At 35.6% G+C, this 72,089-nt stretch overlaps 1 protein-coding gene across 2 annotated transcripts; it reads right to left on the reverse strand.

Moving 5' to 3' along the window:
• Positions 1 to 20,901: 20,901 nt before the first annotated feature.
• On the reverse strand, positions 20,902 to 24,536 carry LOC18589565 (protein SKU5 SIMILAR 14-like). Of its 2 annotated transcripts, XM_088810017.1 has the most exons (4): positions 24,515 to 24,536; positions 22,550 to 22,727; positions 21,320 to 22,429; positions 20,902 to 21,202 (listed from the first exon to the last, which is right to left on the reverse strand). In XM_088810017.1, exons 3-4 carry the CDS (start codon positions 22,285 to 22,287, stop codon positions 20,902 to 20,904), a joined length of 1,269 nt encoding a protein of 422 aa, XP_088666143.1. In that variant the 5' UTR covers positions 22,288 to 22,429; positions 22,550 to 22,727; positions 24,515 to 24,536. The 2 variants fall into 2 exon arrangements, with proteins under 2 accessions (XP_088666143.1, XP_017983988.2); XM_018128499.2 differs by lacking the exon at positions 24,515 to 24,536 and having other exon boundaries at positions 22,550 to 22,800.
• Between the last annotated feature and the right edge of the window lie 47,553 nt (positions 24,537 to 72,089).

Here is a 72,089-nt window from a genome sequence, read left to right on the forward strand (position 1 = left end):
AGCCTTGGTACTTGGACAATGGTTGCTCGAGACACATGACCGACAATGAAAACTTATTTGCTAAGATTGATAGGAAGAAGTGTGGTAGTGTTTCCTTTGGTGATGACTCTAAGGGTATTATCCAAGGAATTGGAACCATTGGTAACACATCTCAAACACAAATCAAGCATGTTTTATTTGTTAAAGGTTTAAAACATAATTTGCTAAGCATTAGTCAACTTTGTGATAGAGGTTTTAAACTATGCTTTGATTCCTATGCATGTCAACTAATTGATGTTAACACTAACAGAGTAACATTCATTGGTAAAAGAATTAAAAATGTGTATGTCATTTTTCTTGATGAAATTAAGACTTGTGAATCATGCTTGATTGTCAATGATGTTTGTGATAGTTGGTTGTGGCATAGAAGGTTAGGACATGCTAGTATGCACACAATTTCAAAACTTTTGAGAAAAGACTTAGTCATTGGACTTCCAAAAATATCATTTGAAAATGACAAGGTTTGTGATGCATGCCAATTTGGTAAACAAGTTAGAAGTTCTTTTAAATCTAAGAAAGTCATATTAACTTCTAAGTCACTTGAATTATTACATGCCGACTTGTTTGGACCAATCACTGTCACTGGTGTAGGATGTTGGTCCCAAATAAATGTGCTAGAGGGGGAGTGAATATCACTTTTTAGGTCTCACTAAAATTGATTTCAAGTTGGGAGCAAGTTGAAGGTCAATGATGAGAAGTTTGATGCAAGATGGAGGGATGATTTAAGAAAGAATGAAAGTGAAAAATAAAACAGAGCAGCTAATACACAGGAATTTATAGTGGGTCGGTCAAATCCCTACATCCACTACCTTGATTATTCAACCAAGGATTTTCCAAACCAAATCACTATAAACAATGAAATTCCCAAGCTTTCACCAAGCTTTTACAATGGCTTTTCACAGGCTCAGCCATAACCTTTAACAATGGTTTTTCTCGAGATTAACCAAAACCCAAAACTAACTTTTCCTAGACTAAGTTAGAACCTATACACTCAATCAAGCTAACCTAAGCTTGAATAAACCCCTTAGAGTGACTTGCTTACTCTAAGTATTCAAGGAGAAAAGAAATAAGGAAGTACCTATGATCACTAACCTACTCTGAATGGTACAATATGAAGTGCTTATCTCAATTTCAAGGATTGAAGTGAAGTGCAGAAAGTATGCAAAGAGTTTTTGCTATTTTTGAGCTCTTTTTGATCTTGAAAGCATCTCATCTTGTTCTTAGTCGTTGGGGAGGGTTTTTATATTTGAAGAACCAACTCTGATGGATGTTTGATAGTTTTTAACTGTTGGAAAAGAGTTTGGAGTCAGTTCTAGCGTTAATCTATCTTCTAGTATTCAAATTCAAATATTTAGACAGAATGCTCTTAGTTGACTAACTATGCTTCTTAGTCGATTAAGTCGTCTCTGTCTCTGAACCTGATTTTTGATAGTAAGCTCTTAGTCCACTAACTATGTTTCTTAGTCGATTAAGTCGTCTCTGTCTCTGAACCCGGTTTCTTCACTTTTGAGTTTTAGTTGACTAACTCCCTTGGATATCCGACCAAAAGGCTTCTATTTTGTGGCTCAATTGTAGCTCCTCATTCTTATGAGTTTTAACATTTGCTTTTTAGTAATTAATTCATTTTTGACATACATTTTCATCCTACACACTCAAATAGTATGGTTAGACATAAATGAGTGGGAATGTTTTATTATCATCAAAAACTAATGGAGCCAACAATCTCCCCCTTTTTTGATGATGACAAAACATTCCTTGATTAATAGCACAGTGTCTATTAGTTCCTTTTTGTTCTGCACAAAATGAGAATTTTCTCTCCCTGAGTGTGTGCTCCCCCTTAAAGTGTACATGATTTTATTATTCACTTCAGCAAGTTTTTATCTATTTCTTAAAGAAAAGGACAGGTATAGATTCAACCTTTTGACAGAATATTTTTATACAGCTTTACAGAACAATCAGTTGTAGGTGACAGAAATATCATTCACTGTCATCAGCATATTTTCGACAAATCATATCCATTCCAAAAATAAATGCCATTAACCATCCAACAGAAATATCATCTATCATAAAGGCATAAGTAGCATCCATTTTCATTTTAGAAACAGTTTCCATTCATAATTCAACAGAACAACCATAAACATAAGTTATTAGCAACCAATTTTCCACCATCAGTACACAAAATAACATAAACAGCCCAATATCATCAGAGTCAATTTAGATTCTTAAATTACCCTTAAATCACTTTTACTTTCTCCCTAAAATTCTTCTACTTTCTATCTCCCCTAAGCTTTCTATCATATTTCTCCCTTTTTTTCTCATCAACGAAACAGGGGTGATGCACCAATTTAGGAGGAATCAAAGAGGGTAGACTCATCAATTTCAAAATGGACATTGAGGGGTTTAGGAGATGGTATAAGTGATGATCATTTTGGTGAGGAGTCAGGGGAGGATTTTTCTGAAATTTGGAGTGGATCTTGAGCACAAGACTTGACTGAGGGTTTGGTTTTCTCACTATTCTTGAAGATTTTCTTCTTTTAAAGAATTTTGTCTTTGTTGCCATGGTCTTCTTGCCTTTACCAGTAGGTTTGAATGTAGCTTTGGTGGAAGTAGCTGCTTGCCTTTGTTCTGTATCAATAGGTCCACTTTCTCTGGTAGTGTGAACTGACTCAAGAGAAGCCTTTCCAGATGCTGACTTATAAGCTTTGTTTTTTGCTGCTTCTCTTTCTGCTTGTTCTTCTCTGACCATTTGGTGAAAGACATCCATTATTGAAACTTCCTCAGAGTTAGGAGGAGATGGTTTTTTTGGTTATGGTTCATCATGTGGTGGAGAGTTGTTACTAAAAGATCTAAGTACTTCAGTGCCTTCATTGGATTCTTCTTCATTTTGAGGCTTAGAAGTGGGAGATTTCCTTGCTGGAACAAATTCTTGTTCATCACCTTCAGCTTGGAAAACAAGATTTTCAACAGCTTGTCTTGCTGGTGTTGGACTTGGTGCTGCAAAAATGTCTTTAGTTGCAGGACCAGAAGGTGATTTTCCTTTTTCTTTCATCACATTTTCCAGCTCTTCCAACTTATCTTCAATTTTTTGTATCCTTGCAGACTAGTCAGTGAGTTTCCCACCAATTCTCATTAGCAAGCTTAGAATCATTTCATTTGAAATCTGGGAGGAAGCTGTCTGAGTAGGGATGGAATGTTCATCCCTTGGAGTAATCTTGGGGGTCTTGACAAACTTTTCTCCTTCCAGTTTGTACCCCATCTTTGGCAAACTTCCTAGATAGATTCCTTAGTCCTTGCTTTTCACTTAGTCCATTTCATATCTTGAACTCTATATGCCCTTTTTCTTAATCAGAGAGGTAATTATGTTTCCATATGGAAAATTTACCTTATCAACTTGACGTGTTCTTCTCATCCTTTCTATCATGAATCTGCCTAAGTTAAGAGGAGTAACATTAAAGGTATGCTCCATTAGCTACATATCTTGAAGGCTTACGTAGCTGAAGCTACCACTTCTTCCATGAATTGTAGAAGCAATGAAATAATGCAGGATCCTAATCTGAGGGCTTTTAATGAAATTAGCATAACTTTTGAATGAATATCTTTCCTTTTTCCTTGTTATTATTTCCCACAGAGATGAAGGATCATAATCTTCAGGAATTTCATATTCTCCCTCTTCACACCCAACTTTGAGCAAAGTTTCGAAATTCATGACCCTGACCACAAACTCTTTTCCATTTAGGAACACATTCAGACCATCATCAACAAAATCCTCAGGTTCCTCAAGTTTATTTTTGAATTCAAAATCTATTTTTGAATGTTCTAGTTCCGTTTGAAGAAAGTTTCTTTGTTCAAAAACAGAATTGAAGTCATGTCTTATCTTTTCTAAATCTATCTTAAGAGATGCAATCTTTTTTTTCAAAACTTTGTATTTTGAAGCAAGTTTTTTGAATTCATCATAAAGACATTCATATTCTTCTTGAAGTTCATCAATAGAAAAATCACAAAGAGCTGAAGATACGTTGGATTCCTCATCTCTTGCCATCAGTTATAAATTTGCTCTTTCTTCCACTTTTTCTTCTTCAACATTTGAGCTTGAAACATCACTATCAGACCAGGTTGCAGCCACCATTGCCTTTTTCGATTTTCTATTTTTCTTGGGCGTTTCCTCATTCCGCAAGGGGTATTCTGACCTGAAGTGTCCAGGCTTCTTGCATTAAAGCATATAACTTATTCCTTCTTGTTGGACTCATTTTTATTTTTGGTTATCCATGAAGAACCTTGATCTCTTCTGTACCCTTTTCTAGCCAATCTCTTGTCTCTTTGTCTCATAAGTTTTTTGAATCTTTTTGCCACCATAGCCAATTCTTCATCATCATCACAGGATAAATTATCCAATTCTTCTTCAAGAATGCTTGCTTTTAAGGCAATGCTTTTCTTCTTTTCTTTTGCTTCTCTCTTGTTTTCTTCTTCCTCTTCCTTAAGCTCCAGCTCGTGAGTAAGAAAAGACCCATAAATTTCATCAAGGGTGATGACTTTTAAGTCTTTGGCTTCACGAATGGCAATCACCTTTGGCTTCCAATTTTTAGGTAAGCTTCTAAGAAGTCTTTTGACAATTTCATGTTCAGGAATTGGTTTGCCTAGCTGACTAAGTTTATTGGTGATATTAGTGAACCTATCTAGCATGCTGGTGATATCTTCACCAGGTTCCATCTTAAATATCTCATAATTATGAGTTAAGAGAGCTATTTTGGACTCCTTAACTTGTGAAGTCCCCTCATGGATAATCTTTAGTTTATCCCACACTTGTTTAGTTGTTGTACAACTTGACACTTTGTTAAACTCAGTGGGAGTTAAGGCACAATGTAAGGTATTTATTGCCTTGAAGTTTGTTTGAACCTTTTTGGTTTCAGTTTTAGTCCATTCAGCCCTTGACTTAAGAATCATTTCATTTGTAACCACATTTATGGTTGAGGGAGTGAAGGGTCCGTCAGTGATGACATCCTGCATTTTATAATCTATTGCCCTTATATAGATTGACATTTTTGTGCTCCAATAGGGGTAATTTGATCTATCAAACAGAGGTGATCTATTTGTGGACTGTCCCTTAGTAACTACTGATTTTTGAAAAGCCATTAGGATCTTTCTTAAGATGTTAAGCCTTGAGAAAGAGGGATAGGCTTTGATACGACTTATTAGTCCCAAATAAATGTGCTAAAAAGGGGTGAATAACACTTTTTGGCTCTCATTAAAATTGATTTCAAGTTGGGAGCAAGTTGAAGGTCAATGATGAGAAGTTTGATACAAGATGGAGGGATGATTTAAGAAAGAATGAAAGTGAAAAATAAAATAGAGCAAACAATAGACAAGAATTTATAGTGGTTCAATCAAAGACCTACATCCACTACCTTGATTGTTCAACCAAAGATTTTCCAAACCAAATCACTATAAATGGTGGAATTCCTAAGCTTCCTGTGAAACCTCGACCTTCATAGATGTGTAGCGGAGGTAAACACAATGACGTGGATTAGGGGTAGCTTTGTCATTTTCTTGGTGAGTTCTTAGAAGTGGGTTTTTCTAATATTATTAAGGTCTAAGTAGGCCTAAGAATAAATGAATAATGTATATAATAATAAAATAAACGAAGAAATAGAAACAATGATAATTTTCATAGTAGGGGTAAAATGGTCATTTTGGGTCTCAAGTCTAAATTTCTATGTTTTCATGAACCCGAGTACCTTTAATCTATTATGGACCTTTTCGTAATATCAAAAGAGTAAAAAGTTTGAACCAAAAGAAAGAAGAAGGCCAAGTCAACTATGCAATGACATTTTTGTGAATAAGTGGAGCTTTAGTCAACCCTGAGAATAAATATCTAATTTTCCAGCAGCTTCTTCTTCTTCTACTTCCCATTTCTCCTCCCATTTCCAACTTTCCATCTTTCATGGAAGCCATCTTTGAAATCTCCATGAATTTCTTATAGAAATTCCAAACCTCATGTTTTAATACACTTTTTCATAGAATTTTTCGTGTTCTTTCACTCTGTCACCTCAAGAGCCCTCAATTGTCTTTCCTCAGCACTTTCTTTCACTAGCCGAACATTTTAGAGAGAGAAAAAGAGAGAGAGAGAGAGAGAGAAAGAGAGAGAGACTTTTCATAATAGCTTGAAAAACTTTTGAAAAAGAATTCAACTACAAAATCACCAAGGTGACTAGTGAGTTAGGGTTGATTTTTAAGTTGTTGGTGATGGCTAATAATTAGAGTTATGGGCTATTTTATGGTTGAAGGTTGATTATTTATTTCTAGTGTAACTAAAGTAGTGCGAACTAATGACTAGTCAAATGGTAAATGGGAAACTAGTTAGGAATAACTAGCAAAGTTTGATTTAGAAAATAGCTTTCGGAATAATATTCATGTCAATTGAGTTGGTTGTGATGTTATTGTGTGTAATAGGTTCCAACGAGACCCCACATCTCCATTTAGAGTATTAGTGGAAGTTGGAGTTGATTAAAGAATCAACAAAGACAAGTGAGCGAACTTGCATTAAAATGTTTTGGGATAAATGCATAAGTGTTTGATTGAATCACTTGAAATATTTTATTGGTCTTTTCTTTAAAATATGCATAGGAACAAGCCCTTGATGAAACGTTTTTATGTTGTGAAATGTGAAATGTGATGAATTCTTGTGTTCCTATATTATGATAATATGTATGTTATGCTTGGAACGATAATGTTGTGTGTTAATTACAATTGAGCATGTGTGGTGTGGGAGTGCACATGACAGTATTAGCTATGTGTGGTGTGGGAGTGCACATGATGACCTAGCTATGTGCGGTGTGGGAGTGCACATGACGGTATTAGCTATGTGCGATGTGGGAGTGCACATGATGACCTAGCTATGTGCGGTGTGGGAGTGCACATGAGTTGGTGAGCCGGTAGTTGTATACATGTTTACACATACCATAGAGAGGTTAGGGAAAATATTATGTGATTGCAATGAATGTTGAATGTTAAAATTGTTAAATGCTTCCAAGTTGATTTTCATTGTAGCAAGAATGGATTTTCGTTGTAACAAGAATTCTTCTAACTTAATAGCCCTGGTTTTCGCTGCAGCGAGAAACTCTCTGGTGCTGGGGGCTTGATCTAGCCAGATTTTCGTTACAACAAGAATGAGAAACTCTCGGGTGGTTTCCTGCCCTAATTTTCACTACAGCGAAATTGTATTCTCGCTGCAACGAGAAACTCTTTGTTTTGCTTGTCTTGCTTGATTATTTGCTGTTGTCTTCACTCCTCAATTTCATTGTTGGTCATGGATCCTTCAACATTAAGGGGTTAAAAAATCAAAGGTTGAATCGAGGGGTTTTGCAAGAAATTAAACTAAATTGCATTGTTTTTAGCATAAGTGCATCATGATTTCTAAATCTTCCTTAACGTTTGTTGTTCCCTTCTTATGTTCACTCACTAGGCTTATACTCACTCTTTTTAACTTCATGTTTTCAAATTTGGAGGTAGTTGAGACTTAGATTGAGGTGTCCTCTAATATTCACCTTTTGGTAGGTACCATGGCATTTAGTAGCTATACCTTCTCTCAAAGTTACTTCGCTGATAGTTAAAAGTCTTTTGCTTGTGTATACGCACATGTGATGTAAATCACTAAGATTCATGTTATGAACAACACATGTATATTTTGATTGATGATGCCACTATGAGTTGGCAATGGGTGACATTATTTTGGGTTAATATAAATGTAAGTATATGATTGTTATAGCACATTATTAAAGTACTTATAGTTGAGAATTACGAAATGTGACTTTAGGAATGATGGATGAAAAAATGAACAAGACTACATAAAGAGGCTTGCTTAGGCTTAATGGGTTGTGCCCATTGGGCCCATGCACTTATCATGGCCCGAAAATCAGACTGTGACACTTACACCAAGCTTTTATAATGGCTTTTCACAAGCTCAGCCACAACCTTTAACAATGGTTTTTTCGGAATCGACCAAAACTCAAAACTAACTTTTCTTAGGCTGAGTTAGAACCTATATACTTAATCAAGCTAACCCAAGCTTGAATAAACCCCTTAGAGTGACTTGCTCACTTTAAGTATTCAAGGAGAAAATAAATAAGGAAGTACCTATGATCACTAACCTGATCTGAATGGTACAATATGAAGTGCTTATCTCAATTACAAGGATTGGAGTGAAGTGCAGAAAATATGTAGAGAGTTTTTGCTATTTTTGAGCTCGTTTTGATCTTGGAAGCATCTTGTCTTGTTCTTAGTAGTTGGGGAAGGTTTTTGCATTTGAAGAACCAACTCTGATAAATGTTTGATAGTTTCTGACTGTTAGGAAACAGTTTGGAGTTAGTTCTAGCCGTTAAATTGTCTTCTAGTATTCAAATCCAAATTTTAGATATAATGCTCTTAGTCGACTAACTATGCTTCTTAGTTGATTAAGTCGTCTTTGTCTTTGAACCCAGTTTCTGGTAGTAAGCTCTTAGTTGACTAACTATGCTTAGTCGATTAAGTCGTCTTTATTTCTGAATCCAATTTCTAGCAGTAAGCTCTTAGTCGACTAACTATGCTTCTTAGTTGATTAAGTAGTTTTTGTCTCTGAACTCGGTTTCTTCACTTTTGAGTTTTAGTAGACTAACTCCCTTGGTTATCTGACTAAGAGAATTCTGTTTTGTGGCTCAATTGTAGCTCCTTATTCTTTTGAGTTTTAACATTTGCTTTTTAGTGATTACTTCATTTTTGACATACATTTTCATCCTGCACACTCAAGTAGTATGGTTAGACATAAATGAGTGGGAATGTTTTATTATCATAAAAAACTAATGGAGCCAGCATAGGAGGCAAATCATATGGCTTTGTTATTGTTAATGATTACTTTAGATATACATGGGTATATTTTTTTGCTCATAAAAATGATGCATTGCCAATTTTTATTAAGCATTGTAAAAGAGTTCTAAATGAAAAATCCCTCACCATTGTTAGTGTTAAGGGTAATCATCGTGGTGAATTTGAAAGTGATAATTTTGAAATTTTTTGCAATGAAAATGGTTTTGATCATAATTTTTTTGCTCCTAGAACTCCACAGCAAAATGGAGTTGTTGATAGGAAAAATAGGACTTTAAAAAAAATGGCAAGAACAATGCTTTGTGAAAATAAATTGCCAAAATATTTTTGGGCTAAAGCTGTAAACATTGCAGCTTATATATTGAATAGAGTTTCCATTAAAGCCATGATTTCTAAAACCCTTTTTGAGCTTTACAAAGGAAGAAAACCAAATATATCTCATCCAAGGAGTTTTGGATGCAAATATTTTGTCTTAAATATTGGAAAACACACCTTGGAAAAGTTTGATGCTAGGAGTGATGAGGTAATTTTGTTAGACTATGCATTGAACTCTAAAGCATATAGAATGTTTAACGAAAAAGCTCTAGTTATAGAATAGTCGATTTATATTGTTTTTTATGAGACTAATGCTGCATAAAGAAAGGTAGTGCTTGATGATGATGATGATGCAGATGACATTGAGAAGAAAATGGAGAAGATGAGCTTGGACAACAAAGAAAATGATGGAGAAAGCTCGAAGGAGAAAGATGATAATGAACCACTACTAGAAGACTTGTAAAGAACTGAAGAATAGAACAATGATCTTCCTAGAAGCTGGAGATTCGTAAGGAATCATCCTTAAGAACTCATCATTGGTGATTCCTCGTATGGTGTTAAAACTAGAAGGGGATTAAAAGAAGTTTATGAGTATCTAGCATTCATATCACAAGTGGAACCAGGGACCTTTAAGAAAGCTGAAAAGGAAAAGAGTTAGATGATTGCAATGCAAGAAGGATTGGGTCAATTTGAAAGGAACAATGTGTGGACCTTTGTTCCTAGGCCAACCAACCATCCCATTGTTGGAACAAAGTGGGTATTTAAGAACAAGATGGATGAGTTGGGAAATGTAGTAAGAAATAAGGCAAGGTTAGTGTCACAAGGCTACAATCAAGAAGAAGGTATTGGTTATGATGAAACTTTTGCTCTAGTAGCTAGATGAGAAGCTATTAGACTTTTACTTGCCTATGAATGCTTTATGAACTTTAAATTGTTTCAAATGGATGTTAAAAGTGTATTTCTTAATGGCTTTATACAAGAAGTGGTATACGTTGAAGAACTCCTAGTTTTGAAGTGTTTGATAAAATTGATCATGTATATAAATTGCATAAAGCTCTATATGGACTAAAACAAGCTGCTAGAGTTTGGTATGAAAGACTATTTAAGTATTTGATTGAAAAAGGATATTTCAAGGGAAGTGTTGATAATACTTTGTTTATTAAGAAAAATGAGACTAATTTGATTGGTGTTCAAATTTATGTTGATAATATAGTATTTAATGCTACTACAGAAAGGTTGTGTGAGAATTTTGCTAAAGAAATGAAGGGAGAATTTGAAATGAGTATGATGGGAGAACTAAAGTTCTTCCTTGGTCTACAAATCAAGTAATGTGAAGATGGAATATTCATCAACCAAGAAAAGTATATCAAAGAAATGCTGAAAAAGTTTGGTGTGATGAATATGAAGTCAATTGGAACTCCTATGAGCCCCTCCACAAAGCTTGACAAAGATGATAAAGGAAAAGATATGGATCAAAAGCTCTATAGAGGTATGATTGGTTCACTTCTTTATCTTACTGCAAATAGACCTGATATATTATTTAGTGTATGCCTATGTGCAAGATTCCAATCATGTCCCAAGGAATCACATTTGATTGCAGTGAAAAGAATTTTTAGATATCTTTTGGATACTCAAAGCTTAGGCTTATGGTATCCAAAAGGTTCATCTTTTAATCTTGTTGGCTATTCTGATGCTGATTTTGCTGGTACCAAAACTAATCAAAAAAGCACTAGTGGTACTTGTCAATTCCTTGGAAACATGCTTGTGTCTTGGTCTTGCAAGAAACAAAATTCTGTTGCTTTATCAATTGTTGAAGCTAAGTATATATCACTAGGTAGTTGTTGTGCACAAATTTTATGGATTAGGCAGCAACTAAATGATTTTGGAATGGCTATACATAAAGTTCCTATTTATTGTGATAATATGAGTGCCATAAATATCTCTAAAAATCCTATTCAACACTCTAAAACCAAGCACATTAAAATTAAACATCATTTCATTAGAGATCATGTGCTTAGGGGAGATATTGAAATAGATTTTGTTTATACCTTGTGTCAATTGGATGACATTTTCACAAAACCATTGAATGAAGAATAATTTTGTAGAATTGAAGAGATTTAGAGATGATTGATGCTTATGAATCTAAATTATGATGAAATGATGATGCTTTTGATGATATATATGTTGCCTGATGAGTGTGTCGATTACTTGGTGTAACTGATTAGTAAATATTCTAGGTTAGCTAAAGGACCTTACATGGAAGATAAGATTCATTCTAATAAGTTAAGAACTTTCCTAATCAATTAAAATAATTCTGTGTTATAGGAGTTAACTTGAGTCAGTGAGGTAATAATCAGTTAGCAACTCCCTCAACCAATTAATGCAAGTCTGGTTGTTAAAAGGCCTCCAAGTTAGAAACATAGTAATCGATTAAGGCCTCCTCTAATTAATTAGAGGACAACAGTGGAAGAGATAGGCTATAGCATAGGAATTTTTCAAAATAAAAAGAAACTAGGCAGGAGGTATGGACAGTTCCCATTCAAAACATGGGTAACCGGTTATAACTCCCTACAAAAGACCACCTTTCTACTTAGAGAGTTAGTTACATTGAAAATCAACATCCAAAAGTCTTTAGATTTTCCTCTCCATTATTTCCTCTGAAACTTGAGAAACCTTAGAAAAGAAAATCCCATGGCAAAAACTTCCTTCACCCACAAAGTAGCTGAAAAAGGGAAAGGTAAAAGGAAAATTGATGATTCTTCATCACATTCCCTTAAAAAGAAAAGAAAAATCAAAGAACATTTAGCAAAAAAGAAAAAGGGAAGCAAAAGGAAAGTGACAAAGATAAAGAAAGGACCGGCAGATGCAAGAGCTACAACAAGGAAAGGTATTGGTTATTCTTCTTCTCGATTTCGAAATGACATACATGTTTATAGATTTAGGAGAATCGAGAATGCCACAATTTCCTATGGAATTTTTTTTGATTGGGATAGCGTTAATGATTCACCGAGAGTAAAAGAAGATTTGGAGGGATATTTTGAATCTCTGAAATTAAGATTTATGAGTACATTTAGAGATAAAATGTAAAGTCTAACTGTGGTTAAAGAGCTATATTCTAGTATAACTATTGACAAAATTGAACTAGAAGAAGAAGAGAAATTTGAAGAAGATAGATTAAATGTGTTTTTAGATGGTGAAGATTTTCAAATTAGTGCTCAGGATCTAAGAGAATTTCTTATGACTGAATTTGAAGCAGGAGAATACAAAATGTCAGAAAAATATGAGTTAAACCATATGTGGGAAGTTATCATTGGAAAGAGGGAAAAGTTTCCCTCAAGAAGTTATATAAGTGAGATAAAAAATGCTCAGCTCAGAATTCTTCATTATTTCATAGCAACTACTCTCTATAAAAGAAGCAACAGCTTTAGTTATGTGAGTGCATAGGATCTGTGGATAATGGAGGCTGTCTTTAATGAAATTCCACTGAATGTGGGCAGATACATGGTGGAAAGGATTAGAACAACTACACTAGGGGACAAAGCAAATCTGTCGTATGGCAATATCCTTATAGTTTTAGTGAAAAAGAAGGGAATTTGGAGTGGAAGATTTCATTTTGATCTCATGAAGAATAAAGATCAGGGAATATTCTTGGGTAGTGTATTGAAAATGGGATACAAGATAGAGAAGAATGAATGTATTAAGATCACAAAAGATACACCTCTGTCCCCTCCAACTGGTAGTCATTCAACACCCTTCACCAGAGGCCAGTTAACCCCCACTTTAAAGTGACATGATGCTTAATCTCATTCTAAGAATTGATGGGAAGTTAACTGATCAAGCTAAGAAAATGGTCAAGATTGAAGAAAAACTTTAACAGCTTGAAGCTATGATAAATCTAGCTAAGGAAACCAAAGTTCCCAAAGCCCTTGTCTTTGTTGCACGTCAGTCAAGTGAGAGGACTGCTACAGAATAATTTGAAAGTGCTACTTCTGGTCATGGCAGGGAAATTAAAAAGGAAATACCTAAAAGTCCAGATGTGACTCATGCTGGAATTAAGGAATCTGAAAAGAAGAATGTTGAACAAGAAGAATAGAAAAAAGAAAAACAACCACCCACTTAAGAGCATAAGGAAGAAAAAGAAAAAAAGAAAGAACCCCAAGTTGAAAAGGACATTTAAAGGTTCAAAAGAATGCTATTAGCTCTCCTGCAGAATCTAAAGAGATTCTCATTTTTGACTTCATAAGAGATATCATCAATGAAGCTAGAGCTGACCAAGCACACCAACAAGCAAGGATGCATTAAGAAGTTTAGTCAGTTCCACCAGAAATAGAACAAATTACAGAAGAAGCACATTCATACAAGGGTAAAGCTATTGACACCGATCTTGTAGCAAATAAGATAGCTGGTAAAGGCAAGAAAACTATGGCCACCAAGACCAAAACCTTCAGAAGAAGAAAGTCTGCAAGACTGACATTAACTTCCACCTAACAACCTCTAAATTTGCAAACCCCTATCCTATTCCATTAGACACTCAATCCCACTCCTCTCCTAAACCTCTCAATGTTCATTTTGGCATTGACAAATCCTCACCTTTATCTGATTCAAATTAGAAACTTTTTAGATGCTGTCAAAAAAGGGAAGAAATATAGGAAAATAAGAAAATATGATTAGGAAGTAGAGATGATAGGAATGATGAACCCAATCTTTATATATGCTTTTATTGTCTTTGCCTTGGTATGTATTCTGGTTTGTGCTAAACAGTGTTAGCAAAGTTTGTGTGGTTTATAAGTTTTATGATGGTGTTATGTGTTAAAAAATGTTTCTTTTGGGTTTTGTGACTTATATTTCGCTGAGTTTTTATACCTTTTATGATTAATCTTATTCTGAATGGTTGAATATTGAATATATACATATATATGCTCCTGTGTTTGAATGGCTTTATGTTGGATAATTTTATTAGAGCATATATTTAGGGGGAGCACATAGTTAGGGGGAACACATAGTTAGAGGGAGCAATCCTCAAAACTGCACAAAATATTCTTTTTATTTACAGACATTACACTTTTAAATTTAGGAGTGTTTTGTAATCATTAAAAAAGGAGAAAATTGTTGACTCCATATGTTTTTTATAATAATAAAACATTCCTTATTCAGTAATGTCTAACTTCACAATTTAAGTATGCAAGATTTAATATAATGCCCATAACAAAGCTATTAATTAAAAACAAGACAAAGAGCTTGCTAAGTTTAATGAAGAGTTAATCATTTGAAAAGGAAAGAGTAAAGAATGAACAAAAACAGAACCCTAGTAACTGATTATTAAAGGACCTTAATCAGCGAAGGCATGGCTATGTGATAAGTTGCAAAATAGAATATGCCAATCGGTTAAGAGGTCGGGTTAATCGGATAGAGCACAAGGTCCTAGTATCTTCAAATGCCAAAAACAAGTTTGAAAACGTAGTTGACCGTTGAAGGGAGCCAAAATGAAAAAGTTTAAAATTCGAAGATCTTCTAGTTGATTAAAGGTGATTTTAATCGGTTATGGTTAAAAGAAGAAAAGCTTCAATCAGTTAAAGGAAGAGCTAACCAATTAGAGGAAGACTGTTGTGAAGAGAAGTGAAAATAGAAAGGTTGTAATCGGCTAGAGCCTCCCATAACCAATCAGAGGAAGTCTCTTGAAGAAGAGAAGTTTAAAGATAAAAAACTCTTAATTGGTTAAAGCCTCTTATAATCGGTTAAAGTAGAGAACGCAGTAGCAAGAGAGTGCAAGGTAGAGAAGTTATAATCGGTTAGAGTTGCCTGTAACCAATTAGCTGAAGTTTGTCTGCTTATTTGAATTTAAACCATAGAGGACAAAATAACGGCTAAAAATGCACCAGAGTTATTTCTAATAGCTAGAAATTGTCTCTAACAGAAAAATCTGACTCCCCAGGTATAAAAAGAAGCTCCAATAGTCAAAGAAATAGTGAGTTGAAGATTTAAAGAGAAAAAAGCTACTTTAAGCAAAAAGCCAAATATTCTTCACTAAAAACACTCGTTCTTCATTCCAAATCTCGAAAAGGTGTTTGAACTTGATTGTAATTTGTCAAGACTTGTAAAGGTACGTAGTTGTACTTCTTTTTCTTTTCTTTCTTGGGAAATTAGAGTGCGAGAAGCACTTTAAAGATTGTTGTAAGGGATTAGAGCTTTGGTTAGAAGCTCACCTTGTAAAAGCTTGGTTAAAGCTGTTAATTCCACTAGTTTAGTGAAGTTGTGTTGAAAATCTTTGATTGGGAGATCAAGGTAGTGGATGTAGGTCAAGGGGACGAAACCACTATAAATACTCTTGCATTGTCCACTTTTTTTTACCCTTCTTTACTTGGTGTCTTTTAATTTTAACAAGTTCTAGTCCTTCCCTTCATCTAGTTGATTAAGTGCTCTTCAAGCTCTAAAGGGCTGAATAGAAAATTTTTAGTGCTATTCACCCATTTCTAGCACTCAAACGAGACCAACATCTGGAAGCCCATGTAATTTAAAAATGTGGTAAAAAAAAAATGAGCCACTATGATAGTTGAATAAAGGTGTGCTAGAGGTAGGAAATATACGTATTTTGAGAAATGATCTACCACTACCAATAAGACAGTTTTTCCATTTGAAGGGGGAAGTCCATCTATGAAATCCAAGGAAATATCTGACCATACTTGTGTAGTAATTGGGAGAGGCTACAATAGCCTTACAGGTTATAAATAGTTTGACTTATTCCTTTGGCAAATATCACAAGTTTTGACCATGTCTTGAACCTGGTGCTTCATGCCCATCAAGTAAAAATCTATTGAAACCCGTTAGAACCTTTTTTGGTACCCTTCATGGATTTGAGCATAAACTGCTAAAATTATTATTTGAAAAAAAGAAGAAGAAGTTGGCAAATAAGCCTTGTTTTTGAAAAAGATTTGTCTGTCACAATATGTCCAATGATTACCCTTCTTACATATGGTGATAGGTCCCACAAGTTGTTGTAACTCTTGTCAATTAGAAAGTTCTGCTTGAATTACATTAAAAATCCCCATTGAGGCATTGAGATTGATGTTAGGATTCCCACATCTTCATATCTGCGAGATAGTGCATCAACAACCACATTTTCTTCCCTAGCTCGATATTTTACTATGAAGTCAAAACCCATTAGCTTGCTAACCCAGTGTAGTTGTGGAAAGGTAATAATGCATTGCGTCAAAAGGAACTCGAGGCTGTAATGGTTTTTTCATATTAGGAATGGTTCCCCACAAGTAGGACCTCCAATGGCACACAACTTTAGCTAAGCCAATCAATTCTTTCTCATATATAGGTAGACGTTGGTGACGCTTGGCTAGTGTATGACTAAAAAAAAGCAATCAGTCGACCTTCTAACTATAAGACAACTTCTATTCCACAATCTAAGGCATCGCACTCTATTATAAAGATCTTTTCAAAATCTAGAAAGGCTAAAACTAGCATTTTGGTCATGGCCAGTTTTAATGCTTCAAAAGTAGCCAACTAGTCCTAAGTCCAAACAAAGGAATTCTTTTGTAACATAGTTGTCAACGGGCTAGAAATTTCTCCATAATTTTTCATGAATTTTCTATAATACCTTATGAGACCAAAGAAGCCTTATAATGCGTGAATGGTATTTGGTTATGGCCATTGAAGCATTGCTGCCACTTTCTGAGGGTTTGCTTCTACTCCACAAGATGAAATTAGGTGCCTTAAGTAAAAAACTTGAGTTTGTGCAAGCAAACATTTAGAGTGTTTTAAAAATAAGCAATGCTGTCTCAATAAGGTGAACACAATTTGAAGATGTTGGATGTGTTTTGCCTAGGTACTACTATAAATCAATATGTCGTTGAAGAATACCAAGACGAACTTGTATAGGTATTGTTTGAATACATCATTCGTGAGGGCTTGGAAGGTGGAAAGTGCGTTAATGAGCCAAAAAGGCATGACTAGAAATTCGAAGTGACCATGATGAATGCGAAAAACTGTCTTTTCTACATTTGTCTCACGCATCTTGACTTGGTGATACCCAGAGCATAAATCCAAATTTGTGGTATAGTGAGCCCCATGTAATTCTTCTAGTAGTTCATCGATTACTAGAATTGGAAATTTATCTTTGATAGTCTGGGCATTCAAGGCGTGATAATCGACATAAAACCTCTAAGAATTATCTGCCTTTTTAACTAAGAGAATTGGATAAGAGAAGGGGATTGATTAGGGTAGATAATTCCCCTTTTAGCATCTCTTGACCTTGTTTTTCAATCTCATCCTTTTACCCATGAGGAAAATAGTAAGGGGAGACTTCTACAGGCCCTACTCCTGGTTCAAGAATAATTCGATGATCACATTGACGAGAAGGAGGCAACCTTTCTGGTGCCTTAAATAAATCTTGGAATTCTATAATGATTCTTTTGAGCTCTAATTCCTTGTCCACCTCAACTAGTGTGGTTGAAAAAGAAGAAGTTGTAAGTGAATTGGAGTTTTTAATTCCATCTAGCGTTACCCTCTAATTTTGTCACCAAAATTTCATCTTTATAGTCACAAAGTCCCAATATATAGGACCAAATGTTCTTAGCCAATTTACCCCTAACACTACACCAAACCCATAGAGAGGAAGTAAAAATAAATCAAAGCAAAAGGTTTAAAGACCTCTTACTTGTAATTCAGCCTTTGATTCAGTTGGCATTTTCATCTGATCCACCAAGGCCTCATCCACGAAGTTGTGTGTGCTTCTAGAGTCAATCAAGATCAATAGGGGCTTTCCGTCAACAAATCCCTTCACTTGCATCGTTTATGATTTTTGCATTCCTGTTATAGTATGAATTGATGTTTCAAACTCCTCTATTTTTTCTGGTAGAATTTCTGGTTCAGGTTGCAAGTCATTAGTTCCCTCTAACCAAAAAAGTCTTTTACAATGATGTTCCACCAAGTAAGACTCATCACAATTAAAACAAAGCCCTTTTCGCCTTTCTTACCTCCATCTCTACCTTACTTAGTCGCTTCAAAAAAGATGTTCATAGTGCACCATTTGTTGTGCTCTTTTGTGGACCACTTGATTCTTTTCAATGTCTATGCCCTTGGCGTTCATACAACTGAACTAAGCTCATAGCATTGGATAAATCTTAAGGATGTTGTAGCTCAAACTCCATGTTATTGCCCTTTTCAACCCATTGATGAAAATTGCAACTTCTTGTTCTTGGGTGAGACTGTTGGCATGTGCTGCTAGTTGTTCAAAGTATCGTTGGTAACCTTCCACCGTGCTTATGTGACGAAGCTTAGATAACTCTCCTAGTTTGTTGCTTCTGATTGGCAGCTCAAAACACAGGTTGTAGTTGGCTTTGAAATCTTCCTAAGATAATTGTAGTCAGTCCTTCTCTAACTTGAGGAACCACAATTGAGCGTCTCCTTCCAAGTGGAAGGATGCTAACCCTACTTTTTCCTCTGTTAATGTTTGTTGGTGACAAAAGAAGTGTTCGTAGCGACTCAACCATCCTAAGGGATTATAAGAGCCATCATAACGGGAAAAGTTGAGTTTGGAGTATTTTGGCACAAAGTTTCCTCCATCTAGGTTTTCCAATCCCACCCTTTGCTCTTTACGACCACAATTGTTATTCATATTTCCCATTCCCCTACCTTTTAATCATTTTGTAGCTAGGTCATGAAAAAGTTCTTCCAATTAGGTTGTAATGTCATTTTGCCTCGCCTAATTGGCAACCTTGTCCCTTTCTCTTTTGGCCCTATCTCGTGCTCGATCTTCTTGATACATAGCCATGAAGGCTTCGAATTGATGCTGAAGAGTACGAGAGTCTCCCATAACCCCCTACTCTGATACCAGGTTGTTATAGGCCCTTTACTGTGATCTAGTTATAAGACCTTTCAAATCTGAAATCTGAAGGCAACTTAGCTTGTAAGTTATGTTTATGAGTTTTCCAACCTTTTTGACCTATTTTGAAAATAAAAAATTAAAAGCTCGTTAAAGAGAACTCTTCGATCTCAGAATTGGAAATTTGATTAGAAATAATGCTTGCTTTATTCCTCCACATAACTCTTTTTTTAAACTATATTACAAGCATGATTGATATAACTGACTCTTGTTAAAAAGCAACTACCTCTTGTTAAACAGCAACTACCTCCAACTATTTAGGAACATGTAGATAATGTAAAACTACCTCCACAATAATTTAAAAATAGAATGATAGATAACGCAAAATTGATTCCACAATAATTTAAATTAGAATGACAATTAACACATTAATTGATAGCTAATCTTCTCTCTTCTTTCTTTTCCCATGTGTGAAATGTTTGTAAACCTGAGCATAGGGAACCACCTTGATTGAGTTAGGCTCATTTAGTTGCTGGTCCTGCTGTTAGGCCTTAACAATTATCTTTGGGTTGTTTTTTCTTTTTTTACATGATTTAGGGAGTATATAATAGGTACTGCTACTAGTTACAAGGTGAATTCCTAAGCGGTCTTTAGGATTGGAACTGGTCTATTTTTGTAAGACCTTAATGACGTTGCTGATTGCAACAACTATATGTACAGTCTTTTTAATTATTAATACAATTAGAGCGTTTCAAAATAAAAATTACAATCTTTAGTTTGAATAATTCTGATTGCCAATGATATGGAGCAATCTTTATCCATTTATATACTAGACACAAAAAAAAAAAAAAACTCTAAAATGAATATGTCTGAGATGATTCTTGAGGATCTCTCTATACAATTGTGTATCTAAATTCATATTATATCATGACTAATTTTATATTGAAATTTTACTTAATCTAATTTTATTTAATTTCTTAAATTAATTAATTTTTTTTATTTTTTAATTAAAATAATGTGTATTGACACTTTACAACTAACTTCTAAAATGAAAATATTGTAAACGATGGTTATTTCTTTATTAATTAGACTAATGAATCTTTTTACTATAATCATATTCTTCATACATTTTATGTAATGGAATAGACAATTAATTTTATATATTATTTAACGGTGGACAGCCCAAGGAAAATTTTTCTGAAATATTTTCCTTTAAAAGTTCAATAATATGCCTAACACCTTCCTTTTTGCTGAGGTATCTATTCATCCTTTGACCCATAAATAACTCGCCAATTAAAATGGGGAGGCTCAGAAGAATTACACCCTTAAAGTGGCTGTGACAAGTCCCTTTTTTTCGCCTATTGAAGATTATAACGAGCAGCTAGTTATTAATGTTATTCACTTTTAACGCTTTGAGATGTTACTTTTCAATATAATAATGTTTATTTAACGCATAATTTCTTTTTCTGTTTAATTGCGGGGGGCGGCGGTGATCTGAGGGGATGGATGGGAATCGGTTAAATGGTGACGTCCAAGGCAAATAATGCAAGTTAAAAAGAATAAAAAGAAAAAAAAAATAAAACGGGAGGGAGAGACACAGAGAGATTCAAAATATGACAGACAAAGAGTTACAATGATGATGTATGAATTCAATTGAATTAAATTTCTACGTATATTATTTAGGGAGGAGGTAGCTAGGGACAGAATAGAATAGTAGTCAAAACGTTTAGTAGCAATACATATGAGGAAAGGGTTTATATATGTAAGCTGATGAGGCGCAGTGAGGTGGGCAGCCGCTCTGGGAGTACCTCGTCACCGTTATTAACTGCTACCAGATATAATTACTTCCCTTTTGCGAAGACGGCTCAGATAGTGTAAGGCGGAGGCTTGGGCAAGTTCGTGACCACGCCACAGAGCGGGGCATTGTCAGGGATGTTGTACTCGTCCCTGAGGGAGCGCACCGGGGACGCGACACTGGCGTAGAGCTGTTGGCCCAGGTATGTCCTCTCCCAAATCTCAGACCTGATGTTCCACATGCCAGCGTTGTCGAACGTCAGAAGGATGGCAGCCCAGGACTTGGGGAAAACCTGGATGGTGTGCCTGCTAACGGCGTCTAGAAGATTGTAGTTCCTTCTTTTCTCGGGGGTCCATCTGCCTGGCTCAATGCTGTAGGCAATATAATTTCTTTGTTAACCGGTGCATTAATTGATCATTAGTTAACGAAATTAATTCATAAAATGTTCGAAGTAAATTCTTCCAGTTCCAGAGTTGGACCAAACTTACGCGACGGCAAAGAATGAATATCCATCCAAGTGATATGACTGGATGCTTTTCTCGTGGTTCTCCAAAATTATCTCCACGAAGTTACGGAATGTCATGTTGAGGACGTTCGGTTGCACAGTGACACCTGTGATCTTAGCTGGTGGTTCGTCCCCGATCACGTCGTACTTGAAGACCTTGTTGGCAACATTATAATACTCCGCAAGCTTCAGCGGGGTGGGTGGGTTGATATGGGAGACGCCATTGATGCCGTACCGGAGCTTCCCACCGGCCCTGCTAGCAGTGTTGACTAACTTGATAGTGCGCGTGATGTTAATAGCACCATAATGGTAAGAGCCTTGAGGATTTGGCCTCGCAGCACTGGCCGTGAGATTCCAACGGAAGGTGCGGAACTGGTTCAGGGACCAAGCCCAACCAACAGGGGCGGGAGGAAGCTTAGGTGAGGCAGCTGCTCCCTTGCCATTGGTGTAGCGAATGATGCCTGTGGCAGTGAGCACGTTCTTTGTAAATCGGGTGGATGCGACCATAAAGTAGTCCTTAGGGCCTTGGTCGGCAGTAACAAGGACCGCAAAGCACTGCCCAACATGCACATCCAGGGACTCGTACACGTTTTGTACGGTGTGTGAACCCTCCATCTCCACAAGTTTCATCCTGTGTCCTTGGATCCTGAAGTTGAGGGAGTTCTTCAGTCCAACGTTGCAGATCCTGTATTTGTACGTTTTGCCAGGCTTCATGGTGAAGAGAGGCTTGTCCTTGCCATTACCCTTGGCTACTTTACCATTGATGAGGACACCGTCTGGCCTTCCCAAGGAACGACCGCTGTCCAAGAACTTCTTGAGCATGGTGTGGCTCTTGGTATACCAATCGCCAATGAGGACAGTGTAGTCATCTTCGGGATCAGAATAAGGGACAGGGATGAGGAGACGGCTGTTTACTCGAAGACCACCAAAACCACCAGCTGCCCTGTGCATAGCCGTGGAGGGGTAGTAGATGTAGCTCCCAATCTGGTCCTTGACTTGGAAGTGGTACGTGTAGTTCTTCCCCGGGGGAATGGGACAATTCGTTCCAAGCACTCCATCTTGCCAGGAGTTTTTCCTGTGTTGTATGCCGCTCCTGCCATGCGTTTAAAAGGGAAAAAAATATATGAAAGGATCGTTAATTAATCAAATCAAAGTATACGCTACTACTAGTTCACAAGAACATATATATATATATATATGTGTAAATATGTACCATGTCAAAAGGAATGGCTCATCCAGGTTATTGAAGACATTGATAACAATGTTATTGTTGGTTGTAGAGTTGATGTTGGGTCCTGGGAATTGACCATTTATGAGAATGGCTTGCTGAGGAACTCCCAATGGAGAGATGGTGCCGTAGGTGACGTTCCATGTGAAGAACAAGTACGGATCTTCACCGCGGACCTCAGAGATAAATGCTCCAGCTGAGAAGCACAAAAAAAGCATCAATATCACCCCGCCCATCTCTCTTACTGTCGCTAGATATCGATCTAGCGGCTACCTACTGTTTTTTTTAATGTAATAAATAACCCTTTCCTACGACCTGATCGCTATCTTCTTCCCTCTATCTATCTGTCCCTGTTGGAAGAAGATGCTTTGCTTCTTCTACCGTCCTAAGACCTCTCGCCACTATCTCCCCTTTTTATACATGAGTTGAGTGTATGCACACCGTTCACCATCCGTTAATTCCTCTCAGCCCTCTCTTCGTTTTCTCCCTCAGATGTCGCCTCTCCTCTCGTTTCGTCCGACCTAAATTTTCATGGTATTGCTATTCTCACCACCTATTTTAACGCCTTTAATTCTTCACTAGTTTTTTTTCCTATTTTTTATTGTATATTATATATTTAAGAATAACTATTTACCATATTAAGCAGTAGAAACAGTTCGAGTAAAAAGCAGCGTTAATAAAATTAAAAAAATACAAAAAAAGATCGTAACTCGCTCCTGCCTTTCCAAAATTAGCTTCTCCTTTTTAGAGTCCGTTAGGTACGACCGAGCGCTGTGGTTGGCACCATGACCCCTATCATGCCGCAGGTGTGTCATTCGTGAGATCTGCGTGGCGTGGTTGGCTCATTTTAACCGCACTGCTGCTGCGGTTGGAACTCCAAGAGCACCGTGGGCAACAGCTTTCATTTGGCTAATGCCACTGGACCTCCTTAATCATTATTATGATATAGTGCAGGGAAAAATATGCGCCTGCACAATAGTTTTATTTCCATTCTCTATTCTGTTTTATTTTTGAGACAAAGGTACTTTCTTATTTTTTTTCTTTAATGTAATAAAATATATAAATAAATAAATAAATAAATAATAAACAGCTACAATATTATAAATAAATAAATACATACATACATAAAAATTATATATATTTATATTAATGGATATATGAAGTAAACACAAAATTGTTTCAATAACCATGAAATCTATTTATTGAGTAAATAGACAATACATAAATAAAAATTACAAACATAAATAAACAATTATAGTAGTTATCTGTCAACCAAAAGAGATTTGTGGGTAATATTTAAAACAAAAGTTAGAAGTAGATTTCACCTTTCTAGTAGTAGATGTCACAGCCCAAATCTCAGGCCATGACCGGTGCATAGATCCAATGGGCATAGCGCACTAAGCCCAAGCAAGTCTTTTTTTTTTTTTTTGCAATCCCAATCACCATTCTCAACCATCATTTTTAAAACTACATATTACAATTCTCAATTATAAATATTTCAGTAACGTTTTATAGCAATCCAATATTCACATTTGTATTATGCTAACATAATATCACTCATTTGCCACCTTATAGTGGCATCACTAATCAAATATACATATTTGATTTTTAACATGAATCTTAGTGGTCTTCATTACTTATACATGTACAAAAGCATAAAACTCTTGACCGTCAACGGAGTGACTCTAGGTGAAGATACAGCTACTGAGTTGCCATAGTACCTACCAAAAAGATGAGCATACGTGGACCGCTCAATCTAGGTCCCAACTGCCTCTGAATCTAAAAACATGAAGTTTAAAAACATGAGTATAAACTCAGTGAGTGAACATAAGAAGGGAACAAGCAATTGATAGAAAGAATTTGGAAATCATGATGCACTTGTTTCAAAAACAATGCAATTGATTTAATTTCTTACTAAAAAACCCCTCATTTCAAACTTTGATCACTAACCTCATAGTGTTGCAAAACCCATGATCAATCCATGAAGTTAAATGGGTGAAAAATAGGTCAAAATCAAGCAAGGTAGCAAGAATGGCAGCAAGTTTCTTGCTGCAGTGAAGTTCATTCTCGCCGCAGCGAGATTTAGGCAGCCAAAACAGAAAGTTTCTCGCTATAGCGAGAAATAGTGTTAGTTTGCATGTATTTCAGTTTTTCTAGAATATCTCCCGTTACAGAAGTCCAATTGACCTGATTTTTAAACCATTAGAAAGCTAAGAGATAGGGTTACAACTTTGATGTTTACCACTTTTCCAAGTTCGGACAAGAAGGTGGTCAAAATCTCCATTGAAATGAAAACACTGCATTAGAACTCGAAAGTTTCTCACTGCAGCGATATTTATTTTTGCTGTAGTGAGATTTTCCTCACTGCAGTGAGAAACAAGGTTGGCTTATGCCCCCACCACCCGGGAGTCTCTCGCTGTAGTGAAAGTGCATTCTCGCTGCAACTAGATTCAGGGGAGATAATAATTAAGGGATTTTTCACATGCCACACAATCCATTCCTACCATATTGCACATCAAAGTGAACACATTGACAATAATCAAGTTTCTCATTATTCATTTCGACCACATATTATAATCATAAACTTGCTATCACATAGACATATATAAACATATATAAACACATGCACCATCCCGCTTCATTCATCGTCATAGCCAGGTCATCATCATAATCGGCTTATGCACATTTCCTACTCGTACATAGTTGGGTCAGCATTGGCTTATGCGCACTCCCACTTGCACATAGCCGGGTCAGCATCGGCTTATGCGCACTTCTACTCGCACATAGCTGGGTCAGCATCGACGTATGCGCATTCCTACTCGAACATAGCCGGGTCAATATCATTACATAACATTATTCGTCAATGCACAACATATATTCGTATATATATATATATATATATATATATATATATCAACATAATAGAGGAGCACATAGGTTCGTCATTTTACACATTTCACATTTTCACAATACCAAAATATTTTTTTTCAAGGGCTTGTTCCCCGGCACACATTTTGAAAGAAAAGTTGGAATAAATCATTCAATGTTTCATACCAAAACAATTATATCTCCTAAAACGATTTTGAAATACAAGTTCACTCACCGGTCTTGTTGATTCTTTTGCTTGACTCTAACCTCAACTAATGATTCAAATGGGCAGGTGAGGCCTTGTTGGAACCTATACACACATAACATCACAACCAAACTAAATTGGCATTAATATAATTCTAAAAGCTATTTCTTAACTCAAGTTCAGCTAGTTATTCCTAACTAGCTTTCAATCACCGTTAGGTGGCTATTTATTTCCCTACTTTAGTCACCTTAAAAATGAATAACAATCTCAACAATAGATTAACTCACCACTCTAATCATCAACCATTATCAACAACTTGAAAATTTAACCTAATTCATTACTCACCTTGGTGGTTTTTTTGTAGTTGAATTCCTTTTCAAAAGCTTCCAAGCTACTATGGCAAGTCTCTCTTTCTCTCTCTAAAACTTTCATCTAGTGAGAGAAAGTGCTGAATAAAGACTTTTGAGGGTTTTAAGGTGGGAGAGTGAAAGAGCATAAAAAGTTTTATGAAAAAGTGCTCCAATGCATGAAACTTGAAGCTAGAGAGATAAGGTTAAGGAAGCTTTAAGGGAGGCTCCCATGGAGGATGAATATGAGACCTCAACCTCTATAGGCTTGTAATTAAGCATAGATGTAATAACACGGGCTAGGGGTAGTTTCGTCATTTCCTCTAATAAGCTCCCAGGAAAAAGTTTTATGATATTTTAAGGTCTAAATAGGCATAATAAGGTATTTTGGGTGTCATGGAGACAATAGGAGGCAGGAGAAAATTTTTAGAATAAAATAATATTTTATTAAAAAAATAATATTAAAATATTAATATTTTATTCAGTGTCAAGATTTTTCATGAAGAAGGAGTAAATGGTCAATCTAAGTGGGAGAGAAGAAGAATGAAAGAATTTTGAAGAAAAAAATTATGTTAGTAGGGCCATGTGTCTTTATTAAGTAGATAAATATTTTAAATATTATGGGAACATCGCGTTGGAGTACAAACTTCATACCTTGTTTGTACATGTGTAGAAGAAGGTAATAGAAGGAAATTGGAGTTAAATGGGTGTTGGAAGTACTAAATTAAAACGAAAGGAAACAAAAAGGGTAAAATGGTCATTTTGCACCCCGAGTCAAAATTTTAAGTTTTCGTGAACCCGAGTAGTTTAGATCATTGTGGACCTTGTTCTAGTGTCAAAAGAAAAAAAAGATTGCACAAAGGATTGGAGAAGAAAAAGTTAACTTGCTAAAGGGCATTTTCATAATTTTCAAGGGGATTGGATAAGCTTGGGCTATAAATATCTTGCTTCCAGCAGCTTCTCACATTTTTTCCAGCAGCTGTTCTCTTTTTCTTCTTCTCCTTTTCACGTTACTTCCATCTTCCATGGAAGCTTGATATCAAAGCTTTATAACCTCTATCAAAATAGCTTAAATTTTCATGTTTTGGTGCACCCTTTTTAGAAACTATGTGCTCTTTCATTCTCTCACTTTCAAACCCTTGAAAATCTTGTTTCCATACTTTCTCTCACTAGCTAGGTGTTTAGAGAGAGAAAGAGAGAAAAAGCCCTATAATAGCTTGGGAATTGTTGGAAAGAATTTCAAAGTTACAAAACTATCAAGGTAAGTAGTAAATTAGCATTGGGTTTTAAGTGTTGATAATGTTTAGTGATTGATTTGTGGGTTTATTGTTGAGATTGTGTATTGACTCTATTGTTACTAGGATAGTGGGAATAGATAGCCATTTAAAATGGCAATTGAAAGCTAGCTAAGGGGTAGCTTTTAGGGTTTATAAGTATGAATTGACATTATGGTGATGTTAATTTGATGGTAGGTTCCAACGAAGCCCCATTATCCCAAGTGGACCATTAAGGAGGTTAGAGTTGGATAAAGGCTCAACTACTACCGGTGAGTGAACTGCATTTCAAAATCATTTTGGGAATGTGACTGTTTTGTACAAAGAATTTGAATGATTTTATACAACTTTATCTTAAAACAAGTGCCTTAGGAATAAGCTTTTGCTAAATGGTTTTATGTTGTGATATGTGATTGTTATTGATTCATGCACCATTTCATTATGATGATATATATATATGTTGTGCATGATAGTTGATACTGTGTATGATGACTATAACCGTTTGTGTGCACGATGTGGGGGGATGCACATGCCGGTGATGATGGTGGTGTGGGAGATGGATGATGATAGTGCCCGTGTGCATGATGTAGGGGGATGTACACGATGGCACTAATTGTGTACGATGTGGGGGGATGCACATGATGGCATCGGCTATGTGCACGATGTGGGGGGATGTACATGAGCCGGGTGTGATTATGCTGATATTGGTGTTATCTATGCATTTATATATATACATCTATGTTTATGAAATAAAAGTTCATGAGTATGGTATGTGGTTTTGCATATGTGAATCTTGCATGTTGAACTTTGAAAGTTGCTAAGTATTGTCAAATTGGTGTTCATTGCAACAAGGAATTTGGCTGTAGCGAAATGGATTCTCGCTGTCTCCAGAAACTCTCGGTGGTGGTGCAGTGCTGTCACTTTGATAGCAATTTTGACCACCTTTCGATCAGAACTGGGCACAGTGGTAAACACTAAAGTCGTATCCCTACCTCTTATCTTTCTAATGACCTAACAAGCATGTCAATTGGACTCATGTAGTGGAAGATATGCTTGAAAAACTGAACTGTATGCAAACCAAGAATGCCTTTTGCTGCAGCGAGAAACGTGATGTCACGTTGGTACATTGTTCGGGTTCTGATATAATTTCCTTCACTGCCTTATCTTCATGATTGAGAATGGGTCTTTGCAATACTAGGAGTCCACTGATCAATGTCCAAAACAAGGGGGTTTAAGAAAGAAATTAAACCAAATTGCATTGTTTTCAAAACAAGTGCATCATGATTTCCAAATTCTTCCTTATAAATTGCTTGTTCCCTTCCTTGTTCACTCACTAGGTTTATACTCACCGTTTTCAACTTCATGTTTTCAGATCATGAGACAACTGGTAGCTAGGTCAAGGTGTCTTCATACATTCGACCCTTGGTAAGTGTCTTGGCATTTAGTAGCTGTATATTCGTCCGAGTTTCTCCTTTGGAAGTCGAGTACTCTTTTTTTTTATTGTGTATAGATAAACCCAATGAAAATTATTAAGCCATATGTTTAGACAATGTATGTATATATCAATGAGTATGCCATTATAAGATGGTAATAACTATCACTATTTTGATTTAAAGTTATGAAATGTGACTTAGCAATATTGGATGGGATAATGAGCAAGATAATAGGTAGGCTTGCTTGGGCTTAGTGGACTACGTCCATTGGGCCCTTGCATCCGTCATGGCCCAGAATTTAGGTTGTGACAGACTTGGTGTCAGAGCCTAAGGTTGTATAGGTCCTAGGACTTCCTTTGTTGGTCCAACGAAGAGTCGGGTCTTTATGTGAAAACTTCAATTGTAAAGTGTGAACCGCGACGCATTTTATGACTAAGGGACCACATAAATTCCCTATCTTAGAAACCACATTTTGCCTTAAATATGATTATAAATGTGTTTAATAACGAGTGTTTGCTCTTGTCTAGGTAAGAATGTCGCCTAAGACATGAGTTGCCTCAAGAGAGATGGGAAAGCAATATGCCCCTAATGAGATGACAGATAGGCCACAAGCATCCACCCTGAGGGGCTGGGGTAGACGTGGCAGGGCCAATAGGCAAGTGAGGGCGGATACTCTTGTGAGTAGATGAGAGAGGGGACAATCCTCGAGCGAAGTGGATAGATAGCCCACTGGGGGCATTACCATTGAGGACTTGGCAACAGACCTGCAGGGAGTTAATCGGATTGTAGAGATGATGGCAGCCCATATGGACGATATACAGAAGGTGGTAGAGGGGAGACCTACAGTACAAGAATCCCCTAGCTCCCAAGGACAGGCCGATCGCCAACATCATGAGGTTGAGAGAGGACCCTTAGAGATTTCTCTTCCTGATTTTCTTAAGCTCAACCTCTGTCATTTTCAGGGTCTGATGCATCGGAGAAGCCCCAAATCTTCTTAGATAAGATGGAGAAAATATGTAAAGCTTTGGGATGCTTTAGTGTATGATCAATTGAGCTAGTCGCCTTCTAATTAGAGGATGTGGCGCAGGAGTGGTATAACTCCTTATGTAGAGGCAGATCGACAGATGCAGAATATTTGACTTGGAGTGAGTTCAGTACAGCCTTTCTGGATCGATTTCTATCACTCAGTGTACGTAATGCTAGAGCTAGAGAGTTTGAGACTTTGATGCAGACTTTGAGTATGACGGTGTCAGAATACGACATCAAATTCACGCAGTTGGCTCGATATGCTCCCTACCTTGTTTCTACCAAAGAGATGAAGATTCAGAGGTTTGTGGATGGGTTAGTGGAGCCGTTGTTTAGGGCTGTGGCATCTTGAGATTTCAATACCTATTCCACAGTAGTGGATTGTGCTCAGCGGATTGAGATGAGGACCAGTGGGAGTAGGGCTGTGAGAGATAAAGCAAAAAGGGCTAAGACAGAGGGTTATCAAGGCCATAGAGATTTCAGCAGTGGCATGTCATCTTTTAACCGTCAAGGTCCACAAAAGGGCTTACGATTGCCCCAAAGGGGGAGTGACTCGCTTGGTGCTAATATTGGGGTGGGACAAAGAACCTTCAGTTTTAGTAGGCAACAAAATTCTAGACAAGGTAGTCAAGTCACCCACCCTTGTGATACTTGTGGGAGACGACATAGTGGACGATGCTTCCGTAATGAGAGAGTTTGTTTTGGGTGTGGTCAACCTGGACACATTAAGAGGAATTGTCTGATGGCACATCAATCACCAGATTTTGTTTGTGGCTCCACCCAGTTAGCTTTGTCTGCTCCTTCAGTTGTTGCCTTATCTGGTCGGGAGGCTAGTGGATCTAGAGGTAGAGGCGCTGGTACTTCTTCTCAAGCAGGCCATCGGGGTCTGGACGTTAGAGTTCTGCCAGTAGGGGTCAAGCAAGGGTATTTGCTTTAACACTGCAAGAGGCCCAAACATCTAATACAGTGGTCTCATATACTCTTTCCGTTTGTAATATGAATGCTCGAGTTTTGTTTGATCCTGGTGTTATCCACTCTTTTGTCTCTCCATGTTTTGCATCGCGTTTGGGTAAAGATCATGTTAGGAGAGAAGAACAATTAGTAGTGTCTACTCCTTTAAAGGAGGTATTTGTGGCTGAGTGGGAATATGAGTCTTGTGTAGTACGAGTTAAGGACAAAGACACTTTAGTGAATCTAGTGGTGTTAGACACCTTCGACTTTGACGTGATTTTAGGAATGGATTGGCTATCACCCTGCCATGCTAGTGTGGATTGTTATCATAAATTGGTGAGATTTGATTTTCTCGGTGAACCTTCATTCAGTATTTAGGGGGATAGAAGTAATCTCCAACCAATTTGATATCGGCCATGATTACCAATAGGTTATTGAGGCAGGGTTGTTTAGGATACTTGGCTATTGTAAGGGATGCTCAGGTGAAGGTTGGAGATATAAGCCAAGTATCGGTGGTGAATGAGTTCATGGATGTATTTCTCGAGGAATTACCAGATTTGCCTCCCAAGCGGGAGATTGAATTTTGCATAGATTTGATTCTCGACACTAGACCTATATCCATACCCCCATATAGAATGGCACCTGCAGAGCTTAAAGAGCTTAAGGATCAGTTAGAAGATTTATTGGATAAAGACTTCATCCATCTTAGCGTCTCACCATGGGGAACATCGGTGTTATTTGTAAAGAAGAAAGATAGGTTAATTAGGCTGTGTATTGATTACCGACAGCTTAATAAAGTGACAATAAAGAGTAAGTATCCTCTCCCAAGAATAGATGATCTATTTGATCAGCTACAAGGGGCATAATGTTTCTCCAAGATAGATATGCTATCTGGGTACCATCAGTTGAGGATTCGAAATGAAGATATACCCAAGATCACATTTCTAACAAGATATGGACATTATGAATTCTTGGTGATGTCATTTGGGCTTACGAATGCCCTTGTGGCCTTTATGGATTTGATGAACCGGGTGTTCAAGCCCTATTTGGACAAGTTTGTGGTAGTGTTTATTGATGACATCTTGATCTACTCGAAGAGTCGAGAAGAGCACGAGCAACATCTTAAGATAGTGTTCCAAACTTTTAGAGAACATTGATTGTATGCCAAGTTCTCCAAGTGTGAGTTCTGGCTTGAAAGTGTTGCATTCTTGGGACATGTGGTATCTAAGGATGGCATACAAGTTGATCCAAAGAAAGTTGAAGTAGTGGAAAAATGGCCAAGGCCAATGTCAGTTACGGAGATTAGAAGCTTTTTGGGTTTGGCTGGCTACTATCGTCGTTTTGTGAAGGACTTCTCCAAAATAGTCGCCCCTCTGACTAAGTTGACACGTAAAGATACAAAATTTGAGTGGTCAGATGCTTGTGAGAATAGCTTTGAGAAGCTTAAGACCTGTCTCACCACAGCTTCAATATTAAGCCTACAGTAAGGTACAAGGGGTTACACGGTATTTTGTGATGCATCGTGGGTTAGTTTAGAGTGTGTATTAATGCAGCAGGGGAAGGTGATTGTGTATGCATCTAGGCAACTTAAAACGCATGAGTAGAATTATCCCGCACACAATTTGGAGATGGCAGCAATCATGTTTGCCTTAAAGATTTGAAGACATTATTTGTATGGTGAGACTTGTGAGATATATACGGACCATAAAATCTTGAAGTATATATTTCAACAGAGGGATCTTAATTTGCAGCAACGGATATGGATAGAGTTGCTAAAAGATTTTGATTGTACTATTCTTTACCATCCCGGTAAGGCAAATGTGGTGGCACATGCTTTGAGTCGAAAATCGATGGGGAGCCTGGCACATATCTCTGCAGATAGAAGATCCTTGATTAGGGAGATCCATAGTTTGGGAGACATGGGTGTGCATTTGGAAGTTTTGGAGGCAAATGCATTGCTAGCACATTTCAGAGTGAGGCCTATCTTAATTGATCGGATCAAAGAGGCATAAAGCAAGGATGAGTTCATAGCTAAGGCCTTAGAAGACCTTCAAGGAAGGAAAGGAAATATGTTTACTAAAGGCACAGATGGAGTGTTGAGGTATGCAACTAGACTATATGTGCCAGATAGTGATGGATTGAGGAGAAAAATATTGGAGGAAGCGCACATGGCAACCTATGTGGTACATCTAGGGGCTACAAAGATGTATCAAGATATGAAATAGGTATATTGGTGGGAAGGACTCAAGAAAGATGTAGCCGAATTCGTCTCCAAGTGCCTGGTTTGTCAATAGGTTAAGGCCGAGCATCAAAGGCTTGCAGGACTATTACGACTGTTACCAGTTCCCGAGTGGAAGTGGGAGTGTATTACCATGGACTTTGTAACAAGTTTGCCTCGGACTAGTGGGGGTTATGATTTGATCTGGGTCATAATAGATCGGTTAACTAAATTCGCTCACTTCCTTCCGATTAAAACTACATACGGGGCTACCTAGTATGCCCAGCTTTATGTAGATGAGATAATACGGTTGCATGGCATTCCTATTTCTATAGTATCTGACAGAGGAGCACAATTCACTAGTAGGTTCTGGGAAAAGTTACAGGAAGCATTGGGCACTAAGTTGGATTTTAGCACGGCTTTCCACCAGTAAACTGATGGCCAATCTAAACGGACCATTCAAGCATTGAAGGATATTTTGGGGGCCTGTGTAATAGACCTTGGGGTCAGGTGGGATCGATATTTACCCTTAGTGGAGTTTGCCTACAACAACAGTTTCCAAACTAGTATCCAAATGGCACCATTTGAAGCATTATATGGAAGGAGGTACAGGTCACCCATTGGATGGCTGGAAGTGGGAGAAAGAAAACTCTTGGGGCCTGAGTTGGTGGAGGACGCCACTGAGAAAATACGCATGGTCCGTCAGAGGATGTTAATAGCACAAAGTAGACAAAAGTCATATGTTAATAACCGACGGAGAGATTTGGAGTTTTAGGTGGGGGATCATGTATTTTTGAAGGTCTCACTAACGAAAGGAGTAATGAGATTTGGCAAGAAAGGAAAGTTGAGCCTTCGGTATATAGGACCCTTCGAGATCTTAGAAAGGGTTGGAGCAGTGGCATACCGTTTGGCATTACCACCAGACCTCTCAAATATTTACCTCGTATTTCACGTGTCAATGTTTAGAAAGTATAATCCAGATCCATCTCATGTAATACAGTATGAAACCATGCAATTGAAAGATGATTTGACCTATGAGGAGCAACCGGTAGCTATCCTTGATCGGCAAGTCAAAAAGCTCCATTCAAAGAATGTGGCCTTAGTAAAAGTGTTGTGGCGAAACCACACCAGCGATGAGGTAACGTGGGAAGCCGAGGAGGAGATGCGAACAAAGTATCCCCATCTCTTTGATGCTTAGAGGTACGCTACCTTATAGTAGAATTTAAATTCGGGGACCAAATTTCTTTAAGTGAGGGAGAATATGAGACCTCAACCTCTATAGGCTTGTAATTAAGCATAGATGTAATAACACGAGACCAGGTGTAGTTTCGTCATTTCTTCTAATAAGCTCCCAGAAGAAATTTTTATGATATTTTAAGGTCTAAATTGGCATAATAAGGTATTTTGGGTGCGAAGGAGACAAGAGGAGGTAAGAGGAAATTTTTGAAATAAAATAATATTAAAATAATATTATTTTATTCAGTGTCAAGATTTTTCATGAAGAATGCATATATGGTCAATCTAAGTGGGAGAGAAGAAGAATGAAAGAATTTTGGAGAAAAAAATGACGTTAATAGGGCCGTGTGTCTTTATTAAGTAAAGATAGCGCAGACAGATAAATATTTTAAATATTATGGGAACACCGCGTTGGAGTACAAACCTCATAATTTGTTTGTACATGTGTAGAAGAAGGTAGTAGAAGGAAATTGGAGTTAAATGGGTGTTGGGAGTACTAAATTAAAACGAAAGGAAACAAAAAGAGTAAAATGGTCATTTTGCACCTTGAGTCAAAATTTTAAGTTTTCGTGAACCCGAGTAGTTTAGATCATTGTGGACCTTGTCCCAGTGTCAAAGGAATAAAAAGATTGCACAAAGGATTGGAGAAGAACAAGTTAACTTGCTAAAGGGCATTTTTGTAATTTCTAAGAGAATTGGATAAGCTTGGGCTATAAATAACTTGCTTCCAGCAGCTTCTCACATTTTTTCCAGCAGTTTTTCTCCTTCTTCTTCTTCTCCTTTTCACGTTGCTTCCATCCTCCATGGAAGCTTGATATCAAAGCTTTATAACCTATATCAAAATAGCTAAAATTTTCATGTTTTGGTGCACCCTTCTTTAGAAACTATGTGCTCTTTCATTCTCTCACTTTCAAACCCTTGAAAAAACTTGTTTCCATACGTTCTCTCACTAGCTAGGTGTTTAGAGAGAGAAAGAGAGAAAAAGCCCTATAATAGCTTGGGAATTGTTGGAAAGAATTTCAAAGTTACAAAACTATCAAGGTAAATAGTAAATTAGCATTGGGTTTTAAGTGTTGATAATATTTAGTGATTGATTTGTGGGTTTATTATTGAGATTGTGTATTGACTCTATTGTGACTAGGATAGTGGGAATAGATAGCCATTTAAAATGGCATTTGAAAGCTAGCTAAGGGGTAGCTTTTAGGGTTTATAAGTATGAATTGACATTATGGTGATGTTAATTTGATGGTAGGTTCCAACGAAGCCCCATTCTCCCAATTGGACCATTAGGAAGGTTAGAGTTGGCCAAAGGCTCAACTATTACCGGTGAGTGAACTGCATTTCAAAATCATTTTGGGAATGTGACTGTTTTGTACAAAGCATTTGAATGATTTTATACAACTTTATCTTAAAACAAGTGCCTTAGGATTAAGCTTTTGCTAAATAGTTTTATGTTGTGATATGTGGTTGTTATTGATTCATGCACCATTTCATTATGATGATATATATATATATATATGTTGTGCATGATAGTTGATATTGTGTATGATGACTATAACCATGTGTGTGCACGTTGTGGGGGGATGCACATGCCGGTGATGATGGTGGTGTGGGAGATGGATGATGATAGTGCCTGTGTGCACAATGTGGGGGGATGTACATGATGGCACTAATTGTGCACGATGTGGGGGGATGCACATGATGGCGCCGGCTATGTGCACGATGTGGGTGGATGTACATGAGCCGGGTGTGATTATGCTGATATTGGTGTTATCTATGCATTTATATATATACATCTATGTTTATGAAATCAAAGTTGATGAGTATGGTATATGGTTTTGCATATGTGAATTTTGCATGTTGAACTTTGAAAGTTGCTAAGTATTGTCAAATTGGTGCTCATTGCAACAAGGAATTTGGCTGTAGCAAAATGGATTCTCGCTGTCGCCAGAAACTCTCGGTGGTGGTGCAGTGCTGTCATTTTGACAACAATTTTGATAACTTTTCGATCAGAACTAGGCAAAGTGGTAAACACTAAAGTCGTAGCCCTGCCTCTTATCTTTCTAATGACCCTACAATCATGTCAATTGGACCCATTTAGTGGACGATATGCTTGAAAAACTGAACTGTATGCAAACCGAAAATACCTTTTGCTGCAGCGAGAAATGTGCTGTCACGTTGCTACCTTGCTCGGGTTCTGATATAATTTCCTTCACTCACTTATCTTTATGATTGAGCATGGGTCTTTGCAATACTAAAAGTCCACTAATCAATGTCCAAAACAGGGGGGTTTAAGAAAGATATTAAACCAAATTACATTGTTTTCAAAACAAGTGCATCATGATTTCCAAAGTCTTCCTTATAAATTGCTTGTTCCCTTCCTTGTTCACTCACTAGGTTTATACTCATCATTTTCAACTTCATGTTTTCAGATCACGAGACAGCTGGTAGCTAGGTCGAGGTGTCTTTATACATTCAACCCTTGGTAGGTGTCTCAACATTCAGTAGCTGTATATTCGTCCGAGTCTCTCTGCTGGAAGTCGAGTACTCTTTTTTTTTTGTTGTGTATAGATAAACCCAATGAAAATTATTATGCCATTTGTTTAGACAATGTATGTATATTTCAATGAGTATGCCACTATAAGATGGTAATATCTATCACTATTTTGATTCAAAGTTTTGAAATGTGACTTAGCAATATTGGATGGGATAATGAGTAGGATAATAGATAGGCTTGCTCGGGCTTAGTGGACTACGTCTATTAGGCCCTTGAGCTGATCATGGCCCAAAATTTGGGTCGTGATAGACTTGGTATCGGATATACTTCTAGTTACGTGTCTATAGAGGTCGAGATTTCACAAGTTCATTTCTGAATTACCCTTTTTAACTCGATACTTAACCTCAATTGGCATCCGTAAACTTTATTAGCCATCGTATCAAAATACGGGGTACTACAGTCTCCTCCACTTAAAATGAATTCGTCCTCGAATTCAAATCGGCGTAGGGTGAATAACCAAAGTTCTAAAGTTCTACCACATCACTTTTTTCAGGCATTCTGAACATAGAATCTTGGTTTATGCAGTATATCAACTTCCAATCTTATAAAAAACTCGACAATGTCATAGTATATAGTTATGTGCACTACTCTTGTTGGATCAAAACAAAATCATCCTTCATCTTATGATAATAATTCAAATAAGTTATTAATTTTGGTCACATCTCAATCAAATCATCCTTAAATCATCAATTATGCATGCTTAATTAACCATCCATAACTCCTCTACCTTGCTCCTTTATCAAACCTTCCAATATTCAAGCATCTATTCCACCATTGACTATGGGTCTAATTTTTCAACCAATCTTTATTTCATTTTTCATTCTCCTATACAATTTCCATTTAAGCATTTCACAATACATAAGGATCAAATGCTCTTTACTCATTTCATTTATTTTTTTTAATATTAAAGATGATTCAAATCTAGTAACCATTAGTCATCATATTCCCAAAAACAAACTCCAATATTTTCATGATCGAGTGCTCACTAGATAAATCTAAACTTATACCACAAGGCAGTCAATAAATCATGACATTCACATACCTCTTATAATCTTAACCAATCTCTTCAATCAATAACTCAACCTTCAAAGATTAAAGTTGTTCAAAATTTTCCTTTAAGGTTCCTTTCCCAAGTCTCATCTTGATTACTAATTGTTTCTATATTTCCAATGTCGTAGCTAATTTGTTCATCATCAATCACGTACAACATATCTAACTTGAAATTCTTCAAATTTACTCCAAACATCAGATCTCATGGCCTTATTAGTTTATCAATCTGAAGATCAAATTAAACATTTATCTCTCCTTAAGTGCACTTTAAAATTTAAGAATAATCTATTAAGACATTTTTGATATTAACTTCTTTTAGTCCTTTTTACCTTAGAAAATTAAATCCGTAATCATTCATTTTGAATCATGAGCTTTATACCAATCAAGGTAGATTTTACACTTTTAATTATACGAATACAAATGCACACCTTTATGCATAAGCTATAAACTTTTCCCCACATCTTTATATATCAAAACTCTATATATTGAAGTTATACCAAAACTGATACATCATTTTCCATTGCCCCTTAGGATATTAAATTCATGTCATACATCTCTATTTGTGTACTTTATAATAACCTAACAATTTCTAGCTCATAGTTAAGCTAGTTCATATGCCAAGCCTCTCAGGCTATGTTAAAACATTGAGTTTTATCACGATATAATAGAATTTGATGAACTCATACCAGAAGTATAAACACTTACTTTTAAGCTAACAACATTATAATCCACTTGTTCATTGCCAAAATTAGCGATAAATCATCTTAATCATTGTTTAGCACTATAAACATTGATAGAATATCATCATTGAATCAAGTTATAACTAACTCCGCATGAGCTTTTATACCAATATGCAACATATATATCCATACATATATATTTCCAAAAATTTTAACTTCGGGTAACCTTAGGCATATCAAGCACAATAAGCCATCTGTAAAACCAAAATAACCAACAACCAAGTTTAGAATCATTTCTTCTCTTGGTTGGTTAGATCATGCTCATCATTTGTGGTGAATACACAAAGTTGATTTCAATATTCTATTCTCATACAAGAGTCAACCACTAATTGGCACCATCTCCAAACACCACGTGTTTTATAAGTCGATTTTCTTAGTCAAAATTCATATTGTAGTATTCCAACTTTAGGTCATGTCTCATTACCAAATCTTTACTCGTATACGAGTACTTGAATTCTCAAATCATCGTCTCTTTTCTAAGTAGATCTCTGCCATTCCCGTAGCGTATTTCTATTCGCTCACCAGTAGTAGTATCATTTAATCAACTCGTGTCACCCTCGTTCTCTAAACATTTGAAACATAATTCAACCTTTGCCTACCCTTACCAAGCACTTTACCTTGATAATTACTCAAAATAAATTGGAACTTATGGGGGAAGCACATTTCGTAATTTATGCCTTGCGTCTACAATTATTTTAAGACCAGAACCTTATCAGGTCCACAAAACAGTAGGATAATCATTGCCTCAAACCAACATTTCCAAGTATACTTATGCTTGTATCATATCTTCATACTTATGTGACATATCAGTCACGAGCCCAACTTGACTATATAGCCATTTGCTCTTTGAGCTTTAATGTTGTCTCACTGTGAAAAATCTTTCGAATTTATCTCATTAGGGTATTCACAAGATGGATACATGTCCATAACTTACAATTCAAGGCCTACAGCATTGAACACAATCTCATCATTGATGTTCTACACTATATCATATAATACAAAATATAATCTAATAACTATGACAGTGAAATTCTAAAGTTCCACCTTTATCTACCAATCACAGCTCCCTTTATGAGCACATACTTTATACTGCTTGATTGTTCACAAGCCACTAATGGCCATCCAAATTCGACCTCTTATAGCAAGTCAAGCTAATATATTCTCTTATGCTTTTCCATACACTTCCAAAACACTTAAACGCTTCCTTTAATAGGGTTCCATTGAAAACTTAATCAATCAAAGGCTTATCTTCAAAGCCACTTATAACTTTAATCGTTCATTGTATACCCGATAACATTTTAGCTCACTGACCCCACTGGACATTATTTTAAATCTCCCAAGGTGTTTGTGTTCTTAGTTCGGATCATACCATCTAACTTAGTATAATTGCATTAATTATCCTTAAGCTCTTTATGCTTAGCATATCAACATCCATATTCCCCCCTCATTCACGTTATTGGCATTGTTGAGGTATATGTGGCTTTTCAACCTTTCACAATACATTCCACATTTATGCCAGGGCATTCTCAATCTCATGCCAAGCCTATAGTCCTGTAATCATAAATCAAGGTAAACTCCCCTATGGGATATCTCCTTTTATATGATGCATGGGAATCACAAGATGTACAACTCCAAGTGTATGCTTACATATTGGTAACCTCCATATATTTCATGGTCATAAAACCACAATTTGCAAAACTAGCTTCCTATCACAAGTTTGCGATCGGAACATTAGTCTCCACATATCTCACTTTGGACATACTTCACTACTAACATTCATATACCTTTACCACAACATTCAGTACAAATTGATTAAGCAATGATTTCCAAATTTACTCATAGGTACACATATATCAAATTGTACACCACTTAGTGTTAAGATCTTGACTTTACTCATCAATTCTTAACCAATTACATCCATAATATAGACAATTCACTATATTTTTGTATCGTGCTTTTGTAGTCATAAGATCAAAATTTCTTAAGCTTTGGATGTAGAAGCTTCCTCTTAAAGCATATCCAAAAATCCACATGTTTTAAGTCCCTTACCTTTGGAGAAGTCACATTCAAGACTAATCATTTACATCATAGGTTGCATATTGAACCAAACATATTTTTAAATTGACCTTTAAAGCAATTCATATATCGATCTTCATATAGAACTCCATATGGCACTTTGACTAAATTTGTCATTTCCATGTCATTTAATTTCAAACTGCTAAATCCACATCTAGTCCTTTAATCCTTTGACCTCACACACAGCATAACAAAGTTCATGCTCCTCCTTAGAGAAGATTTGTTTACCAACCTCTCACTTAATGACCACACATCAATTATAATAGTCACCAAATTTCACCCTTAAGCTAATTCATGTACTTATAACTATAAACCATAATAGTTCAAATCGAACCTTGGGATCTTGCAATTACTTAATTGAAATGAAAACCAACTTCTTTTATATATGGCATAACAAGCTCACTTAACATAGTGCACTTACATCCGTGCACACAAATATTAGTTTACTCTTTCCTCGATACTTAAATTTATAAACCTTAAGCGAGTCACAACAATCACTATTCATTCTAGTCAAAATACGGCTCTTATTACCATTATCGTACATCCTCCCTATATTGACCTCAAATACAATCCATAGTCTCCTAATTTTTAATTTTTTTTAACCCTGGGTTCAAATCATAATTCCACCAAATGAATAAATTATTATGGACCTAATAGTTTAGCTCCACCTTCCTCCATCCTTAGTCGAAGGAATATATCATTATATTGACCTTTCATTAGGAGCATTTGCTTAAAAATCTTTCCAATAATGGTTTGTATCTCGGGTGGCATCTCAAACCCGAGCAACGATACCATTTATGCCCTTTACATGACCATAGCAAAAGGATAGGTTACTAGGAATAGGAATTCATATAGCTTCCTATCTATGACTTGTGCTACAGTCACAAACCATAGACAGAACTCTACATTAACTCCGACAACTCCGCTGACTGACACGAGAATCCCTATGACTCGATTAAACCTAGGGCTCTGATGCCACCTTTGTCAAGCCCAGCTCTATGATATATTTTCCATATTGTATAGGTACTTGTAGAATGTCTGCATACTTGAATGCCTCAGAAATCGTTAAAAGACAATATTGTACCTAATGGTACAATTAAGTTGATTTAAGCCTCGAACTAGTCCAAATAGAGATTTTAAGATGCATTCAAGAGTTATTGAACCTTAGAATGACTTAATATGGTGATTTGGAGTTTGAGGATTGATTTAGAGTTAAATTAGAATTTTCATAACGTAGGGGTAAAATGGTCATTTTGCCACTCGAGGGTAAAATTGGAATGGTGGATGAAATTTTGATCAAGTTTGACTATTGGAACATAATTTGAGCTTGAGAAGTGAAAAATTTTAATTCTGACATTTTTCTGAGCATAAGGGCAAAACGGTCATTTTACGCGTCTATGAGGGTAAAATTGGAATTTTTGAAATTTTGCACCACCATGACACTTGTCAAGCCCTTGAATTTTACCTATTATACTTTGGATAATTGAGATATTTTATGTGGTGGTGGGAGAATGCTTAATTATTAAGTTTAAAAATGGACCAATTAAAAGGTGACACATGGCAAGCTTTAGTTATTTTAATTTTCCTTTTTTAAAAAAAAAAAACCAGCACACACCTCTCTTATTTCATTCTTCATGGTCGGCTAAGACAAGAACAAAGAGAAAAAAGAAGAGAACAAACCCTAGTGAGCAAAAATTCAAGGGAAAATTGGTGGATTTCAAGGAATTAAGCAAGTAAAGGTAAAATTTTTGGATTTTAGCTTGTGATCTACCTTTCCTATGCATTCTTTTTCATTTTCCATGGTTGAGAATCAAGTTTGCATGAAGATACCTTTGCTGGCCGGACATGGGGGGAGGGGTTTTGATCTTGGATTTAGCTAGATTTCATGTTATTCTAGTGTTTTTAGTTGTTTGGTGATGTTTAGTATGGAAAACAAGCAAGAAATTCCATGCCCTTCACCCACACCCATTGGCTGAATTTTTCAAGAGAGAAATTGGAAAATGGACTTTGATGAATTTCATGCTATTTAGGTATTTTTAGTTGTTTTATGATGTAAAGTGTAAAAATCAAGTATGAAAAACCACATATTATTCATGAACCCTTCATGGTCGAATTTTTCCAAGAGAAAATGTTAAGGATGATTTTGCTATAAGTCATGTTATCTAACTTATATTTGATGATTTGGAGTATTGGAAGTGAAATGAATTTATTTGGAGTTGAATTGGATATTTTGGCCAATTAACCGACGTATAGTGTGAATTAGGTCAATACCATTTCAGCCCCATACACAATTGAACCTACGTAGAACACCGTATTTAGATAATAATCCGAACATTTCACATCCTATTTCATGCATTCATATAGAGCCTAAATTAGTTTTATAACGGTTTAGCACAAATATAGTAAATTGCTTGTTGTGCTTTATGTCTAGGTGGTGAAACTTCCGATAAGGGTAAGGAAATTGTACCAGAAGACCGAGATTAGGAGTACCTCGATTCTCGATATTGTGAGGAACCTTATTATCGTCTTAATTATCTAAAGTAGTTTTTATTCGTTTTTGTGATTTTAAAGAAAAATGAGTTTTAATGGTAAATCCTTATGTTTTATAAGTAAAATGTGATTAAATGAAATGAGTTTTATAAATCATTTTGAAATTGAATGATGATTTTAGAAATTGAGTAATTGGAGACTGTTTGATTGTGTTGTAAATTTATGGTTTGAATTAAATGGCTTATGGTGATATTGGCATGAATAGCTGAATTGGAAATTGTGTTGAAATTGCATGAATTGTTTGTTTTGCCTTAACAGGCTGGGTAGTAATATAATTGCCATGTCATGCTGTCGAAACTTTTATTGATTTGGTGGGATATTGATTAGTCACTGTAGTGGTGGGTTTCTGTGGACCAGCCTATTAGAGAGAGGCATGGTAAACCCGATTATATTTTACCTCGGTACGAGAGGCGTGGAGGGTATCTCTTGAGGTAAAGATTTAGAGTTCACTACACACTAAACCACCATGTGAGGGTGAACTCAACCAACGCCAAGGAACGGTTATGCTTTTAAACGTAAAAATGTATTTTATGCATATATGAACTTTTCTTTAACAACCTTGGCGGACTCGATTGGATGCCTCTGATCAAGGTATCCCCGAGAATTATAAACTCACCACCCTCCTTTCCACTCATTCCAGGATCAAGACAGTCTGTAAATAGCTGATTTCGTCAAGGATCTACTTTAGGATTTACATCCTTAGAAATCAAAGGTCTACTTTCTTGTACATGTTTGTTTATTTTGGGGGCCCACATATCATTGTAGAATATTTTGTATACCTGGCTGTATGCGTTACTGTATGTATGTATTTATTTTGTTTTTACGCTACAAAAAATTATTTACTCAGAGTTCTATAAATATTATTTTATAAGAAAATAGAATATTTTATTTAATTTGAATAGCTATAATTTCACTTTAAATTGATGAATTAGACAACGAAACTTACTTTTAGACAAGAAATGGATGTTTATTACTCATATATCATATTTTTTCCAGGGTTCGAAAATTTTTGGATAAAAATGACCAAAATACCCATGTATGATAGAATTTTTTTTTTTGTTTTGATTTAAAAATAGTTTATATTCACTTAAAACATGATATTTAGTAACTATTGCTCACAAGGGAGATGTAAAACTGATGTAAGAGCCTTGCGAAGTTTCGATTGACAATCTTGGTAATGAATGTTTATCGAGACATCACGGCGAATGTCACGGACTCGAAAGGAGTACCAGGTCGTGACAACCTTTGTCACAACCCAAATCTCGAGCCATGATCGGCCCATGGGCCCAATAGGCATAGCCCACTAAGCCCAAGCAAGCCTTTTTTTTTTTTTTGCAATCCCACTCATTATTCTCAACCGTCATTTCTAAAACCACATATTACAATTCTCAATTATAAATATTTTAGTAATGTTTTATAGCAATCCAATATTCATATTTGTGTTATGCTAACATAGTATCACTCATTTGCCACTTTATAGTGGCATCAGTAATCAAATATACATATTTGATTTTTAACATGGATCTTAGTGGTCTTCATTACTTATACATGCACACAAGCATAAAACTCTTGACCCTCAGCGGAGTGACTCTAGGTGAAGATATAGCTACTGAGTTGCCATAGTACCTACCAAAAACACGAGCATACGTTGACTGCTCAATCTAGGTCCCAACTACCTTTGAATATGAAAACATGAAGTTTAAAAACGTGAGTATAAACTCAATGAGTAAACATAAGAAGGGAACAAGCAATCGATAGAAGGAATTTGGAAATCATGATGCACTTGTTTCAAAAACAATACAATTGATTTAATTTCTTACTAAAAAACCCCTCATTTCAAACTTTGATCACTAACCTCATAATGTTGCAAAAACCCATGATCAATCCATGAAGTTAAATGAGTGAAAAATAGGTCAAAATCAAGCAAGGTAGCAAGTTTCTCGTTGCAGCGAAGTTCATTCTCGCTGCAACGAGATTCAGGCGGCCAAAACATAAAGTTTCTTGCTGCAGCGAGAACCAATGTTAGTTTGTAAATATTTTAGTTTTTCTAGCATATCTCCCATTACAAAAGTCCAATTGACCTGATTTTTAGAGCATTAGAAAGCTAAGAGATAGGGTTACAACTTTTATGTTTACAACTTTTCCCAGTTCGGATGAGAAGGTGGTCAAAATCTTCATCAAAGTGAAAGCCTTGCATTAGAACCCGAGAGTTTCTCGCTGTAGTGAGATTTATTTTCGTTGCAGCGAAATTTTCCTCGTTGCAACAAGAAACAGGGCTAGCTTATGCCCCCACCATCCGGGAGTCTCTCGTTGCAGTAAGAGTGCATTCTTGCTGCAGTGAGATTCAGGGAAGATGACAATTAAGGGATTTTTCACATGCCACACAATCTATTCCTACCATATTGCACATCAAAGTGAACACATTGACAATAATCAAGTTTCTCATTATTCATTTCGATCACATATTATAATCATAAACTTTCTATCACATACACATATATAAACATATATAAACACGTACACCACCCTACTTCATTCATCGTCATAGCTAGGTCATCATCATCATCGGCTTATGCGTACTCCCTACTCGTACATAGCCGGGTCAGCATCGACTTATGCGCACTCCTGCTCGCACATAGCTGAGTCAATATCATTACACAACATTATTCTTCAATGCACAACATATATTTGTATATATATATATATATATCAACATAATAGAGGAGCACATAGGTTCGTTCTTTTACACATTTCACATTTTCACAACACTAAAATATTTTTTTTCAAGGGCTTGTTCCCCGGCACACATTTTGAAAGAAAAGTTGGAATAAATCATTCAATGTTTCATACCAATAAAATTATGTCTCCTAAAACGATTTTGAAATGCAAGTTCACTCACCGGTCTTGTTGATTCCTTTGCTTGACTCTAACCTCAACTAATGGTTCAAATGGGCAGGTGAGGCCTTGTTGGAACCTATACACACACAACATCACAACCAACCCAAATTGGCATTAATATAATTCTAAAAGCTATTTCTTAACTCAAGTTCAGCTAGTTATTCCTAACTAGCTTTTAATCACCATTAGGTGGCTATTTATTTCACTACTCTAGTCACCTAAAAAATGAATAACAATCTCAACAATAGATTAACTCACCACTCTAATCATCAACCATTATCAACAACTTGAAAATTTAACCTAATTCATTATTCACCTTAGTGGTTTTTTTGTAGTTGAATTCCTTTTCAAAAGCTTCCAAGCTACTATAGCAAGTCTCTTTTTCTCTCTCTAAAACTTTCAACTAGTGAGAGAAAGTGCTGAACAAAGCTTTTTGAGGGTTTTAAGGTGGGAGAGTGAAAAAGCATAAAAAGTTTTATGAAAAAGTGCTCAAAAGCATGAAATTTGAAGCTAGAGAGAGAAAGTTATGGAAGCTTTAAGGAAGGCTCCCATGGAGGATGAAGAAACGTGAAATGGGAGGAAGAAGAAGAAAAAGAAGCTGCTGGAGCTTAGATATTTATGATTCAAGTTAATCCAAATTTTCATCGAAATTACCAAAATGCCCTTAACATGGTGGCTTTGTCTTCCCCCCATCCTTTGTGCAACTGTTTTGCTCTTTTGACTCCAAAACAAAGTCCATAGTAGTCTAAAGGTACTCGGGTTCACGAAACTTAAAAATTTAGACTCAAGATGTAAAATGACCATTTTGCCCCTACAGTGGAAATTATCATTATTTTTATCTTTCTCATTTATTTACCATCATAAACATCATTCATTCAATCCTTAGGCCTATTTAGACCTTAATAGCATAAAAAAAACCCACTCGTCGGAGCCTACCAAGAGAAATTACGAAATTAGCCCTGGTCCGTATTATCACGTCTACTTCTAGTTACGTGTCTGTAGAGGTCGAGATTTCACAAGTTCACTTCTGAATTACCCTTTTTAACTCAATACTTAACCTTAATTGGCATCCGTAAACTTTATTAGCCATGTATCAAAATACGGGATACTACAATAGAGATGGAGAAAATGAAATTGATTTGAATGAAGTATACCAAGAAAATGATGTGTCTATTCCAATTAATGTTACTCCCTCGAAAGAAGTTGATATCCCTACAGTTTTAGTAAGTGGTGATTATGAAGAGGTTAATCTCTTGATTGAGGATGAAGAAGATGACATGCATGGAGATGAAAATGAAGAAGATGGCATGGAAGAAGTTAAGGATGAAGATGAAGAAACTTTTAGTGATGATAGTGATGATAATAAAGAACATGATTTGGCTTATTCTGAAAGTGATTGATGATGGTAGGCATATATGTTGCTGGTTTTGTATCTTTTGTTACACACTTGTTTAACTCAATTATTACTATTATTGAAAGATCTTGAAATGTTATAAAATTATTATAGTTTATATTTTAAATTGTTGAAATGAATACTTTATAATGACATTTTTATTACATTTTTTTACTATACACATGATTGGGAATTACGCTTGATTGTTGTAATTTGATGATTTTTGTAGTTTGTTTCAATGTTTTTAACATTTTTGTATGAATTTTTTTTATAGAATATTGTAGGAATGATGGTTAGGGGGAATTATTTAAAACTGAGACCTAAAGCAACAAATGCCTTTGGATCTATGTCATTGCCTACAACTACTAGTGCATTTGCTAATCCATCCGCTCAATCATAGATGCAACACGTCAATGATGTGCCCTCGGAGCCTCCTTTTTCGTTGAATGCATCTGCAGAGCAAGTTGATAATGTGACATCTGCTCATAATTCTCATGGATCCATATCCATTCCTTTAGGTGCAAGTGGAGATGGTACATCCTCAAGGTCAAGGGGTAAAGGGCCTAGTGTAGGATTACAGACTCCTACAGATCCATTCGAAAGATTGCTTATAACTCCTATTGGATAGAGGTTTGTTATTTTGTATTTTAATGAGATAGTTATATTAGTTACTATGCAATAATTTTCTTTTATCTTGTACAAGTACTTTTTTTGAGCAAGGGGTCATGGCTACAATAACAAGGATTATAAAAAATCATTTCCACGATCCATAGCAGATATGGAAGAAAGTCCTTAATGACATAAAGGTTTGTTATTCAATTAAATTATAACTTTTTGTTTTCAATTACTTTTGTATCAATTTTTTTATTTACTCTATTATTTTGATGTAGGAAACATGTGTTTGGCTTACAAATCAAGATGTTTTGGTTTGATGGATATGGGATAAACTTTGTTCCGATTGGTTAAAAAACATGCTTTTAGAATAAAGGAACAAAGCAACGATGGATGTGAAAATAGATGACATTAGAAACTGCAAAGGCATGTCAAGGAAATAGATCAAAAATGAAATTTAGGATGCCTTTATCAATACGGTATGGGGTATAGAAGAATGGCAAAACAAATTGAGAAAAACAAGGCAAAATCTTTTAAAAAGAATCAAGCATTTCAAAGCACATTGGTGGTTTAGTTCAATTGGTTGTTCATGCAAAAATGATATTATGAATTAATCTTACTTGGCATTTTTATGTATGGTTTTCAGCATTTTCTTTCAAACTAAAATTTAATTTGTATTTTTAGCAGTTTGACTTGGGCTTTTCCTTATATGTAATATATATATATATATATATATATGGATTATGATTGAGTATATATAGAGGTAAATAAATGTAGGCAATCGAGATGGAATGAGATGTTAGTTTTTTGGAAGTGTTCAACCGCACTCATAAACATTTAGTAAGTCGTAGTGAATTTATAGACAACAAGTCTAAATTTACTAGTATATGTAAAAAATTGATTGAATTTTACTTCAAAGTTGACAATATAATTGAATAATAATCTTATTTAATTTTTTTGTAGCAATGTATAATTTTGTATTATCATAGAAGTATGGTGAAAAATCATCCATGCAGCTAAAATTCTATTTGCATGGTTGGACTAATGTAATTGGAGAGATGGACACTGCATGTACTCAATGTATGGGTTTGGTGGTCGGGTGCCTATTATAGCTTTACTTAGTGCAACACACAGCAATGCAGCAACATCTAAGTCAAGGTGTGGCCCTATCAACTCAAACATTACCAGTCTCGTTATTGCATTGGAAGAAAAAGTGGAGAATCTATCAGAAGACCTGGGTAAGATACATGAGGAAATATGTGAGGAGATACGTGAGGAAATTAAGGAGAATAATGCCAATTTAATGGCAAACGTGAAGCAAGCAATGGCAGAAAGTATGAGTAAATTTACGGCATCTATGGAAGCAATGATCGTGAGTAATGTGCTTTCAAAACAAGGAAATGTAGGTACTTCAAGTTTAAATCTTGACAAGTAACAACGTGACATGTCATGATATGATGCCTCTTTTCCATTGTTGGACTTGGATACTTTTTCAATGTGGCATACAATAGCATATTTAGCTTTGTGTTTATATTTGTTTGACATTTTTAGATATAGTGTGTTTATAACGATTTTTAATTGCATGAACTTGACTTTGAGTTTTAGTTTTTAATATGTGTTTCTCTTATAAATTTTGAATGTGAATTATGGATGTTAATTAATAATTTAGTCATCATTAACAAAATTTGGAGATTTTGGTTGGTAATTTCTGTTGGAAATGATTTTCCAATGGAAAATTTTGTGGGAAATTTCTAGTGGAATTCCGTGGAATCGACGAAATTGATGTGATACAGTGTACGAAATTAGTTAATTTTTTCAACGGAATTATGTACTTCTGACAAAATTTTTTGTCAAAAATTTTTTATGGATTTCCTAGGGAAAGCATTTACATCGATGCTTTCATCAACAAAATTTTGAACAGAATTTTTTGGTGGCCCATCAAAAAAGGCATTTCTAGAGAATTTTAATTTTTCCAATGAAAAATTCTATTGGAAAAAGGTTGATTTTTGGTACTAAACTTATCCAAGTATGGCCTAAATATTTTGTTCATCATATCCATAAAAGTTGCAAGGGCTTTAGTTAATCCAAATGACATAACCAAAAACTCATAATGGCTATACCTCATTTGAGAAAAGTCTTGGGTTGTCTCCACCTTTATCCTCATTTAGTGGTAACTCGATCATAAATCAATCTTGAAGAAACACTTCGCCCCTTACAACTGATCAAGGAAATCATCCATCCATGGGAGAGGATACTTGTTCTTTATGGTCATTTTGTCCAACTATCTGTAGTCGATACCAAGTCCCATTGAATCATCATTCTTCTTTACAATCAATATCGATGCACCACATAGTGAGACACTAAGGCGTATGAAACCTTTGTCCAGCAGATCCTCTAACTGATCCTTGAGCTCAATTGGTGCCATTCGGTAAGGTGGTATAGATATCGAACTAGTGTCCTACACCAAGTCTATACAAAACTCTATCTCTCTATCTTGAGGTAATCTTGGCAACTCTTCTCGAAACACATCAGCATAATCTCCCATAATTGGCACATCATCCACATTACCCACTTCCTCTTGGGTATCTAAGATTACGGCCAAATATCCTTAGCATCCATGTCTCATAAAACTACTAGCAATCATGGTTGATATCATACTACTCAAGGCCATGCTGCGATCTCTTTAAATATAGAGTGGTGTCTCTCCAAGGTATTCAAACTTCACCCTATTGTGATGATAATCCACACTTGCATAGTTCGGAGATAACTAATCCATCCCAAGTATCACATCAAAGTCTAGCATGTCTAGCAGCGCTAAATTAGATTTAGTGTCTCTTTCCTTAACTTTGACCACACAAGCTCTATACAAATGTTCTACAATAAACACCTTCAAGGGCATGGTTACTACTAGACCTTGCACCTTCTTGGAGCACTTCATAACCTTGTAATTGGTTTGCTTATTTTAAATTTTGATAATGATAAGTTATGTGATGGATGTGATAAGGGAAAACATTAAAGAAGTTCATTTAAGTCTAAGACAGATGTCGCAACCACTATATCCTTACAACTTTTACACATAGATCTTTTTGGACCCACTAGAATTATGAGCCTTGCTGGTAAATCTTATGGATTTTTAATAGTAGATGATTTCACTAGGTTCACATGGGTTTACTTTCTAGCTCATAAAAATGAAGCCTTAGGTATTTTCACATCTTTTTGTAAGAAAGTTGAAAATGAAAAAGAATGTGTAGTCACAAATGTTAAAAGTGATAAAGATGAAAAATAGAACATTATAAGAAATGGCTCGGATAATGATTTGTGAAAATAATTTACCAATATATCTATGGGTAGAAGTAATCAATACTTCTTGCTATACAATTAATAGAGCTATGATTATGCCAATATTAAATAAGACACCTTATGAGTTATACAAAGGTAAAAAGCCTAACATAAGCTATTTTCATTCATCTGGATGCAAATGCTTTATATTGAACAATGGAAGGGATAACTTTGGTAAATTTGATGCTACGAGTGATGAAGGCATATTTTTAGGATATTCTCTTACATCCAAAACATATAGAGTCTTTAACAAAAGAACAATAGTGGTAAAGGAGTCTATACCTATCTTGTTTGATGAATTTAATCCTCTTTCAAGAAAGGAATCTTTTAATAATGAGATAGGATTCTTCAACAAGAACTTGAAAAAGAGAAAATGAATAAGAGACGAAAAAAGAAGAGGAAACCATCCATGAGCAACAAATTCAACAAGTGGAAAAAGAAAAAGAACCTACTCATCCTAGAGATAGAAGGTATGTTGATCATGTCAAAACCATTGGTGATCCTTCTCAAGGGGTAATAACTAAATCTAAAGCTAGAAATACTTGTGAATATGTTGCATTTATTTCTTAAATAAAACCTAAGAATATAGATGAGGCCTTAGGAGATGATTATCTGATATTAGCTATGCAGGAATAATTAAATCAATTTGAGAGAAGTTGTAAAACCCCACCTTTATGTAGGAGAATAAATTAAGAAATCCTTAAGTGGGCATGTAGATTTCATGTTTTGAACATTGAATTTACTTTTAACCTTCAAAAAGAATTAATTGACATCCTAGTTGGTTGTCACTATTGAAGCAAAAATTTTTCTAAATTTGGAAGGGATCAAAATATTTGATTTTTATAAAAAAAAATTTTGAAAATAAAAAATGGTGCTAATGGTTCCATTGATATTTAGATAACCAAAAATGATTTTTCTGTAATTGTTGGAGTACGTTTGCTATGGTAAATGATAGTCGTAAATTTAATTTCAGTTGAACTTTTTTGATTTTATTCTTAAAACCAAAATTTTGATTTTGATTCTTTTAGATTTTGATTTTTTTGATATTTTTATTGAATCCAAATGGGGGGTGTTTGCTTATTTATGTTAAATGTCTTAAGTAAATGGAGACTCAAAAGAAAATAAGTAAAAATGAGGCCATTTACTTAAATCGTATTTAATTTAAATTAGCTTGGTAAGTTTTTATCGTCAATTTGTGTCAAAAACTAAATTCTGTCTCAAATGTATTGATACATGTTCATGATGTATTCATACATTTAGCCTAGAAAGGGTTTTTGATGAAGATGTATCGATATATGTTCATAATGTATCAATACAATTTTTCTAGAACCAATGTATTGATACATTGCCAAATGTATTGATACATTTAGTCGATTTTTGAAAAATAAAAGGGGTAAAAAGGTATTTTCACATCCCATAGTATAAATACGACCTTTGCTCGAGGTTTTTTCATTCTAAGTCATCTCTCATCATTTGTTCAGCAACTTTATGCTCTCTCAAACCCATTTTCACCCTAAATCATTATTTTGGAAGATTGAAAGCTTGGTTTTGGGTTGTTCAAACATAGGTGACATCTTTCAACTTTTAAATCTTAATTTATAAAATTTCTAGCACTAAAAATATTATTTTTATGTCCAAATTTTGCTGTTGAATCCAAAAGGCTCAAGGTTTTGTGACTTTCCTTAGCATCAAAGCTCACCTAAGGTTAAGATGAAGGATTTATGGGTTTCTAAGTATTTATTATGTTAGGTTATAGTGGGTTTAAGCTATAAAGTTAGTTTTTGATCAACCCGAGTAGTTTTGAAAGTATCTAAAATGGTTATTACGAAATTATATGGCTAGATAAGATAGCAATGATTGTTGAATGTTAGGAACGCTTGGAAACTGCAAGGATGTTAGCGTTAAAATGATTATAGTTTTGATTATGACAAAATGATCCTAATTTGCTTGGATATTATTTGAACTATTCTTGACAAGTTCTTGAAATGATTTAGGTCTCATACATTTGTTCTTATATAATTATAAGCTTGATTTTTAAAGTTATTGAACTATATATCTATAGGTTTGTATGATTTAGTTATATGAGCGCTTTTAATCTTTCTAATGTTCACTCTTAAGATGTCTAAGTTGCAAAATAGGTCCATAAGATGACAATATGAAACCCCACTTTTTCATATTGTGGAATTTGGTAAAATTTTGAACTTTTTATGAGTTATAATTGGTGATGATTACCAATGAAAATTTCTTGTCATTTGATGTTTAATCTCTCCATATTATTGAGTTACAATCATGAAAAAATGATGATTGCAAGAATGGGAGAAAAAGGAAACTGAAGATATTGATTAGGCTTTAATATGATAGCCCGTGGCGTGAAATTCTTGCTATGATGATGGTAAAGTTGATGTAATATGATTGGATGAGAATATGATATGAAATGATGGCCAAAAAAAGGCAAGTTTTACAAATCTAAGCTTGAAGGATCGATTCTAGGGCAAGAAAGGTTGATTCCAAGGTGTATATGAACCTTAGATAGTTATTGGAAGTGTCAAGAATCGACCTTAAGCAAGGGACGATCAATTCTTGCAGGTTTGAATAGCTTCTAGATTAAAAGAATTGATTCCTAGAAATTAAGAAGTTGGTTTTTACAAGTCAGAAAAGTTTCAGACCAAGCATATGTCAAGAGTTGTTCCTAGACCAAGCATTTGAACATTTCAATTTTCAAGGAAAGATTTTTCAATGCAAGCACATGAGCGTTCCAACAAATTCAAGCATTTACGAATAATTTATCATATTTCTATTTTATCATTGCAAACGTGTGTGAATTTATAAGATTAATATGAGTGCCATGCTTGGGAATAAATGCATTCATGAAAGTTTATCCATTTTCAATTTTAACATTTTAAGCATAATAATATGTGTTTGCATCAAATGATCAAGAGAGTGTTCATAATGCATGTTATTAAGAGCCAAGAATCATTATTGAGAAGAGATTCATGAAAGAGTTTGGTGTAATGGACAAGGAGTGAAGTGAGAAGGCATTTTAAGGTAAAAAAAAACTGTCTTTTTTTGTCACAACCCAAATCCGGGGGTCTGTGACTAGTGCACGAGCCTAAAAGGAAAGCTTACTAGACTGGACAAATCCTTAGAACTCTGAATCACGTAACACATAGCCAAGGGATGTTAAAACCAAAATATTCATAAATAAAATTCAAATTTAAATACAAAGCATTATCCCTAGCTCATAATTCATACACAATATTCATAAGGCCATACATTGGCCATCAAAGTGGGTTCGTGCTTAACAACCCTTAATACAAGTTCAAATGGCACAGCGTGCCTACATACATATCTAGGCCAAATGCAAGGCAGAAGCTCATAACAAACACAGTGGAGTGGACATATCGAGGGGAAACTTATCGAATAACAAAATTGGTCCATCAATGGACAATCCTTGCCACACATTATCCATGGCCTATTTATCTGCATATGGTACAAACATAGGTGAGTCATCTAATACTCATTGAGTGGTGCAAATAACTAACACATATACATATACATAAATACACACGTATAGCACAGTCAATGCTATCAAAGTGCTCTAACAAGCATCCCCAATATTAGAGGAAATCATCATCCCTAAAGAGTCTCCACATATATCATACATATCACTACGCTTATCCTCAAAGCCATTGAGAATTATTCTCCATTGTACACTCTAACCGTCGTAGTATCAAATCAAGTTCAAATCAAATTTATCTAGGCCTATCTGAGGTTATCTCACATGGTATACAAATAAAATCACAATCATAAAGTGGTCCACCCTTAGACATCATCAAATCAAGCATAGTGGCCTACCGGTCGAGACAAATCATGCTCAGGGCAAACCTGTGAAAAAATAAATCATGCGCATGCCGAAGCTACAAGGAGAGAATTAGAGTCATCATCTAGAGTAATCTCTCAATGGATGGCATCACTTGAAGTATTCTCAAATGGGTGGCATTAAACATTGCATGCGAGAATCACAGGTGGGATTAATACCATTGTCCCTGCTTACCATCATCCCTGCAAGCACAGAACAAAGTCATAAGGGGATGGGACTCCACTCAACCTCAAATCAAATCAATGTCCAAAATTCATCCATCGGATGGAGCACATATCCACAAACAACACCATCATGCCTTTGACATTCCATATGTCCACATCAAATCATAAATTACATTTTACGGTTTCAAATTGTCTATAAGCTTGATGTGGTTCTAAGTGCCCTTTTCAACCTCCAAGGCATCGAATACTCATAATCCATGTCTATGTTTAATTGTCTAGAGTAATCCACTCCTAGACATTTATCGTACCCTCTAGACTTCCTAGTTTAGGCTCACACAACATAGGCCACTATGTGGCTTGCTCTAAGCACACAATCACAGTATAGAGTCACATACATTTTTTCTCTTTAGCCTATGCATATTCCTTTAGACAAACATATATATATTTATATATTCACATACATTATCTATTCTAGTACCATGGCAGTGCCTCTAGCAATTCTAGTACCATAGCAGCACCTCTAGCAACCATCATGCATCACATGCATTTTAATTTGAACCCACTCACAGTGATAGATTGAAGGCGCTCTACAACCAAACTAACCTCCAACCATTAATCATCCTTTAGCTTGCTAATGAATGGATTGTCTTAACTTTCCCCTCAGAACACATCAAAATATACAAATATTAATTTAAATCCTAGCTTTCGAAAAAATGCTAACTTTTCTAAAAAGCAACAAAATTCTTAATAATCCAACATACAAGCTCAAATCCTTCAATAACGAGCTAAACCTATACCTTAGTAGTTGGATTGCACGAATCTATGTTTTAAATTCCAGCAAAATCAAGGGAAATTCACTAAAGTTGGAAAAATTGGATTTCTAAGTATTTAATCGATTAAATTGAAAACTAATCGGTAAAAATATTTAATCTTACCTTAATAACATTTTCCCCAGCTTTAATTAGCTCCAAGTTGCTCCAAAAAATCATTTCAGGCCTTAAGGTTTTAGGGTGGTAAAGAGAGAGGGAGAGTTAGTGCTTTATCGATTCATTTTATTTTTACCTTCTTTCAGTGATGTATCGATACATTTGGAAATGTGTCAATACATTTCATAAATTTCATTCAAATCTATCAATACATTGAGGTAATGTATTGATAGATTTCAGGTAGAATGCTTACTGCCTAAAATGTATCGATACATTCACTTTTTCCCCTAAGTGCTCTCTACTTCAAATCTATCAATACATTCAAACAATGTATTGATAGTTGTTCATCTTACTATGAATGTATCGATACATTTTCCCTCATACGCCTTATGTAATTCATTCTTCCAAGAATGTATCAATATATTGGGGAATGTATTGATACATTTTCCATTGTAGGCAATTTTTAGCCTTCTGAAGTTCCAAAAAACCAAATCTAACACCCCAATCTAATTCCTTATTAATATCGCACTCCAATTAACTCATATAATTCAAATCCATATACATATATCCTTAAATATAATATCAAACATAAATCAAAACCTCAAACTATAGGATTTATCACATATTTTTCATAAAATTGCCTAAGTGTCAATATGCATGTTCCTATACACTTGGCATACTTAACATATCATCAAAGTTCTCAAAGCATAATACATCTCATAACTCATTTTCAGGTAACTTAGTTTATACCAAAAATTAGGGGGGTTACATTCTCCCTTCATTTTAGGAAATTCGTCCATAAATTTAATCATACACCATAAGTTAAAACATATATCAAACCTCAAAAAAGTGGTTATATTTCTCTTGCATTTCCTCTTCAAGTTCCCATGTGGCTTCCTTAACCAAATGGCTTTGCCACAACACTTTTACTATTGCAATGTCTTTGGGGCGAATTCATTTTACTTGTCGATCCAAAATGGTTACAAGCTGCTCCTCATAACTAAGTCTATCTCGCAATTGGACTTCATTATATTGTATCACATGCGAAAGGTTGGAAACATACTTCCTAAGCATGGATACATGAAAAACTAGATGGACATCGAACAAATTGGGTGGTAACACCAAGTCATAAGCAATTGCACCAATGCACTTTAATACCTTAAAGGGTCCGATGTATCTATAGCTCAATTTCCCATTTCTTTTTGAATCTCTCAACTCCCTTGGTTGACGAGATTTTCAAAAACACATAATTGCAGACCTCGAACTCCAAAAGTCTACAAATTTTATCAGCATAAGATTTATGGCAACTTTGAGTTGTTAACATCCTTTCTCGTATCACATGGATGCATCACTTAGCTTCTTAAACCATTTTTTATCATAAAAGTTTTCGTTCCCCAACTTCAAGCCAACCAATAGGCGATTACAATTGTGGCTTGATGGCTATTATTATATGCAAACTCGGCCAAAGACAAATAAAGATTCCATAATACTTCAAAGTTGCGCACAATTACCTTCAACATATCTTCGAGAACTTGAATGGTGTGCTTGGATTGGCAATCCATTTGTGGGTGGAAGGCCATACCAAAATCCAATATTGTGCTTAAGGCCCCTTGTAGTTTCCTCCAACTCACTCGTGAACTGTGATCCTTTGTTGGGCACTATCGTTATCGAAACACCATGTAGCCTTACAATCTTATTAATATAAATTTAGGCGTACAGAGCTGCTTCGTATTTAATCTTGACTAGCAAAAAATGAGCTTAGTTAGCCAATCGGTTATAGCACAAATGGCATCATGACCACCTCTAGCTAGTGGTAAACCCATCACAAAGTCCATTGCTACATGTTTTCACTTCCACTCAAGCATCAATGACGGTTGCAGTAATCACAAAGGTCTTTGATGTTCAGCCTTCACTTGCTGACATGTCAAACACTTAGACACATATTCAGCCATGTGTCTCTTTAGTACTAGCCACCAATACATATACTTCAAAGCATGATACATCTTGATGGCTCCTAGGCGTATTGCATAGATTGCCACATGCGCCTCTTCCAAAATCTCATTTCTGAAATCATCCATATTTGGCATAGAAACTTGTGAGTGATATCTCATTAAACCATCAGTTTCGTACACAATGTCTTGAGCTTTATCTTCGCTCATGCCTCCAAATAATTGTTAGCTCCATTAGTTTTTGATGATAATAAAACATTCCCATTCATTCGTGTCTAATAATTCTACTTGAGTGTGCAAGATAAGAATTGTATGCCAGTGATAAATAAATAATTCCAAGGGACATATCAAAAAGTATATGAATAAGAAGCCACAATCAATTAACAAAACAGAAGCTCCTTAGTTGAATAATGAAGGATTGGTCAGCTAAAATTCGAATCAAAAGTTGGTGGGCTCAAGAGTATTGAGAAACAAAAAAGACTTAGTCGACCAAGAAATGGGTTAGTCGACTAAGAAGCTACTGCCAGAAATCTAGACTTCAAGACAGAATCAACTTAGTCGACCAAGAAGTAAGTTAGTCAACTAAGTGCTAACTACCAGAAACTAAAAACAAAAAAACAAAGACAACTTAGTCGACTAAGACATAAGTTAGTCGACTAAGAGCATTCTGCCAGAAAATTTGAATTGTGCACTAGAAGAAAGATTAATGGCCAGAACTGCAACAAAACTATTTCCAACGGTCAAAACTATTTAACTCACTTCAGAGCTGATTCTGTAAGTATAAAAAGGACTTCCAATGGCTAGAATGTAATTAAGGCTTCCAAGAACAAAAAAAGAGCTCAAATTTAGATATGGCTTATTGGGTTTTTCCTTTGAAACCCAAAATCACTAGCTATAGCTCCTTGTCAATCATCCTAATTTAGACTTAAGCAAACCTGCATTAATCATATTTAACTTGTAAAATGTTTTCGAAATTTTAATGTCAAATTAGAAATCTAAAAGCTTCTCTCTCAAGACCATGATTATGATATCTCTCTCAAGACTTTTTTTTTTGAATAATTATAGCACCTGCCATTGTTTCTCTCTAGTAGGATTCTAGAATAAAGAACTAAACAAGCATAGCAGTGCCCTAAATAGATATATCAACAATAAGTTGATAAAGGTAGGGATAAAGAGACTTATGCTGTGAGCTTCTCCAATTCCCCCACAACATAGTTCAAAGCATGAAGTATCATTTTCTTCACCTCTAATTTATGTTCTTTAGCCTTATGGTTATGTGGTAGAACCCGAAACTCCTCAGTTAAACGGATGCATTCATGAATGTTTTCAGGAGACACAAAGTCAAGAGCAACTTTTATGCATGACTTGAGATTTCTCTCAAGACTTACTAAACATCAACTAATAAGGAAAACCCAATAAAACAAAATCACTATGTTAGATTTCAAAAGATCCCAGAAAAAAATTTAGAAAATCTAAAATTTCATAAGATCTCAGAAAAAAATTACCTATGCCTCTTGTTGAAGATTAGCCCAAAAATCCAACGTCTCTTATCAATTAAGGGCCAAATTATTTCACTAATAAAACAAAACTATATATATATGAAGAAAACCCAAATTAAAAGAAAAAAACCCAATTTAAAGAATACAATAAGAAGATAAAAAAAAAAAGAGAAAGAGAAAGAAGAATGGGAGATTTCAACCCACAATTTCAGATGATGAAGAAGTAGGACCTTATTAGCTAGAAAAAGAAAGAGCAACTTTAGCAAAATGAAGAAGCAATAGACCCTAAACCCCAAAAACGACAATGAATAAGTTTTGAAAGGGATTATGAGTAGTTTTTTTAAAAAATGATGGGTAAAGATATCCTTAAGGACATTGCAAAGTGCAATGTAATGTGATTTCATTGCTTTTGGACTACAATCACATTGCATCCCTGGACTGCAATGTGATTGCATTGCAATCTTACATTGCAGTGGTCTGTTGCAAAACAAACACTGTAATGTAATTTAAATTGAACACATTGTAGGAAATGTGCTCTCCCTTCCCTCATACCAAACGCCACCTTATTGTCTTCATTCTATTGTACTACTTCATTTTCTGTTTTTCCTTCACACCTTTCTTTAAATTATTTCAAGGTTGGCCAATTTCTATTTTCACAAAATTTTCTTTTTCAATTTGAAGTAAATTAAAAATCAATTTTTATTTGAGGATAGTTATAAACTTTCTCTTTTAGATGATATTTTGACTTTTTTTTGGAGGAATTGATTCAGAAGTTGAAACTTAACTTTGTGAATAATGATTCAACATATGAGGAGCAACCAGTTGCTATTCTTGATAGACAAGTCAAAAGCATCGCTCAAAGGATGTTGCCTCAGTGAAAGTATTATGGCGAAACCACACTAGTGAAGAGGTAACATGGGAGGCTGAAGAGAATATGCAGATAAAGTATCCATACCCCTTCAATGCATATAGATGCATTATCTTATAGTTTGATTCAAATTCGAGGACTGAATTTCTTTTAGTGGGGGAGAATGTGAGACCTCGACCTTCACAGACATGTAGCGGAGGTAGACCCTATGATATGGAGTAAGGGTAGTTTGGTCATTTTCTTGGCGAGATCCTAGAAGTGGGTTTTCTAATATTATTAAGGCCTAAGTAGGCCTAACGCATAAATGATTGATGAAAATAAGGATAAAGTGACAAAGGAAATAGAAATAATGATGATTTCTAAGGTAGGGGCAAAATGATCATTTTTCATCTCGAGTCAAAATTTTTAAGTTTTAATGAACCTGAGTATTTCTAGATTGTTATGGACTTTATCTCATTGTCAAAAGAGTAAAATGATTGCATAAAAGATTAGAGGAAGACAAAGCCAACTTGTTAAAGGCATTCTCATAATTTTAGTGGAGCTTGGATAAGCTTTAGCTATAAATATCATTTTCCAACAGCTTCTTCTCATTTTTCCAACAGCTTTTTTCTTTTTCTTCCTCACATCTCACTTTTCTTTCATCCTCCATGGAAGCTTGTCTTGAAATCTTCATAACTTCTCTCAAGTTAGCTCCAATTTTCATGTTTTTGTGCACTTTTTCATAGAACCTTTTTGTGCTCTTTCACTCTCTCACTTTAAAACCTTTGAAAAGTCTTACTCCCATACTTTCTCTCACTAGCTAGGTGTTTTAGAGAGATAAAGAGAGAGAGCTTCCATAATAGCTTGAAAATTCTTGGAAAGGAATTCACTTATAAAGCCACCAAGGTGAAAGATGAGTTAAGGTTGATTTTAGGTGGTTAGACATAGCTAATAATTAGAATTGTAGGTTGTTATATTTTTTATGGTTATATTGTGTGTGATAGGTTCCAACGAGGCCTCACATGTCCGTTCGAAGCAATAATCGAAGTTAGAGTCAATTAAAGATTCAACAAATATCGGTGAGTGAACTTGTACTTCAAAAAAATGGTTTAGGGAGTGTCCACATGTTTAAATAAATCATTTGAAAGTTTCATTTGTTTTTGCTTCAAAAATATACTTGGGGAAACAAGCCCTTGATGAAATGTTTTTATCTTGTGAAATGTGCAATATGAATAGTTCATGCATTATCACATTATATTGATATGTGTATTATGCTTTGGATGCTTCTTTGTGTGATAATGATGACCCAGCTATGTGCGATGTGGTAGTGTACATGAGCTGATGATGACCTGGCTATGTGGGAGTAGGGAGTGCGCATAAGCCGATGATGACCTAGTTATGTACGGTGTGGGAGTGCACATGAGCTGATGATGAGGACCTGACTATGTGTGAGTAGGGAGTTCACATGACGATGAATGAAGTGGGGTGGTGTACGTGTTTATATATGTATATGTGATAGAAAGTTTATGATTATAATATGTGATTGAAATGAATAATGAGAAACTTGATTATTGTCAATGTGTTCACTTTGATGTGCAATATGGTAGAAATGGATTTTGTGGCATGTGAAAATCCCTTAATTGTCATCTGCCTTGAATCTCGCTGCAGCGAGAAACTCTCGAGTGGTGGGGGCACAAACCAGCCCTGTTTCTCGCTACAGTGAAAAAGAATTCTCACTGCAGCGAGAAACTCTCAAGTGGTTCCAAATTTTTTGGTGCAATGCCTTCATTTTGACATGGATTTTGACCACCTTCTGGTCAGAACTAGGAAAAATGTAAACATAAAAGTTGTAGCCCAACCTCATATCTTTCTAATAGTCCAAAAATCATGTCAATTGGACCTCTGTAGTGGGATATATACTTGAAAAATTGAAATATATGCAAACTGAGACTGTTTCTCGCTGCAACGAGAAACTTGCTGTCATGCTTGCTACCTTGCTTGATTTTGACATATTTTTCACCCATTTAACTTCATGGATTGATCATGGGTTTTTGCAACACTATGAGGTTATTAATCAAAGTTTGAAATGAGGGGTTTTTAGTAAGAAATTAAATCAATTACATTGTTTTTGAAACAAGTGCATCATGATTTCCAAGTTCTCCTTATCGATTGCTTGTTCCTTTCTTATGTTCACTCACTAAGTTTTATATTCACATTTTTAAACTTCATGTTTTCAGATTTGGAGATAGTTGGGACCTAGATTAAGTGTCCACGTATGCTCGTCTTCTTGGTAGGTACTATGGCATCTCAGTAGTGGTACCTTCACTTAAAGTCACTCCGCTAACGGTTGAGTCTCTTGTCTGTGTACCCCATATATGTAATGTATACTACTAAGAGTCATGTTATAAATGAAGTATGTATATGTTGGATGGATGATGATGCCCTTATGAGATAGCAATGAATGATAGTACTTTGAGATAATACAAATATGAATATTCGGTTGCTATAAAATATTACTGAAACATTCATCGTTGAGAATTACAACACATGATTTTAAAGATGATTGATGGTATGAGGAACGGGATCTCATAAAGAGGCTTGCTTGGGCCTAGTGTGCTATGCCCATTGAACCCATGCACCGGTCATAACCCAGAATTTGGGCTGTGACAAACTGATCCTTTGGCTAAGAGACTGTGCCTTGTCAATTTCAATAAACATAGTTTGGCATGGTATTATGAAGTCTTTTGATATATTTGGTTAGTAGGAGGATTTTGACATTGTTTTATGCTTTGTGCATAATTTGTTTGGAACACATTGTTGATGACATGGATTTATTATGAATAAAGATTACATAAAGATATTCAATCATAAAGTGTTTATGCATATTTACATTTTTTGCATATGTGAAGACTTAAGACATGTGTCAATATTAAGATAGGTTAGGGCTTAAATTGATAACCTTAAAGGTATTTTTTATACATAAATTATATTTTGAGATATGTATGGTAGATATACAGGATTACTGTATAAATTATAAAATGTTGCTTTTGTAAGCTTGGGTTGCATAAAGTAGAGAATAAAGTGATTGAGAAATGAAAACAACACTAAAATAGATGATCATGAAAGTGTTGTTTTTCATTGTTATGCTACCATAGTGAGTTCATGTCAATATTATTGAGTGATATATGTGATTAGAGTTGGTGCTGTATGTTAAAAGATATAGTTATTGCTTTTTTGATATAATAAAATTTATTAGACATAATGGTGTTTAAAGTAGTTTTATGCTTTCTTGGTAATATATTCAATTATGTTATAGCATTTTCATTTAAGAATATTAGTTTGATTTTTTGTTAAAACTTCCTGATTTCAACCTCCACTTATTTGGTCTTTTATTGATAAAGGTGTGCAAGGACATGAAGCTAAAATGGAAGTGGATGATGCAAGTTGGTTTGAAGTGGTTTTTAAACATGCTACGGTGTTTCAACTGTAACTTAAGCTAAGAAAGTCTAATGGAGATGATTTTTAGATTGTTAGAAAGCTTAAAGGAGAAGCTACAACTTCCATGATCATCACTCCACTCAGTTCTAATAAGATCATAGTTGAAAATCACTTCAGAAAAAGCAAAACTGCAACAAACTCAACACAATGTGTTTGGTGCTGCAGCCTCAAATCCTTCCACACTGCAAGGCCAAACCAATCAGCAAAGCAAGCAATCAAGTCAATAAGTTTATCACTGTAGTGCAAAACAAGCATCACCACTAAGGCACATAGAAGGTTTGGTGCTGCAATGCCAACATGGACTTTAAGAAATCCCATCCTTTGATTTTGTTTATCAAGTAGCTATGATAGGGGATATAAAAGGCAACTTTTGCTTCAGAGAAAGGGGGCTAAAGGTAGAGAACTTTTTGGAGAGAAACAGAAAGCTTTCTATAAAGGAGGAGAAGGGAGAAATCAAAGAACATTGGTTCAAAAAGCTGCAGCAACTTATTTCTCTCGTTAGTTTTCTTTTCTTTCTCTACCTTTTATTGTAGAAATGATTTATTTATGGGAATATTGAACTTTGTTTTAACTATGATGAGATAAATATCTTTTTCTTGGATTGTGGTTGATAACTTCATGTAGTTTGGATATTTTAACTCTCTTTTACTTATTATTAAAAAGGTATTGTGTTGTTTATTTCAAATATATGGTTTTTTCTTCTAATTGCTTGATTAACAATTAGATTGAGTTGGGTCTTTAAATACAACATGAAAAAGGGAGTTTAGAATAGACCAAGGGTTTGAATAACATGTGTTCATTTCACTTTGAGATTAGGTGATTTTATTAGTATTTAGGATAAAAATATACCTAAATACCATATGCAGCCAAATTTAAAGCATAAGCTTAGTGAACCTACCTTAATCAATTTACATAGACTATGGAGAATTAATTATGAGAGGTATGTTTACAACATATCAACAGAGACTTGTAGACAAATTTGGACTTTAGGCTAGCAACCAACCCATTGATATAAGTATAAAGAAAAAGATTAAATTAAAATGAATGGTAGAGTAATTCAACAATCCTAGGCTTTAATTCAATAAATTTTGTTTTCGATTAATTTGTATCAATTTTTTTAGTTACTCTAGTATTTTGATGTAGAAAAAATGTGTTTGGCCTACAAATCAATATGTTTTGGTTCAACGAGTATGAGATAAAATTTGTTCCAATCACTTAAGAGACATGTTTTCAGAAGAGAAGAATAAGGCAATGACAAAAGCCAAAACAAACAAAATTGAAGTTTACAAAGGCATGTCAAGGGAATGGATCACAAATGAAATCTAGGATGTCTTTATCTATCACAGCCCAAATTCCTGGCCATGATCGGTGTATGGGCCTAATGGGCACAGCCCACTAAGCCCAAGCAAGCCTCTGTATGTAGTCTTGTCCATCATTTCATCCATCAATCCTAAAGTCACATTTCGTAAATTCTCAACTATAAGTACTTCAATAATGTATTATAAAAATCAAATACTTGCATTTGTATAAACTCAAAATAATGCCACCCATTGCCAACTCATAGTGGCATCATCAATCAAAATGTATACATATTGTTTATAACATGAATCTTAGTAATTCACATCACGTATATGTATACATAGGCAAAAGACTCTTGACTACCAGCGGGGTGACTTTGGGTGAAGGTACAGCTACTGAATGCCATGGTACCTACCAAAAGGTGAGTGTAAATGGACGCCTCAATCTAGGTCTTAATTACCTCTGAATTTGAAAAACATGAAGTTGAAAAAAGTGAGTATAAACCCAGTAAGTGAACATAAGAAGGGAACAAACAAACAATAAAGAAAGTTTTAGAAAGCATGATGCACTTATGTTAAAAACAATACACTTTAGCTTAATTTATTATTAAAACCCCTTGATTCAACCCATGATTATTTAATCCCTTAGAGTTGAAAGGTCCATAATCAACAATGGAGTTAATGAGTGAAAACTACATCAAATATTCAAGCAAGGCAGAGAGTTTCTCACTGCAGTGAGAATACAATTTCGCTACAGCGAAATTCTGAACTGGAACCACCCGAGAGTTTCTCGCTGTAGCGAAAATTAGGGCTAGGTCCAGCCCTTAAGCACCTGAGAGTTTCTCGTTGCAGTGAGAATGAAATTTCACTGCAGCGAGAAATAGGGGAATGAAGTTAAAAGGATTCTTGTCATAAAGAACCTTCATTTTTTTACTGCAATGAGAATCAATTGGAAAGCATTTGTCAAGTTTTTTACATTCAATATTCAATGCAATCACAATATATTTTCCATAACCTCTTTTATGGAATGTGTAAACATGTATACAACTATCGACTCACCAGCTCATGTGCACTCCCACACCGCACATAGCTAGAATCATCATGTGCACTCCTACACCGCACATGGTAACTATCATCATGTACACTCCCGCACCACATCATCACAGGCATGTGCACTCCCACACTGCACATGCTCGGTTATAATTAACACATAACATTATCATTCAAGGCATAACATACATATCATCATAATATAAGAACACATGAATTCATCACATTTCACATTTCACAGCATAAAAACATTTCATCAAGGGCTTGTTCCCATGCATATTTTAAAGAAAAGACCAATAAAATATTTCAAGTGATTCTATCAAACACTTATGCATTTATCCCAAAACATTTTAATTCAAGTTCACTCATTTGTCTTTGTTGATTATTTAATCGACTCCAACTTCCACTAATGCTCCAAGTGGAGATGTTGGGTCTCGTTGGAACCTATCATACACAATAGCATCACAACAAACTCAATGTATATGAATATTATTCCAAAAGCTATTTCCTAAATCAAATTTTACTAGTTATTCTTAACTAGTTTCCAATTACCTTTTGACTAGTCATTTATTTGTACTATTCTATTCACATTAGGAGTAATAAATAACCTCAACAATAAAATAGCCCACAACTCTAATTATTGCCCCTCATCAACAACTTAGAAATTAACCCTAACTCACTACTCACATTGGTGATTTTTGTAGTTGAATTCCTTTTCAAAAGTTTTTCAAGCTATTATGGAAAGTCTTTCTCTCTCTAAAACATTCAGCTAGTGAGAAAAAGTGCTAAGGAAAGGCAATTGAGGGCTATTGAAGTGACGAACTAAAAGAACACGAAAAGTCTTATGAACTAGTGTAGAAAAACATGAGGTTTAGAGTTTCGAAGAGAAAGTCATGGAGATTTCAAGGATGGCTTTCATGGAAGATGGAAAGTTGGAAATGGGAAGGAGAAAGAGGAAAAAAAGGAAGAATCTACTAGAAGTGAGGAGAAAGTGCTGGAGAATTAGATATTTACTCCTAAGGTGGAGTAAAGTTCCACCTATTTACAAAAATGTCGTTGCATAGTTGACTTTTCCTTCTTCTTTCCTTTCGTTCAAACTTTTTACTCTTTTGACACTGAGACAAGCTCCATAATAGACTAGAAGTACTCGAGTTCATGAAAACTTAGAAATTTAGATCCAAGATCCAAAATGACCATTTTGCCTTTATTATGGAAATTATGATTATTTCTATTTTTTTGTTCATTTCATTATTATATACCTCATTTGTTTATTCCTTAGGCCTACTTAGACCTTAATAATATTAGAAAAACCCACTTCTAAGAGCTCACCAAGAAAATGACAGAATTACCCCTAATCCATGTAATCATGTCTACCTTTGCTACACATCTATGAAGGTCGAGGTTTCACATTCTCCCCCACTAAAAGAAATTCGGTCCCTGAATTTAAATCTAACTATAAAGTAGTGTACCTCTACATATTAAAGAGGTGCGGATACTTTGTTCGCATCTCCTTTTCAGCTTCCCATGTTACCTCTTCATTGGTGTGGTTTCGCCATAACACTTTCACTGAGGCTACATCCTTTGAACGGAGCCTTTTGACTTGCCCATCAAGGATAGCCACCGGTTGCTCTTCATAGGTTAAGTCATCTCTCAACTGAATGGTTCACATGAGATGGATTCGGGTTATACTTCCTAAGCATTGACACATGAAATACGAGGTGGATATTTGAAAAGTTCGACGATAGAGCCAAACGGTATGCTATTGCTCTAACCTTTTCTAAGATCTCGAAGGGTCCTATATACCGTGGGCTTAATTTTCCCTTTTTACCGAACCTTATTACCTCTTTTGTTGGTGAGACGTTCAAAAATACATGATCCCCCACTTGAACTTTAAGTCTCTCCATCTGTTATCAACATATGACTTTTGTCTACTTTGTGCTGATAACATCCTCTGTCGAATCATGCGTACCATCTCGATGGCGTCTTGCACCAACTTTGGCCCTAAGAGTTTCTTTCCTCCCACCTTTAGCCACCCAATGGATGACTAGCACCTCCGTCCATATAATGCCTCAAATGGTGCCATTTGGATGTTAGCTTGGAACCTATTATTGTAAGCAAACTCCACGAAGGGTATATACCGATCCCATCTGACCCCAAGGTTTATTACACATGCCCTTAACATATCTTCCAATGTCTGTATTATTCGTTCAGATTGCCCATTAGTCTGAGGGTGGAAAACCGTGCTAAAATCCAACTTAGTACCCAACATTTCTTTCAACTTTCCCCAGAACCTACTAGTGAACTGTGTCCTTCTGGCAGATACGATAGAAATAGGAATACCATGCAGTCATACTATCTCATCTACATAAACTCGAGCATACTGGGTAGCCCCATAAGTAGTTTTAATAGAAAGAAAATGAGCTGACTTCATTAACCGGTCTACTATAATCCAAATCGAGTCATAACCCCCACTGGTTCTGGGCAAGCCCGTTACAAAGTCCATTACAACATGCTCCCACTTCCATTTGGGCACCGACAATGGTTGTAGTAGCCTTGCGGGCCTTTAGTGCTCAGCCTTAACCTGCTGACAAACGAGGCACTTGGAGACAAACTCGACTACATCTTTCTTAAGTCCTTTCCACCAGTATACCTCCCTCATATCTTGATACATCTTTGTAGTTCTCGGATGTACCATGTATGTTGCCATATGTGCCTCTTTTAATATTTCTCTCCTCAATCCATCACTATCAAGCACATAAAGTCTGGTTCCATACCTCAATACTCCATCTGTGCCTTTAGTAAACATTTTTCCTTTCCCTCCCTAAAGGTCCTCCAAGGCCTTAGTTACGAACTCATCTTTACTTTGGGCTTCTCTAATCCAGTCTATTAAGATAAGTCTAACTCTAAATGTGCTAACAATGCATTTGTCTCTAAAACCTCAAAATGCACACCCATATCTCTTAAGCCCGGCATCTCCTGAATCAAGGATCTCCTATCTACAGATATATATGCCAAACTCCCCATCGACTTTCGACTTAAGGCATCCGTCACTACATTAGCCTTATCGGGATAATAGAGAATAGTACAGTCATAATCCTTAAGTAACTCCATCCACCTACGTTGCCGTAAGTTAAGATCCCTCTCCTGAAATATATATTTTAAGCTTTTGTGGTCTATATATATTTCGCAAGTCTCACTATACAAATAATGTCTCCAAATCTTTAAGGCAAACACGATTGCTGCCATCTCCAAATCGTGCATGGGGTAATTTTTCTAATGCCTTTTAAGTTACCTCAATGCATATGTAATCACCTTCCCATGCTGCAATAATATATACCTTAAACCAACCCGTGATGCATCACAAAATATCGTATAACCCCCTGTGCCTTGCTGTAGGCTTAATAATTGAGTTATGGTGAGACAAGCCTTAAGCTTCTCAAAGCAATCCTTACAAGCATCTGACCACTCAAATTTTGTATCCTTATGTGTCAGCCTAGTCAGAGGAGTGGCTATTTTGGAGAAATCCTTTTACAAAACGACGATAATAACCGGCTAAACCCAAAAAGCTTTTAATCTCCGTAACTGAGGTTGGCTTGGCCACTTTTCTACTACCTTAACTTTTTTTGGGTTGACTTGTACCCCATCCTTAGAGACCACATGTCCTAAGAATGCAACACTTTTGAGCCAGAACTCACATTTGGAGAACTTGGCATACAATTGATGTTCTCTCAAAGTTTGGAGCACTATCTTAAGGTGTTGCTCGTGTTCCACCTGGCTCCTCGAGTATATCAAGATGTCATCGATAAACACCACCAAAAACTTGTCCAAATAAAGCTTGAACACTCGGTTCATCAAATCCATAAATGTCGCAGGGGCATTCGTCAGCCCAAATGACTTCACTAAAAACTCATAGTGCCCATATCTTGTTCAAAATGTGGTCTTTGGTACATCCTCATTCTTGATCCTTAGCTGATGGTACCCAGACCGCAGATCTATCTTAGAGAAACATTGTACTCCTTGGAGTTCGTCAAATAAATCATCTATTCTCAGAAGGGGGTACTTATTCTTCACCGACACTTTATTAAGTTGTCGGTAGTCAATACACAATCTGAGTGACCCATCTTTCTTCTTTACAAATAGTACCGGTGCTCCCCATGGTGAGACACTGAGACGGATAAAGCCTTTATCTAGCAAATCTTATAGTTGATCTTTAAGTTCCTTCAACTCCACAGGTGCCATTTTATATGGGGGTATGTGTTGGCTCCATTAGTTTTTGATGATAATAAAACATTCCCATTTATTTATGTCTAATTCCTTTATTTGAGTGTGCAAAAAATTAATATATGAAATTAATTTAATTAACTCCTCAAAGAGTATTTTTGAAAGAAAAAGAGGGATAAAATCAACAAGATGTAATTGAATAACAAGAAGGAAGCTTATTGGTGAAATATAGAAGAACATTGGTTGACCAAATTTCAAATTGGAAAAATGACGGGCTGAAGAGTTTGAGAAACAGAATCAATTTAGTTGACCAAGTCAATCGACCAAGTGCTCTTTGCCAGAATTTGCAAGCCAGAAACAAAACCAACTTAGTCAACCAAGTTAGTCGACTAAAGGCTCTCTGTCTGCAATTTGAATCAGAGCACTACAAGATAGATTAACGGCTAGAACTCATCCTCAACTGTTTTCAGCAGATATAAACTGCCAAACTGCCATCAGAGTTGCATCTTCAAGTATAAAAGGATCTTCCAACAATTAAAAACTAGTTTTTAGAAGCCTTGAATGAGATTTGAGTTGTAGAAAGTTGAAATACCAGAAAAGCTTCACTGCACTTGTCTGCACTTAAATGCCTACTCTTTGCCATTGTGTTTAACACTCAATCTTGTACCATTCAGATCAACTTGTGATTATAAGTACTTTCTTTAACCTCTCTTCTTGTATACTTAAAGTGAGGGAGTCACTCTAAGGGGTTGTTCAAGCTTGGGAAAGCTTGAATGTTATAGGTTGTGGTTGAGCCTTGAAAAACCACTTTGGGTTCTAGTTGAGCCCGTGAAAAACTAGTGTAAAGTTTTGGCTGAGCCTGCAAAAAGTCATTGTAAAAGCTTGGTGAAAGCTTGTGAATTTCACCGGATTCTTAGTAAATTGTTGGGAAAATCCTTGGTTGGATAATCAAGGTAGTGGATGTAGGTCTTGGACTGAACCACTCTAAATTAGTGTGCATCTTATACTCTGTTTTTAATTTCTTGAGTTCTGGAAATTAGTTCCACACCTTATAAAGAGCCAAATTGTGCTATTCACCCCCCCTTTAGCACATATTAACGAGACCAACAATCTGTATCAGAGCTAGTTCCCTATCTTTAAGGCTTAACATTCTTAGGGAAGATCCAAATGGCTCTTTAAAAATCAGTTGTAGCTGAGGGACAATCAACAAACAGACCACCTCTATTTGATAACTCTAATTATCCTTATTGGAGCACTAAGATGTCAATTTACATTAGAGCTATAGATTATGAAATGTGGGACGTCATAACTGATGGACCCTTTATGCCCATAACCGTGAATGTGGTGACAAATAAGTTGATGCCCAAGCTAAGGTTTGAATGGATTGAGGCTGAAACTAAGAAAGTTCAAATACATTTTA

The sequence above is a fragment of the Theobroma cacao genome, chromosome 9, assembly GCF_053813885.1.
Source record: "Theobroma cacao isolate CCN51 chromosome 9, ASM5381388v1, whole genome shotgun sequence".
In the NCBI taxonomy this organism is placed as follows: Eukaryota; Viridiplantae; Streptophyta; class Magnoliopsida; order Malvales; family Malvaceae; genus Theobroma; species Theobroma cacao.

Excerpts from the sequence above, each read along its gene's own strand:
- LOC18589565 (XM_018128499.2), bottom strand. The coding sequence starts at position 22,800 with ATGGGCGGGGTGATATTGATGCTTTTTTTGTGCTTCTCAGCTGGAGCA. Across the intron at positions 22,430-22,549 it reads GAGCCATTCCTTTTGACATG|GAGCGGCATACAACACAGGA; the intron begins GTACATATTTAC and ends AACGCATGGCAG. Across the intron at positions 21,203-21,319 it reads TATTCATTCTTTGCCGTCGC|CATTGAGCCAGGCAGATGGA; the intron begins GTAAGTTTGGTC and ends TATTGCCTACAG.